General features: G+C 37.4%; 2 protein-coding genes across 2 annotated transcripts; both read right to left on the minus strand.

Annotated features, from left to right (window-relative positions):
- Positions 1-8,943: 8,943 nt before the first annotated feature.
- Positions 8,944-13,248, minus strand: LOC144251119 (transport and Golgi organization protein 1 homolog). The gene is made up of 6 exons (XM_077794216.1): positions 13,169-13,248; positions 12,850-12,987; positions 11,794-11,870; positions 11,597-11,668; positions 10,086-10,236; positions 8,944-9,197 (listed from the first exon to the last, which is right to left on the minus strand). The coding sequence occupies exons 1-6, from the start codon at positions 13,245-13,247 to the stop codon at positions 8,944-8,946; spliced, it is 771 nt and encodes a 256-aa protein (XP_077650342.1). The 5' UTR covers position 13,248.
- An 85-nt stretch (positions 13,249-13,333) lies between these two features.
- LOC144251120 (transport and Golgi organization protein 1 homolog) lies at positions 13,334-38,070 on the minus strand. Its single transcript, XM_077794217.1, has 22 exons — positions 37,915-38,070; positions 34,953-35,039; positions 32,672-33,070; positions 31,637-31,751; positions 31,148-31,351; positions 28,839-28,984; positions 26,804-26,935; positions 24,525-24,546; positions 23,513-23,601; positions 23,195-23,272; positions 22,998-23,108; positions 21,706-21,777; positions 21,423-21,527; positions 20,656-20,778; positions 20,452-20,557; positions 19,379-19,434; positions 19,200-19,290; positions 18,890-19,028; positions 14,603-14,704; positions 13,684-13,744; positions 13,533-13,568; positions 13,334-13,456 (listed from the first exon to the last, which is right to left on the minus strand). Exons 1-22 carry the CDS (start codon positions 38,041-38,043, stop codon positions 13,334-13,336), a joined length of 2,526 nt encoding a protein of 841 aa, XP_077650343.1. The 5' UTR covers positions 38,044-38,070.
- Positions 38,071-72,089: the final 34,019 nt, after the last annotated feature.

Below are 72,089 nucleotides of genomic sequence, written 5' to 3' on the forward strand. Positions count from 1 at the left end.
GCCCATGTCCAAAGCCAGTCCTTCCCTGTAGGCGTCGGCACCGTGGGAAGGGCCCAGCAAGGCCCAGCCGAGGGGCTGCACAATTCAGACATGAGCATCTCTTATCACCAAAGGCAAGAAGGCTGGAGGGCTCCTTAAGAGTGGACCCCTGTGGGGAGTCACAGAGCAGGGCACTCACTGCAAGGTGGCCTTGAGAGCCAGGCACACAGGTGGAGGAGGCCAACCTTCAGTACTGAGGCCAAAGAGTGGGTCCTGGGGAGGGAGGCTCACCACACACAGCTGACCCCCTGCCTGTCTGCTGGAGGATGCTGAGGGCACCTGCAAGGCAGAGGGCCTTCTGTGTCTGTGTGAGAGCCCCTTGGGCCACCCTCCCTTCCAACTTCAGGCTGGTGTGTGCGCAGAGCACCGAGGCAGGTGGGGACAAGGTGCAGGCCTAAAGGTTTTGGAGAGAATGGGTCTGAACAAGATGAGCAACTGAAGTACTCAAGGGGAAGAACAGAGAAGGTGAGGCCCGACCCATCTCCCAGCTTCCACCAAGTCCTCCTTCCCACCCCGGGGACAAGCTGGAGGCCACAGAGCTCCCCTGCAGGGATCCCAAGCCGGCTCCAGAGAAGCTCTGTGGCTTCCAGATGCCCAGAGACCACAGGTCCCATTGCCCTGCTGCCAGCTTCCCCAGTTGCCCGACAGGAAGTGAGCACGGAGTCCCACACTGCGAGAGCATGGGGACAGGTGTCCAGAGCGCCTGGCTGCCCTGTGCAGGGCCCACTGTTGGGCATGGTGGAGCATGATGTCCAGGACAGGGATCTGACCCCCATGTGGGGTGCAGGTGAGGCCAGCACAGGGCAGAGGATCATGTCCCCCTCTCTCCTTCTCAGATGATGGCGCCATCAGGGTGTGGAAGAACTTTGCTGACTTGGAGAAGACCCCAGAGATGGTGACTGCATGGCAGGGGCTATCAGACATGCTGCCCACCACACGAGGTGGGTCTGGGCTCTTTGGGGAGGAAGTCCAGAGCTGCAGGGGTCACTGTTCCAAGGCCTCTGGACCAGCTCCCTACCAGCCACCCATTCACATCAGAGTCCCCAGTTCATTAGTAGGTGGCCTCTCCTGATAGCCATGAGGCTTACAGGCCCAGGGTTCTGAGTGCCTTTGAGTCTTGGGTATGGCCCTGGGCTCTGGTCACACCTGTCCTGGTGTGAAGCTGAATGTGGCTTGGAAACACACTGTGGTTAACTGGCCCTGAGCAGCAAATGTCACATGTTCTTGAGGACCAGTGTGGTGGGCTGCCCAGGCTGGTGAGATCGGCAGCCACCAAAGCAGCTCTGGGCGTGGCTTTGCACCATCCAGCAGTTTGGGAGGACCACCAGGTCAGCCTTTCCAGGCCTGAGTTTCCAGAGCCCTCTGTGCATCTTGGAATGGCCACCTGTGAGCACAGCCCTCTGACCCTGGTGACACCAGGTGAGGTTACTGTGGCCCACCACTGGCTGCTCCTCCTCCTGCCTGTGATTTCCACAGCCCCATCTGAGTCCTCTTCCCAGCCCCTGTCTGTGTGGGGCCTCTCCTGGTTCTCTCAGTTCTGTCCCTGCCCTTCTCTCCTGCAGAGAACATCAAAATGAGCCCCTTCTCTCTGGACCTTGCTATTGAGACAAATTATAAGCAAGTAGAACCTCACTCCTCCCATAGCCAGTGTGTTTCTGGGTCGTCAGCTGCAGAATCTAGGTTCACAGGGAGACCTGCCTTCCAGAGCTCTCTGTCCTTGCCCATCTTTAATGTGGAGTCACAGCTGCCTGTCCTCGGGCCACAGGGCCTACAGGGTGTTGGAGGGATGTGCCAGGGAACCTTCTGGACTCACATCTTAGTGTTTTGTAAGAATTCTTACATTAAAAGTTCAAGATAAAGGGAAGATGAGTGAGAAAACTCAAGATGGTTGAGAAAACTCAACCTTGACCTCTGTAAAAGTTTTATATGGAGACTCAGTGTCCGATCTCCCCAGAGAAAACTAAACTAGACCATAGGGCTGGGGCAGGTGTCAGGGAAAGAGCAACACAACTACCGTCTCTGAAACCCTAAAGAAAGACCAGAGGCCCTCCTCTGTGTGGGGCCGGGGGTGTCCTCGCTACATTGTCCCAGTGGTTGGTTACACCCTCCCACGTACGTGAGAAGCTGTGCCACAGGACAGCAGTGGTCTCTGAGAAGACACAGGCAGAACCAGACCATCCTCCACACCCTGTCAGTCAGGGAGGGCCCCGGTCCGTTCCCAGGGTGGAGCGTGAGGCTGCCAGGGCGAGACTGTCCCACCACCTTGTCCCCGAGAGCAGTGTGATGGTCCAGCCTCGGCCTGTGAACGTTGACCTGAGCCTTTGGTCAGTGGTTACTATTCATTAACTGGAACAACCAAGGAGGTATACAGAGCAGCAGCCCCAAGGCTGGGGCAGGTGGCCATGCAGAGGCACAAGCCAGAGGCAGAGCTCCCCAAGTCGCAGAGGTCAGTTCTGGGCTGGCCACAAAGCTGGGCGCCTAGCCACTGGCTGGCAGGCACCAAATCTACAGCTGTGCTCCAGGGCAGCGCAGGGCGAGGCTTGGCTCTCCACTACCAGGCCTGGGATGCGGGTGGCTGGTCTGACTTCCACGCTCTCTGCTCTGTCCTGCCTTGTCTCCCTGTTTTAAGGAAAGAATTAGCTCTTTGGTCAGGCTGTGTATCAGGACACACATCCAAGGCCTGTGTCCAGGATTCGTCAAGCAGGGATCGGACCTCTGCCTTCTGGGGAGTGCAGTGGTCTCCCAGTCCAGTACTCAGGGTGAGCAGGGCACAAGCACACTTTGAACTGGCGCATGGTGCCCCCATGGCTCCTGCTCAGCGAGCTACACACACCTGCGCACAGCAGCCTCCCCTCCAGAATCCCTTCCTCTGCTCCACCAAGACCTCCACGCTGCAGGCTTGGCTGCCCAGGACCTAGGGCTTGCTTCCCTCTGTAGGGCAGATGGACAGACATCAGCACTGTCCTAGAGGACTTCCACATCTCTACTCAGCTGGGTCTCTCAAGTTGCAAACTGGCTGTCCAGGTGTACCTAGACGTGGGGCTCTGGCCTTGCACAAGGTGCCATCAAGCCCACCTGCCCCCACCCCATGCTATGTGGTTGGTACCTTGTCACATGACTTCCACGTGGGGACAGGTATGCCCTCCCTCCAGGGACATCCAGGTCCCAGCAATGTTGTGGCTCTCCTACCTGTGTTCTCCTTTTCCACAGAGGCTATTTGAAGAAAAGAGGACAGTGGCCAGAGGGTGGGGCCCAGGCTGCACGAGGCTATGGTGCCTTGGTTGGAAGCAGGCGGTAGGAGCAGCTGGAAGGCCCAGGGCACAGGAGGATGAGGTGGTGGCACCACAGGACAGCCGGGACCCAGGCTGAGCTGTGTCCTGGGAGAAGTCTCTGGTCCAAAGAGGGTGACTCATGTGCTCTGGGTTCCTTGCTTCTCTCAGCATTCACCAGGTGCCAGTCCCCACAGACCCTCATCCTGGACCTTAGCCTGCCTGGTGCCCAGGCAGCCGACCACACCGGCCAGATTGCATGGACACTTCCTCTTCAGTTTCCCTTCCTTTTGTTATAAGGCAACCACAGCTGGAGAAAGTATGTGGTGCAGAGCACGTGGCCCCACAGCTCCCCTCCGGGGCTGCTTACTGCGCGAGAGGACACACTTAGATGTGGCCTGAGATGTGGTTTCCACCAGGGAATAGCTAATATGACTGTCGGTGGAGTGCCTCACAGACGTCTGAATGGCAGCTGCCTCTCTGGACCGGGTCGGAAGACCCTCAGAGGGAAGAGCAAGTGGGGGAGGTCAGACTCCCGTGCAGCGCTGTGCTGCTCCGTGTGGAGGAGGCAGGTTTTGCAGCCCAGGAGCACGCGCACATGTGGCCGCAGTGCAACTCCTGGGGCAGGCGCGCAGCTGGGCAGTCGGGTGCCACACACACGAGGCCCTGGGCCCCCCCAGCCCCACCCCCCAAAAAACAAACTGCTGGGGACTTTCAGATCTGGGTGGCGGGTTATAAGGGTTTATTTCCACCGTGTTCCTTCGTGTATGCTCAAAACCTTTATAATTACACAGTTAAAGCCGTGTGGGGCTGGGGACGTCGGTCAGCAGTGGGGCACTCACCTGGCATGTGGAAGGCCCTGGATTCCATGCCCGGCACCACACACACAAAATATTTTTGTATTAAGTAGAAACTATGATGCGAGTGTATAACTCCCTGTCCAGTTCCAGACAGAAAAGGACACCCTCATTTCTTTCCTTCCTATTTTTAACCGGGGCTCCTCTGCGTTGCCCAGGCCAGTCTTGAACTTGGTGCTCCCACCTCAGCCTCCCAAGTGGCTGGGCCCCAGTACTCTTCCCTCTCGCAGATGCCTCAGTGTGGAGGGTTCCAGGGCAGGCTGCCACCACCGCAGCAGCCTGAGCTCGTTGCCCTGGGAGCCCCAGCCTGGGTTCAGGAGGAGGTGGGGACCTGCCCAATGGTGGGAGGGGTGGCAGGGCTCCTTGGAGCCGCTGACTGAGTGGCTGCCTGGAGTAGCCCCAGGGACTGACCCTGTGTCCCGCTTGCCTCCCCAGGAGCTGGGATGGTGGTGGACTGGGAGCAAGAAACTGGCCTCCTCATGAGCTCAGGGGATGTGCGGATTGTCCGGATCTGGGACACCGACCGTGAAACGAAGGTGCAGGTAACCATGGTGGGCCCCACAAGCACCTCTGGTCCCTGTGCAGCCCCTTCCCCCAGGCTCTTCGCTCCCCCTGCACAGAACAGACCCCTTGCTCAAATAACCCAGACCCAGATCTCCAGAGCAAGCTCGGTCTGTGCCCGTCTCAGCCTTCCAGGGAAGCAGATGGGCAAGATGGCGCCTGCTGCTGGCGAGAACAGACTCCCAGCCTCGGAGCTGATCACCACCTTGGCTGCACATTAATCATGCACCTGACCCTGCGCTGCAGCATAATTAAGTCTAAGCTAATCCTGATCATTTTTAAATATTGTCTTATCTGGCAGATTAGGGAGTATCAGAAATCAGCGGGGTGAAATATTTTAAATTAGAAGATTAACTATTCGTGTGCTTTTCAAAGCTTTTTTTTTGAGAGTGAACCCGGGGCTTCTCAAGTGCTGAGCATGCGCTCTGCCACCAAGCCACAGCCCCACCGCTTAAAGCATCTTTTCTTTTTAGTTTTAATAAAGAAAGGGATCTGCACTGGTTTTGCCTAAGACACCTGTGAGAGGGCCATACAGGCCGCCTGCTAAAATCCAGCTGTGCCCACCGCTTTAGGAGCAGAGGCAAGACCACAGCTACCTCAGGGATGCACCTGAGGGCTCTAGCCCAGGACACCCTTCTCTAGAGTCCCTGGAGAGGCACAGGGCAGAGACCTCCCCACCCTCTCCTGTCCTCCCTACCGATGGAGAGACATTGGCCCCTTGGTGGCAAGAAGGCTGCTTGCTCCACATTGCTACAGAACTGAGCCAGGAAGGAGGAGTGACAGGAGCTGGACATGAGGCTGGACCTCACCACTGTTAGGCACTGTGGTGACGCCCGGGAGAGCTGCAGCCTGAGGTCACCTCCTCTCACAATTACTGTGCTCGGAGATCCCATGATGGCACCAAACAACTTTCGTTGTGCTCCTGCTGGGGAGCTTGACAGGTGCCCACTCCTCAAGGGCAAAGCATGGAGACCCTAATGCTCAGATCCGTCTCCCTGTGGAGTGTAAGGGCCTCCAGAGCCAGAGTGTCCCTGGCCACCCACCTCCTCCCCCACTCTCAGCTGCCTTCGCCCAGAGCTGTGGTCCTGGTGCCTTCCTATGTATTTTGTTGCCTCAAGGTGCAGGGAGAAGTGGGGGGGCTCTTGCAAAGGCCTGCCCCTCACACAGAGTCCACATGTGCAGATTTCCCGCAGCGTCCCCACTGGGGTTGGAAAGCACGCGTCCCTCCCTGCCCCCACAGGCCCATCTGCTGCCTGCAGCTCCCCCTGCTGGCGTTCACCAGTCCTCCTGCTATGTGCAGCCACCAGGGGAAGCAGGGTCCACGCTTCCGCTCTTCCCTCGACTGATCAGGAGTCCTCAGGGTTAGCTAATAGGAGTTCTCCTTGCCAAAGTGTACTTTGTCTCTCTTCAGGAAAGAGGGAGATGGTGTTGGGAAGTTTAATTGGCCAATAGCCAGGTGGCCCTGGGTGCCTCCAGGATGCTGCCGGAGCTCGGCCTGCCCTGGCCAGTGCGCAGGTGCAGGGCAGGTGTTCAGGCAGATCTGGCTGCACCGAGTCCCATGTGCCCCTGCCCTTCCCTCCCATCTGAGCTCCTCAGCCTGCGATGGCCTCTGGCAGGTGGAGGCAAAGGCCGCAGTCCCCAGGGAGGGAGGTGAGGCCCATGTGGGCTTGGGGTAGCGGTGCCCCATCTCAGCCCTCTCTGTCTGGGCCAGGACATCCCCACGGGCGCCGACAGCTGCGTGACAAGTCTGTCCTGCGACTCCCACCGCTCGCTCATTGTGGCTGGCCTTGGTGACTGTTCCATCCGTGTCTACGACAGGAGGATGGCGCTCAGCGAATGGTAACTCACCCCCACCCCCGTTTTTGCGGCCCCTGCCCCTCCACACAGCAGCAGTCACCTCACTGCCCACCGAGGAATCCCAGCTGCTCAGTGGGACATGATGCTTTCCCCAGGAGCCCACAGCAGGTTTCCAGCCAGGCATGTTCCACGCAGGCCAGTCCCCGTGGCCGTGGAAGTGGGTGGACGGCCTTGGGCATGCTGGAGGTTGTTCCTGGAGAGAACGGCACTGGGGGGGGTCCTGGAAAGGCCCCACCATCTCAGCCTCCATCTCACATGGGTTGTGGGCCGGGCGTCCCCGTGGTCCTGTTGGTGTCTCTTGTACACCCACTGCTTTCTGGGAAGTAGGCTTGGTGCCAACAGGACAGTCCAGGAGTCACAGCAGTGGCCACCAGAGATGAAATATCCTCATGGCCAGGACAGTGGGACAGGATTGAGATGGGTGTTGACTCAGGCACCCAGGAGACACCAGCTCCTTGGGGACAGGGGGAAGCCAGGGCACCACAGGCTCTCATGTTCCCTGGTGGGAGGTCCCTGCCAGAACGGGCAACCTGTCCCCAGAGGCACCACTGTTGGCAGCTGGTAGACTGCTCCCAGGGGTGCAGGTCAACAGCAGGAGTCCACTGGAGCCAGCTGAATCTTGCACTTCAGAGTGGATCTCATGGGACATCCATTGTCTCCAGACCTTTAGTTAAGCCATCTTTGTCCCCTCAAAAACACCCATCTGGGCAGGCAGGCATTGAACTTGGGAGTTGGCTCCACAGAGGGCCAGAGGATCCTGTCTTCACCTCCCCCAATTCCCCGGGCATTGGCTGTGTCAGGCAGCTTCTGTGCCGACCTCGCCCTCAGAATACACCTAAGCTGGGTTCGTGGTGGTCCCTCCTCGCCCCAAGCCCAGCACCCTCTGCCCCTCAGCTGGGAGTGGGGACACAGGCTCTGGCCCTCCAGGTGTTGGCCCTACCAGTTCTGCCCTACCCAGTCCCCCAGCACCCTCCCTCCTCTCTCCCTTCCCTGCAGCCCCTCCCGCCAGGCCCCTCGGCCCTCCCCAGGTATTTGAGAATGTTGCTATTTACATCTTGCATGGGGTCAGTCTCCCCCCAAGATGGGCAGTGGCTCCCAGGTGTAAGGATGGCTCAGAGAGCTCTCTAGACTGTGGCAGGAGGCAGCAGGAGAGCAGAGGCGTGCTACCACTTCCCTAGTAGCAGTGGGCAGCCCACAGGCCCTAGCCGCTGGTCCCCAAGCTCCTGCAGGCAGGGACACAGGGGTCTTGGAAAGCTGGGCTGAGTGGAGAACCCCAAGCAGGCCTGACCCTGCTGCTTCTGAGGCCTAGGGGTGGATTCTGAGAGTGAGTTGACATGCTTCCCTGTCGCGACCCCTTGCCCGCAAGGAAGACGCAACTCGGGAATCTTCTCTCAGCAGTTTATTCAGGTCCTTGATACTTTTTCTTCTTTCAGCTGTTTATTCAGGCCTTTGTATTGACATGTCTTTTAGCTTCTACTGCTACTCCTACTACTACTTCTACTGCTACTCCTACTGCCACTACTACTACTGCTACTACTACTGCCACTACTACTACTCCCGTGTGCCCCAGCCTTAATAAAGCAGATAAAGCCCCAATGCACAACTGCCACGTGGACTTTTCTCATAGGGTGCCAAGTCACAGCGTGCCAACTCATTCTGATAAGGAGTTGTTTGTCATAGACTACAGGGGAAACCAGCGCCATCTTGTAATGGCGGCCACAGTTCACAGAAACGGCTCACCACACTTCCCCAATGGCACAAAGTCTCATGACGATCCAATGAATCAACAGACACTTGGGAAATATTAATAAACATTTTTATGAACTATTACAACAAAGAACTTCAGCAAGAAGGAAAATGAAGTTTATGATCTTTGAGTAAACATTTTTAGCGTAACAGTCTCTGCGACCAGATATTGAAAGAGAAAAAAATCAAGCTTATAAAACACCATTTCTCTGTTATCAACTGGAATACACTAAAAATAGGATAATGGAAATACATGTTCTTAAAGCATTTCCACAGGAAATGTCCATAATTATGACATTCTAAATCATTTAGCAATTGTATATGCTACATTAACTAAAACAAAGGTATTCCTTATTGCACATTTTAAAATTGGAAGGATACTCTAGCTTAAGTGGGGGATATTTAGGGGGAAAATATTTTGGCTCAAAATGTATACTGCACCAAGGCAGCTTCATTCTAAAAACATAAACCATTTAAAATGAACTTTTATATTTTGAAGCCAATAATCCTTTAACTTGATGAATAGTTTATAGTCCATTTTCTGACTAAGTGTCAGAGGTTAACTTTATGGGCCCTGTTTTAAGGCCTGTGAACAGCCCTCACTAATCTGAGAATTAGGTGTATAAGCCTGAAGGCATTAAGTCTTTTGCAGCAGGTGGTGGCCCATAGTCTTGGGGACCATGAGTTGGAAGTGGTAATGGGGCACCAGGAATGAAGTACTCTCTTGGGCCAAATGAGCCTAAAGGTCTAAATGGTGCTGGTGCGGGTCCTGGAAAAAAATCACGAGGGTCAAAAGGCAAATCCCATTTTCCAGGTGGAACACATGGTGCATATTCTCTGAAGCCTATTGGTGGACGCATACCAGGACCTGGAAAATAAAAAGGAAGTCTGGTGAACATCCTGACTTGCCAGATGAGGCAAACTGAGATGGAACAAGTTTAGTTATAGCCTTTGACCAACCAGCCATGAAGCAACATATTAAGGATTTAAACATGGCTCTACCTAGCTCCAGGCTTGTCTTTTTTCTTTCCCTACTATATAATTGCAGAATTATTTCTATCTCACAAGAGCTCCATTTATATTTGGAAGTACTATATTACCATGACAAGATAAGAAATTTTGATAAAAGGAAATTCCACTATTTATTACTGTATCCATTAAAAATTCATGAAGTATTTCAGCATGGACTTTACACATGCCATCAGAATCAAGGTGCATGCCCTCCTGGAAAAGGCCTTCCACAGCCACCTAATTAAATCAGCAATATTTATTAGGTCACTGTTAAATCCTCCTCTTTAACACTTCCCTCTGACTTTTCTCAAGATAAGGAGGGTTTGACTTTTCTATATTCTATAACCTACTGCTTATGCTTCCATTATGGGCGATTACAAACTTTATGTTATAGGATTTTCATATCTGTGACAAAATTTTAAGTTATGGCATGTGTCTCATCCACCTTTCCATCTATTGCAGTGCATATCAACAGAGTTTCAACAAACATCTGCAGAAGTAATATTTCTGGCTTTTCTGTATATAGCCCCTTATCCTTGTCTATGAGAGATAGCTATTGCCTATCTCAGTATAAGATTATGTACTGTCCCATATGTTCCAGAAAACTGGAGGAAAAGTTAAAATGTACTCAGCTTTATCCTTTCATTGTAAAGACCTGAGATAGCAACCAACTGTTTTAGCAAGCAATAGAAATGAAAGATGAATGTGATTTATAAGTCAATCACTACTGTTCAGATCATCATACCAAATGGTGGAGGAATTGGCCGAGGCCCAAAAGGCCCACCGAGCTGAAGTGGTGGTCCATACCGAATGGGAGGTGGTGGAGGCCGTCCCATCGGGGGTCCCATGAAGGGTACCCCTGAGAAAGGAGGGGGCCCTTTCATAGCCATATGAACCTGCAATTTAAGATTTGAAAGCAGTTAAAAGTTTTAAAATTCCTATGTATTAAGACAAAGTATCAACACCGATAAAAGCTAAAACCCAAAACAGGCACCTGTCCAGAGAACACCATCAGTGCAACAAAACTACCCACCCCTCCTGTGTATTCCCACCGACAGCTTACAGAAGTTGGAAGGATGCCACAAGAGGGAGCAGTTTGTTACTGATTATATCTGCACAGGAAAGGGAAAGGCAAGAGGACTGGCAGAGGTTATTAACAGAGGTGATTTCTGACAAGTATGTCATGCTGTATTCACTACAATCTATTTCAAAGGGAGTCCCCCCTCCCCATCACTTCCCTTTCATCACAATAGCTCATTACTTCCATATTAAGAATGAACAGAATAAAATGAAAAATCCATTCTCTACCCAGAGTATCTTCAGTCAGTCTTTCATATATTATTCAACCTCTGAGATCTTTAAGTAGACTGTCTTATTTTAAATAAGAGGGAACAAAAGCAAATGGAATATCATAATTTGTTGAAGGCCACACTGCATATTAAAGGAACTCAATCCCAGGTTTGCCTCCAAGCCATGCTTTTCCCACCTCTACTCCTCTCTAACAATGGGTCTTTGCTCTCTTTTAAATCTATACATCTCTAGAGAAATCTAAGGTGCCCTTAGATTTCTCTAGAGATGTATATTCCTGGAATATATATACACTGGAACTTGAGAAGTATTTTCCATCACAGTGCTATATACTGTACACCACTTGAGATATTGATTTATCATTTCCTATGAGTAGTGGGTTTGAAACTAAACAATTAAAAATTTATTTTATTATAGAGCTGCAGAAGACCTACCGGATATAATAGCAACACAGTTACAAGAGAATACACTTATGTGAACAAATGAGACCATTTCTTGGGACTGGCTCAAGAGGTCATTTCAGATGATCATTGTTTCACTGAAACAGTATTTCACTTTCAGAAAATCTGATACCAATCTAATTCAAATCACTCAAAATAGGGTTTGCACAAATGAAGGAATTCTTAAATAACATTCTTCCAAACAAAAATAAAAATGATGAATTATATAATTTATAATGAATTTACTTTGCCTTTACTTTTACTTTATATGGTGTTTTGTGTTGAACATTCAACACAAAACACCATATAAAGTTAGAGTGATAACTTTTCACATTCTATAGTTCATTATAGTTGTACACACTTAAGCAACATTCCCAAGTTAATGAGAAAAGTAAGCTCAATATTGCATGCAGTTTAAAGCAAACAAGATCAGTGTCATGCTCTGAATATCCTTCCCAGAAATGCACAGAATAAAACCCAATTCAGTTCTCAACCTCTAAGTACTTACTCCAACTGGATGCTCAGTCAAAGAAGTAATTGTGGAGACTGAGGGGGTCTCAGGTTCTTGGGGAACAGTTTGCTTTTTAAGAAACAAAAGGGATAGTACAAATAGAACACAAAGAAGGATAAAGCAAAGAGCAAGTACTGTAGGAAAGCTACATGTTCCTGCATGACCACATGATTCACAGTAACTACAGAACTTACCTCACCCTCATTCGTCACCTTAGCTGGAGAAGAACTTCTGGAACTGCTATTCATGTGAGCTGGACCACATCCTGGGTCTGTTAGAGATCAAAGAATGGATTCAGACTTAATTCTAACATGAAAAGAATAAAAATCATCCATCCACAATTACAGATTCTTTGAAGTTACTTGGTCCCTTTACCAGAGGCAACGGGTTTCCCAGATGCCTCAGAAGACCAGTACGAGGTAAAGGTCCATCCATTGACGCCTTGGGAAAGAAAGACCAGAGCCCTTGTATGTATTTTTCAGAAGAAATAAATCACTGGTGGACAGGTCAGGTCAGGATTCAACAATAACTAGAAAGCAACATGAAAAATGGGTTTCCCAGGGGTTGGGGTCATAGCTCAGTTGTAGAGTGTTTGCCTAGCATGTGTGAGGCACTGGGTTTGATTCTCAGCACACATTTAAAAAATAAATAAAGATATCATGTCCATCTACAATTAAAAATATTTTTTTTTAAAAAATGGGTTGCCCAATATGTAAATCACAATTTATGAAGAGACTTAAGTAAAATAAAGAACTGCCTTGGGTTGATAGAACAGCAGATTAATAAGTACTGGTCCTAAACTTTAAGCTATAGACTTGAAGTATGTGTAGGCTGGCTTTTCTTTAGTCTGTATAACCTGACTTCCAATCTTACCAAGACTACAGTCCTATTTAGAATTGGAAATAAGACTCAGTATTTCATGTTGGAAATATGTATGCTACATAAAGTTTAAGGCTACTTTTATAATATTTGGGAAAGGAACACCATAGAGATTTAATTTAAAGATAAAGGTTTACACTTCACAGTGTAAAATTTAAAAGAAAAAAACAATACAGGGACCTCCAGGAAAAAAAAAAATGTTTTCTATTCTAGAACAGATTTTACAGAAAACATTCACTAAGATAAAGTAAGAAATTATCTTCTATATATTGTACAGGCCCAAATTCTATGTTTTCATTAGAATATTCAAAAGGGAAAAAAAAAACAAAACCTTGAAGTAGTTTACTATAAAGCAACATGTGAATGCTCACCAAATCCGTTTCTAGGCATAGCTTTTTGATTAAGAGTAGCAGAAGGAGGTCTCTCAGCTGGCTCTGCTGTCAGTGGAGGGGAACATTCTCCACCACTCACGGGGGATGGACCAAAAGAGCCATTATGGCTCAGTGGACCTAAAGACAACAATGCCATGTTACTACTTTAAGGCAGCCTTCTCGCTGACACCAACCCTCACCTCCCGCTTTAGCAAATCATTCAGATTATTTCATAACCATTACACACAGAAGTAAAAAGTAATTTACATACATTCTGCACCAAGAAATAAAATAGCTCCTTTTACAAAGTGCCCCCTACCTCTCCGAGGAGGATTTTGTAAATTTGGTCTTCCCGGCATAGGTTTTACAATCACGGGTTCATCTTGCCACACTGCCATCTTTTGGGTCATTTCCCATAGACTTGAATATTGAGAAAGAATGGGCTGAATTATGAAACTGCAATCTATTCCTTCATAGATAATATCTAGCATAACCTTAAAACACTATAAAACATATAGTAAGATATCAAAATCACATACTTCTGTCTCAAATTAGCAGCTTCCCTTTTCTCTTCAGCTACAGCTCTTTCTGCAGAACGAGCTTTGAGCTATTAAAGAGAAAATATTCAAATTCAGTTGCGGTAGGCTATGCACAAAATAAAGAAAAGGGGGAAAAAATCTTACCCAATTATCATGAGCTTTCTTCTCATGCATAGCAATCTGAAAAAGACAACATATTAAAAAATATGTTTTTAGGGACTCATTATAATAGCCTATAATTGTCTGTATTAGATATCAAAGAATTCTGCAACTACAGGACTGTATTAATTACTACCTGGTTTTTAAATGAGCGCTCCGCTTTCTGTAATTCTTCTTCCATCTCTTCAATTCTCCGCCTAAGAATTACAACAATTGAATAACATTTGAAACATTCTGACCATTTTCCCTTTATTCCATCAGCTATACTTTTAAAGACTTTATCATACATAAGAAAAACATTTCTATAGTTATATGAATCCAGTGTGATCAAAACTAATACTACAGGCAAGGTGCAATGCCACATGCCAGTAATCCCAATGATTGGGAAGCTGAGGCAGGAGGATCATAAGTTCGAGGTCAGTCTCAGCAATTAAGTGGGAACCTATGCAACTGAGACCCTGTCTCAAAGTTAAAAAAAAGGTCTAAGGATGTAGCTTAGTAGTAAAGCATCAAAAATAAATAAATAAATAAATAAATAGATAAAATAAGAACCTAATATTAATAACTTCTTTATCATTTAATTGCTAGAGATTCTGAATGATAACTTACAATTTCCTTAACTGTTCATCAGTGTGTTCAAGTAATTCTGTTAGAAATATCTTCCTCCTTAAAACTTTTTTTCTTTTTTTCAAATTATATCCATAGAAGATTTCCAAGGTCTATCAAATGCCACACTTTTGTGGGTCTTGATAAATCACACAGCAAACTGATTTCTTAAAGAATTACTACAACATACAAACCCCCCAGAACTGTTTGCATTGACCAAGTTCCCTATGGTCTTGCCCATTAGGTATAAGTAAATTTTTGTTAACATTTTTCATTTGTTAAGTTGAAATTTATTTTTTTCTCCTGTGTGAATTGAATTTATTCATATCCTCTCGTTATTTATACTTACATGCTATTTTCTTCTATCTACATAATGTAAAAAAAGATTAAAAAGAAAGCTAACACTAGTTCATTAGACATTGACACCCTCCTTTAGAAACTGAACTCACTTGTAATTTTTAACTTCCTGTACAGAGGAAACCACCTTTTCATCTGCAGCTGACAGCCGCTGCTCTTTTTCTAGTCTCTCATATTCTTCTTGGCTTAGTTTCCTAAAATAAAGCCAGTTATCAAATCAAAAGTTTCTCTTTGTGAATATCACTTCCCACAATTCTATAAAATGCTTAGGCACATAAAATAGAAATTCAAACCTGCAATTTCGTAAATCAAACTCTGGCAAATCACTTACATTTTCTAACTTCTCCTCTTAATTCTCTACTTACCAGTAAATAAAATAAATGTGAAAACAACATGTGCCCCAAGGGCAAGTCTCCTGTGTGTAAGATAATAAAAACTCACTTTACTTCAATTTGGAAGATCAGGACTGATCAACCTAACATAAAATCTTCTAGAATATGTCTTTTAGCTATGCAATTAACCACAGAACATTTTTAACACTTTAGATATCTATTTCAAAAGAATTGTAATTAAGCAAAAAGACCAATCTGAGTTTTGATAATGTCTGTCAACCAGAAAAAGAAGCCAAACTGACCCACAATCAGAGTATTATCTACTGACAAGTTTTAACTCTGATCATGAAACTCAAGATGTTCATCTACTGAGACAAAGGTAGACACATTTAATGATTTAAAAAATACTATTTTCTGCTATCCTTGTACTACCCTCTTTAGCCATAGTTCCAATTCAAAAGATAATTAACTTGAAACTTAATTTTCCATAAATCAGAAGAACTATAGTAAAAAAGGATTATTGATACCAAATAGAAAAAGGGGATTATATATTCTTATATAGCTTCTCATTTAATTCTTCAGCAAGTATTTTATGAGTGGCTATAATATACTAGTTACCTTGTAAGATGCTAAAGAATAAAAGAGTTCACTGTTTCAGGTATAAATGATGCCTAAAGGAATATAATAATTTTCCCCACTGGCTTAAGAAGGAATATGGAGAAAACTAAATCTTGAAGGACAGAGAGAATTTTGTTTCCAATTATCAAAGAGTTAGTCTGAGGAGCACTAAGAACAATCAAAACATCTTTATAAGAATATAAAATTGTGTTTGAAGGGATCCAAGCTAAAAAGGCAGTGGAGATATATGGATGTGGCCAAGATCCATTAGAAAAAGGAATCTCAGAATTACAAGTAAGGCTGGCACTTTAAGGTACTTCTCTCCTAGGTTTACCCACATATTGAAGATAACACAAAGATATAATGAGTCTGAACTAAGCCTTCATCCAATTCTTGGGCTTAGAGGAAAAAACAAGTGTTTGGGGCTACAAATAAAGGGACCCTTAATAAAAGCCCTAGCCTTTGAGTTTAGATTAGAAAATACTGCACACTTAAGTGATGAACAGGCAAAAAATCCAAAAGGAATAATACTGAAACATTGAAAAGACAAGTCATTTTTGAATTATCTTAATTGCTGACTAAGTTTAAAGTGACAATCTTACTCAAGTAACCTCAACACTTTTCTATAAGAAGATAACTTCATCTTAGTCCTCAAATTTCATCTATAATTATCACAACAATGTTAGCCAATCAAAACTGACCAGGCACTCCATAAGACAAAATTCTGTGAGAAAAAATACCACAGAAAAGGAAACCACCTAATGGGGTTATCTGCACATGTTTTAAAATCACTGTGCTTTATACAGTCAAAAAAGTAAAGTCAAGATTATGAATTTCAGGGCTGGGAATATAGCTTAGTAGGTAGAGTGCTGCCTTGCATGCACAAGGCTCTGAGTTCAAACCCCACCACCACAAAAGAGGAAAAAAAAAGATTATGAATTTTGTCAAAGGATTAGAAACTATAAAACCAAGAAAAGGTTGGGTGTGGTGACCTACCTACAGTAGAAGATACTCAAGAGGCAGAGGCAGAATGATGAGATTAAAGATAGCTTGGAAAGCAGTAAGACACTAGTCCCTTATGAGAAAGAGCAAGGAGTCTGTGGAGGTAGCTCAATAGTAGAGCACATGGCTCAATGTCCTGGGTTTGAGCTGTAGTACTGAAATAGGACTGGGGTTGTGGCTCAGTGGTGAAGCATGTGCCCCACATGTGTGGGGCACTGGGATCAGTCCTCAACACCACATAAAATACATAAAATATTGTGTTGGGCTGGGGATGTGGCTCAAGCGGTAGCGCGCTCGCCTGGCATGCGTGCGGACCCGGGTTCAATCCTCAGTACCACATACAAACAAAGATGTTGTGTCCGCCAAAAACTAAAAAATAAATATTAAAATTCTCTCTTTCTCTCTTAAAAAAATCCTATAAAAATAAAATAAAATATTATGTCCCTCTACAACTAAAATAATATTTTAAACCCTGAACTTTTTAAAATCCTAAACTCAATGAATGATTTTAGCAGCAGATTTGGGAAGTAAAATAAATCCTAGCGCTTTTAAGATAGGTCAGAAGAAAATATCCAGAAGAAGTAAATCCAGAATGTAGGAGGCAGGGGAAATCAAATTCTAATATGCATTATTATAATCAGAAGAGAGAATGAGGTAAAATCAACATTTAGAAAAAGACTCGAAAATTCAAGAAATGTTTAATGGTCCCAAGCAACATAACTGCAAGAGGAAAAGTGGGTGGGGTGGGGAAAACTACACCTAGGCACTTCCCAATACAACTGTTAAAAAAACATTGAAATGACTACAGGAACTAGGGGAGGGATAAGACCAAACAACAATGATAATGGATTCCTTAAAGAAAAAATTTAAAACAGATGGTAATTAATTGGATATTTTTAAATTGCTAAAACTAAGTAACAGTCAAAATTCAGTAGCCAAAAGAAAGATCCTTTAAAAATGGAAACTGGTTTTAACTCTAATCATGAAGTTCATGTCAACCTAATACAGATTATAAAGGTAGCAATATTTAGTGGATAAAATACTATTCTCTATTTATCCTTGTACTACTTTGATACACTAATCAAATCTATCATTAAAGGACAATGTTCAAATAGAATGAAAATAATTTCAAATAAGAAACCAACAGTGTAGAATGCAGAACTACAGAAACTTTAAATATGTGTATAAATTGAATGAATGTCTTGTGGAGTTCACAGTATATGAAGTACTAACATACAATGCCACAACAGTTATCAGATTCAGGAGCTACTTAAAGCCCATAAAAAAAATAATAAACCTATTAATCTATGTCAGGTTTTTATTAAATCCAGAATATATACCATGGCCTTTAAATTATGAGAAGATGAATAAAATTATAATTATAATTATATAATTATAATTCCATTATAATTTAGGATTACATCAAGCTTATACAGGGGATGAGGAAAATAATTAAAAATATTTAAACTATTAAAAAGATACAAGGAAGAAAAAAAAGAACAGGTCATCAAATAGAAAGCAAATTCTTCATAAACCACAGGCACATATTGACATGGACAGACTTATATTTTAGAAAGTCCACTCAAGTGGCTATAGAGAAAATTAATAAGAATATATTATATAAAAGAATATATATATATATATAATACATTATATATATATTATATATATTATATAAAAGAATATATATGTAAATGCTAAAGAGTAAAATCAGGTGCAAATAAATAAAATCTGACACAAAAAACCTATTTTTAGAGAATTCAAGTATTTTTGTGGATTAAAAACTTCAAATGAACTTTCAAAAAATAACTAGCTCCACACTGAGAAGATTAATATATAAATATATACTACAAACAAGTACTTCTGTAATCATAACTCCTAAGGTCCTTGCCACAGTTCAATTTTTAGTGTGAACATCTGAGATATTCAAGTCCAAAACTTGTACCATCAATAAGTAAATATTATTCCTTTTTGAAGTTTTTATTCTACTAAAACATGTCATTCCAAATCACTCAGTATTTTTAAAGGTCCAGAGTTAGAGATACAAGTTCAAAACATTAGAATTACATAACTGATCACAATGAAAGGTAATTAAAATAAATAGTGGGATCATAGAAAGGGTCTAGATCTTTGAGAGGTATTTCCACATCAGTGACTGTTAATACCAGTTTACCACTTCCTGCCTTCATATGAATTTGACAATTGATTACGATGTCCTCACAGCCTTAGTTTATGGTTCCAACTACCTCAGGACTCTTAAGACTGACGATGGAAAGAAAAATGCAACTTATAGGAAACAAAACACAAAGGAAAAAAGACAAATCTCTACTTATTACAACTAGAAGAAATTGTAAATAATCTTAAGAAAAGATAAAATTATCTGTTAGTTCACACAGTGATAACAATAACAAACAATGAAAATCTTACTTTTGTAATGCCACCTCATTTTGCTGGTAGAGTTCATTTAAAATCTCCACTTTCTGCCTAAGAGTTTTGCATTCCTCTTCCAGTCCAACTTTAGAAGACCGTAGTGAATTGCAGTCACTTTCTAATTTCTTTATTTGGTCTGTAAAGGATAAAACAGCTTATCTCTATATGTGTACAAGGACTTAAGAACTTGTTTGAGGGAGTAGTGCCAAGAAAAGTAAGAAGCATGAAAGCAAGAAGCCATTCTTTATCTTTCTAATAAAATTTTAAGTCTTTCCAACATGGTAATTTCTTCTCAAGAAGAACCCACCTTCTAGATTACATTTTGTGGACTTCGAGGCTCTTAGCTCAAGTTGTAAAAGTTTTAGATCCTCTTCAACTACTGATATTGTAGTTTGTGTCTAAAGATTGCAGAAAAGAGAGGTATTCTTAAAAGTGAGGCACAGGAAGAATTCACAGGCACTATGGGACTCTTACAAAGAACTATACCCGAGAGACATCCATCATCTGCTTAATTTGATCTTTGATCTTCTCGTTCCGATCACCTAAAAAACAAAAGACTTTAGCTTTTTCTTTCCTTACTTTTAACTCTATATTCTCCTAACTTCCCCAAACTAAAGAATGATCGTGTTCAAACACCGGAAGAAAAAAAAATCAATTAAATAATTAAACTGATTAGACTAATGACTTTTAAGAGAATTGCAAGCTTAGATTTAAAAAAAAAGAGAGGTGAATTTCAGGTTGGGGTTGTGGCTCAGTGGTAGAGTGCTCACCTAGCATGTGTGAGGCACTGAGTTTGATCTTCAGCATAAAAATAAATAGAAGTACTATGTCTGTCTTAAAAACAAAAAAAAGGTGAATTTCTAGTTTGCACAACTAAAATGTTATCTCTGATATTCTTGTAAGATAAAAGCTTTTCTTCTCTCTCAGATCTATCTTCACCTGGGCAAGTAAGTAAGTGTCTTGTTTAGAAAGATTCAATCCTACATTTTCTCCCTGAATCTACTACCAGGTGTGGTTTGAAATACTTGCTATGTAAGCAATATCCAACTTGGGAGAAAACATTTGGAAATATTTTCCTCATCAGTAAACACTGTTACACTCCCTCTCTAGCTTTCTGATAGTCTCTAGCCTCTGTTCTCACAGCCTTAGTTTATGGTTCCAACTGCCTCCGGACTCTTAAGACTGACTGTGGACCTTAAAACCACAGAGCCATAGAGATGATGAGTATCAAAATCAAGTATCATCTGCATAAGTTAAATAAATTTCTCTTACTGTACAATGTTCAATACTTAGAGGTATAGGATGTGACTATTGTAGCTGCAGTGTACTTACTAGTTTTCAATGGGATAGAAAAAGTCAGTGTTCTTCACATGCCTATTGGTACATTATACCCCAGCAACCCACCTCTGCCAATGCAACAGACATATCTATAGATCCAGTGATGTGTCTACAACCCTGAAGCTTAAGAAGAAATTCAGCCAGCTGAAAAGTGGCATCTGTATACTTAATTAAAGACAGGAAAGCAAAAAAGGATTCAACTTCCCAGAGACTGATCTCACCTGCTACCTCTCCATTGGTTAATTCATCTGACTCATCTGTACTTTGATCCTCAGATTCAGATTCACATTGTAACCGATTCAACTGTGTGATGTAATTAGTCAAAGCCTAGAAAAGAAGCAAAAGGTTGGAAGACTCTCGATTTTAATTCAGAAGATTTCAGGAGAATTCATGAGATGAAACATGTATTTGGAGTATAAACTTACTTTATTAGTATCATCTTTGTAACTAAGAGCTACTTGTAAATCTTTCTGGGACTTCTCAAATGATTTGATTTGTTCACTGAGCTCAGCATGTGATGTACTCCAGTCTTTGACTTCCTGCTGCAACTGAAAAGTCAAAACACATGAATTCATATGGGTTAGGTAGGGGTTTCTGCACTGGATACATTAGGACTACAAGACTTAGACAAAGAAATAGAGAGCCATACTCCTCGGTGGACTCCGTCAATCGAGGGGTTTGAGACCTTGGTTAAGGAAGAGGGCAGAGTGGCCCCAACTCTCACAGCTGCAGTAAGAACATCAGAGCTATCAGGAAGTTGACCCTGTTTTATTGCATTCCCCAGAAAATTGCTGTCAATTCAAATAATTTACCTCCAGCAGGAATGGCTGGGCACATATGACTGTCTCCTAAATTTAGATTCCTTATCATGTAATCTTCCCTTGGCTGGTGAATCAGTAACTACTCAAAACAGGATCATAAAATACTTAATTTTCTGGTTTAAAAAGTTTCTTTGAGGCTATGCAAGTTAATAACTGATTGATATTTGATAAGAAAAGCAATAATCCAAAAATCCAAAACAGATGGAGAACATATATATGCACTCAATTTGGGGAGCATTGTTTAAACTTTGCATATCTAGAAAAGGTCCTACATGAATATTCCTTACCTCAGAAACAGATCCAAGAAAGATACAAGATAATGATATTCACTTCTCTAGTTTACATTATGTATGACATCAAATTTTCTTTACCTGCTCTTTCTCCTTCTTAAGCATGGTATTTTCTTTCTGAAGCTTCCTGCATTCCAACTTCACCTTCGCTTCATGAAGCTTAGTTTCAGTAAGGATAATTTGAAGCTAATGCAAAACACTACAGTTAGTGAATTAATTCCAAAGAAAAAACAAAGTTATACTTTCCCAAACCAGACATCATATAGTTCTCATTTTTTGCACATTTTAGCACACCTCAAATTTTTGGTCCGCAACAAATTAAGATGTAGTATTAATATCCGATAGCAAGAGTTGGCAGCTTTACCTCTGAAAGTTCAGAATTATTCACTGAAATGACATCTTTAAGCTTCTCTATAGATTTCTTATTTTCCATTATCTGCCAGGGGAAAACAGAACACAAAATATGCATTAGGATTTCAGTAGAAATACTGATATATATATATATGTGTGTGTGTGTGTACACACATATATATACTAAAAAAGATAAACACAACAAAATTTTTGTCAAGCCATCCCATTACATTTCAGGTAAATGCAGGGGGATTCAGATTTGGACTAAGCAAAAAATCAAGAACTGAAAGAGATGAGGGAAAATGAAGTCATAAATATTTCATGGCATCCACAACCTTACTGTTTGTGAGATAACCAGAAAAAAAGGTCAAAGTATAGAAAATCATAATGCAATAAGTAAATAAAATGTTTTAAAGCATAGAAAATTAACTATAATTAATTACTGTTTCAAGTAAACCAGTTCAAACTAGTAATTTTTTTTCTAGTGATAGAGAAAAAAATTTCCCAAGATCATTTTTAAAATTTTCTTATCTGAAGTAAAAAATGATAAAATTTAAGGAAGAATAGACTAATCTCACATACAGAAGAATTCCAAAAAATTTATAAAGATACTCGCTCCTTAAGGAAGTGGACATAACTCTGCAATCTTTGTTTGCAATGCCTGGGATTGAATCCTGGGCCTCATGCATGCTAGGCAAGTGCTCTACCATGAGCTGCATCCTGGGCTTGTAACTCTTCATACTTTAACTGTGGGCTGTGCATGGTAACTTCCAAAGAATACAACATGACAAGGATTGGAAAGAATTTTTACAGTGGAGAAATCTGATAAATACTACCTCAGCTGGGTGATCAAGCTTACTTGGGGGTAGGATATTTCAGAACACACTCTCTACTATCTTTTGCAACTTTTATGTAATTACAGAAACTTATAGAAATTGAAAATGAAATATGTAAGTAAACTTTTTTTAAGTACAGAAAATTGATTAATTCATTACTCTTTCAAGTAAAAAGTAAACAAATACTGTTCAACTGGACAATAGTTTTTTACTTGTTCTGCATGTTTCCAAGGGCAGAGCAAAGCAATATGAAAATTATCCAAGGTTGAGAATAAAAATATTTCCTAGGTCCATAAAAATAATTTGTTGTATCAGTACTTAAAAGTTCCACAAAATGGGCAGAAGTGGGTTCGACTTCCTTGACTCCTAATCTTACTTTAGTTAACAGCTGGACTAAGTTCAACTTAACCAATTTAACAAAATATTTCAAAAGCCAAATTGCAGTAACACTTAGCAGCGAAACTCTTACCAAGTCCTGATTCTTAGCATTCTGTTCTCTCTCAGATGCTAACGTAACAAGAAGACTTTTAGCTTTCTCATCCAGAAGTTCTTTATCTTTTTCAAGAAGCTTCACTTTATCCTGGAAAAAAAGGTGTCAATATTACTCACTCATTACATTTACTTTTGAGTTTAGAATGTAATTCCCCCCAAAGAAGGGATTTTTACCTTATATTTAGTTGCTTCATCAGAAAGAATCATATTTTTTTTCATGGTCTCTTGGACCTGTTTCTTTGATTCCTTCATCTATGTAAATAAAGCATTCAGAATTAAGATACACAAATTATAGTGCTACTATACAAGTTACTTCCAGACAAGTGACCCTTTCCAGAAGAAAGCAGTACTTAATACATATGACTGTTTAGAATTTGGATGATTTGTAGGAAATAATGAAACAAAAATTTTAAAATACGATTTTAAAATTAAAACAGGTAGAAATGATTCATGCTAGAACCAAGGGAGAAAGAAACAAAAAAAATATTATACCTTCTGTTCATAATTTGACAATTTCTGCATTAGTTCTTCATTTTCTTTCATGAAATTGTTCATCTTTTTGGAAATTTGCTGTTCAATGACTAAAAGGGGGAAATACACAAGATTATTACAATCACTAAATGAAATTCAATTACTCAATCTACTAAAAGCAAAGACATGTTATATGGTACTATGAGGAAATACTTCTTAGCATAACTATTATGCTTTTAAAAAGCAATCTATGCTTATTAGCAATAAGAGTATAAAAATTATTAAAATTTAAGAAAAATATAAGAACAATGATATTTTGCTGGGTGCAGTGGTACACACCTGTAATCCCAGTGGCTCAGGAGGCTGAGCTAGAAGGATCCCAAGTTCAAAGCCAGCCTCAGCAAGAGCGAGACACTAAGCAACTAAGTGAGACTTGGTCTCTAAATATAGGGGGTTGGGGATGTGGCTCAGTAGAGTGCCCCAGAGTTCAATCACAGGTACCCCTCCCATCCAAAATGATATTTCAATTTAAGCTTATTTCACAGATGGGGAATACAGTAAAGTGTTGTAGCTTGATATTCCTCCCTTCTCAAAACACTTTCTTTTCAGAAAATGGAATCATTCCATTCTTTGCAAAGAAAAACAGAAATGAAAACATACTGATTCACATTACCATTCTTTAAATTATCTACTCAATTACTTAATGCATGATTAAATAATTAGCATAGAAATACTCTTCAAATGTAATACATCTGCATTACATCAATATTCAAAGTTAATCTGCCCCAAATTAAAACTTATCATCATCTCCCTATCCACAATTTGTTCCTCCTCTTTATCTCCTATCTCAGAGTTGGAACCATCATCATCTACTCTATTATCCATGCTAGCAACCTAGGAATAGTAAAATTTTCAGGAGGTAAAAAAGATAATAGACATTAAAAGTCACTGTATCTATTTCTAACATACATAAAACACACAACAAACACCAATACAAAGGGTTATTACAAGTTTAAGAAACCTAAAAATTTACCTTGATATTCTCTATCTTTTACCTAGAAGAGAGAAAAAAGATTAAATTTGATGTCAAACATATGCTCAATAGAAACAGCATTCCTAAAACAACAGTCAGAATCATAACCAAGTGAGAATTTAATAACATTCTGGTTCAGGATAATAATTTATAGGATTAAAAATAAGTAAAGTTAACAAGTTAACAAGCCTTTTAAATTTAATTGGTAGTGAGATTTCATAAATAGCCTCTGACATAAAAACACTAAGATATGTACCTTATTTCACAGTAAAGATGTGTGTGTGTATATGTGTGTGTGTGTGTGTGCGTGTGTGTGTGTGTGTCTTCAAAATCATTTACTTGACAATTCTAAATAACCAGGATAAAGTCTAGAAACAATGACTATTCAAAAGGAATCTGAGGAAACAATATTAAAGGCATAATCTTTGTACTAAGATATGCCACTTTCACTCACCAGAAAACATCTTAGAACTCCAATTTAAATTTGGCTATTGGCTGAATTTAGAAACTAAGAGGCTACATCATCTTATTTCTGCAAACCACTAAATATATAGCAAGAAATCTGAAAGGGAAGACTGCTAGAAGAAAATGCACAAGCAATAAGAGAAATGACAATTAACATATTCTGGAAAGGACAAAAACAATCATTTCCAAAAGACAGCAATAAACTGCCTGATAATAAAACCTAAGCAGAATTTTTTTAAAAACATCACTAAATTTCTTTGTAACTTAGCATATTACTTGTCCTTTCAAACTTATGTTATTAATGGTGATGGGATACTCAGATGTGTCCATGGATCATCCATGGGATCTTCGTAATAGGAAATTGCATTCAGAAAACTCTAACACAGAAATAAATGAACATTTCTTTAATGTCATAGCCTTGCTAACCTTTTATTCAAAATGACAACAGAGGAAAATGGGAAGTAGCATAAAAGCAGTCATCTAAGGTAGGGACTAAAGTTCCAAAGTCAAATGCTGAAACTGAGGAGCAACAAGTTAGGAACCAGATCCCACATAACCTAGTGAAAAGAGAAACAGGTACCGCAGTTCTTGAAATGAAAGAAACAAGAGAGAGAAATATAAAATGGTTTCATGTTTTTCCCTTCTCTTTATCCTTCTATTTCCTTTTTCCTTTTAGCTGAGACAAAGTTCAATGAGATTAGAAAATTCCTCACAGGAATCCAGGCAAACGATTCTTCTATTTAAGAAGGGAATACTTTTTAAGAGATTTTACTCTCAATTGTACAAGGAGAGGAAACTTATCTTAACAACGATATGTCTGAAATAATTAAGAAATCAGAAAAAGAACACTCAGATTTGAAAAGATTTGTATCCAATGCTTTTGGCCTCTTTAAATGTTAGGATTTTCATATGCAAAGTCCATTTACCTAAAATAATTTTCTTCCAATTATGTTAAATAACTATGAAACAGAATAACCTACAGTACAAACATAAGTATGTATAAGCCTATACACACACACACACACACTAATACATATATGTACACACATACACAGACATAGACTAATTCTGCTCAGGAAAAAAAAACTTAATGAACAAAACATTTAATGGATTTTTGGACAACACATAATCTATACTTCCAAATAAAAAGGTATTTTCTGAACATATGATCAAATCATAAAATCTGGGAAAATTTATATAAAAGACTGGAAAAATTATCTCATCTCCTTTTTCTCATTTTACTGTATTTCTTTGCAGCATTTCCCCCTGTTTATATGTGTTTATATTAACATACAGTTCATCAACATTTAAATCTTAGTTTCTGCTTTTTTCCCCACTTCACATTTAATTGTGAGCATTTTCTGTACCTCAAAGCTTTGAAATAAATAAATCTGCCTACTATTCCATTAATCAAACATACAATAACCCCTAAATAAATTATGTTGTGCTAAGTCTTCAATCTAATACACTGTTCCATTGAAAAACATTACCAAAATCTTCAAAGCATAGTTATTTCTTTAAGATAGACTACTAGACATATATGCTACATAAAAGGATATTTATCTAACCTATCCCATCTTTTATCCCACTTTTAAGACTTCTGATACATATGAAACTACTGGTTAGGATGGCTGTAAGAATTACCAGTTCTACCAACTGCACCCACACTAAATTATTTTATAAGGTTAGTTTGACTTAAACCACTAATTTGTGTTTTAGCAACTGAAAAAGACAAAAAAAAGGGGGGGGGCAGTGACTATATAAAATAATCCTTGTGCTTATGTGCTAAGGTATAAGTAGGTCAATTTACTCACAACAACAACAGTTCTCCAAAAGAAAATGAGAAAGGATACAATCCCAAAGAAAACAGTGAAAACTACAGGCTTCCATGGTAGTCCATAAAAATCAGGCCCAGGTTGAGTATCATCAGGCAATGTAGTAAACAGCTGAAACAGACAAATTAGAAAAAATGGGAAACCTTAAATTTATAACAAAACAGTCACAAAGAATCATGGCAATTCTAAACCAACCTCCTCATCAGAAAACCACCTCCTCAATATTTTCCAATAGCTTCTTCAAGAGAGAGGATACTGGCAGTCTCATATTTTTTGTTTTCTTGCAGTGTTTTCAAGTATAATGAATCTAAATACTTTTAAAAAAATATTTATTTATGTATCTTTAGTTTTAGGGTGGACACATTGTTTTGTTTTTATATGGTGCTGAGGATCGAACCCAGTGCCTCATGTATGCTAGGCAAGCGCTCTACCACTGAACCACAACCCCAGCCCGAATCTAAATACTTTAAATTGAGCATACATTTCCAGTTTGTAACAGGCCCTATATCATCACATTGTCTAACACCTGGCTAGAATCCCTCTGGATCATTCTTTTCTCTGATAACCTGGTTTTTAGAATTTAAAAAAATCATTTAAGACAAAAACTTAACTATATGAAAGAACTAATTAATTTTATGGCAACAAATAAAAACAATGATGATATATGTATAAGATTTTAAATCTTACTTCCATTCCACTCTTATATAAACACCTTCTGACTGCCTACATGAGAATTAGGGGGTGTGTGGGGGTAAAACCCTTCAAAGTGCCAGACACCTCACCAGATATTTTACCTTGTCAAATCATTTAATTCTTATGATTGGAGTAAGCATTATCTACATTTTTCAGATGAGGAGAACTTTTTTCAAAAGTTTAGTTATTTGCCCAAACTTCTAAATGATAACCTTGGGATTTGAAATCAGATCTACCTGGCTTCAAAATCTATACATTTTACAAGGAAAACAACAACATCATATTTATTACACAAGCCTTGAAATAACACAACCTACAGGAAACAACTTCAGTTGAGGAGGATTACTGTCACAATGGCCCTCCAACCTCTAAAAGCTTTCTCATTCCTATAATTCCTATAATTAAATTCTCCAACTCCAAAAGCTTTCTCATTCCTATAATTAAATTCTAAAAGTCCAATATCAACAAATACCAATGGGGGGGGAGGTAAGTCCTAAAATGCTTAGATAAGCTTCTAGACAGATTAAATGTCTTGTTTGGATCATGATTTTCTTTAGAAAGATCAGCCTTAAGTGACTCTTTCTAAGAAACAGATCTAACCTAATTCCTTTCATTCTTAAAACTTTCTAAGGATCCCCACTATTAATGGTCTAATGCTACTTTGGCTCATGACTTCCTTTAAGATTTGCTGGCCTCTCCAACAGGCCCATCCCCCTCCAACTTCACACTTTACAACACCAACTATTCACATTCTCCTGCCCTCCGAGAATATCCTTTTCTTCATGTTTCCATTTCTCTGAACACATTTCTTCTGACTGCCAGCTTCCCCCACCGTCCTCCACCCCAGCCTGTCTAATCAACAACAAACCACATGTCAGACTCCTGTTTGCCCTTTGCCTGTGCTTCAAACACATCTCAACTACTTTCTGACCTTATTGTTCACCCTTCCAACCATAATAAATGCATTTATGGACAATAATGTTCTACCATCAAATAAATACCTCTCTTTCTGCCATTATCTTACTGTGTTTCAAGTGAATGCTGTTATCTCCCTGCCAGAATGAAAGGTTCTGAGGGGAAGAACCAAGTTTTTACAGGTGTGCAAATGTCCAGCCTTGGTAGACAGCAAATCTTCCTCATGTGCTAAACCAAGTAGCCATTAAAGCCACACCCCTATGGCTTTTGTTCCAGGAGCTATCTACTCAAAGGGTCAGGAGTCATTTTCATAAAGACATTTTAAGTTCTTCACTTCATGACCAGAAGCCACTTAAAAACTAATAAATAATCAACATTCTAATTGAAGAAACTATGTCAAACTTACCATCTTAGACAAATAAAGCAAGAATGAATGTAACAAGAAAAGTATGCTGTCCAAAAGGGTGGCATCTTCTGGCTCTTCCACATTTATCTCTAGTTGGTTTTCTGTATCAGCAGCATCAACAGGAGTACCTTCTGTTATAAGTAGCTCTAAAATTGAAAGGGAAAATGGCTATTTTATTTTATGCTATAGAATAAGAATTGTCTCTCTTCAGTTTCAATATTCATTGAGTATTTCACTAAATATATGAGTCACAGTGCCTGGAATATGTGGCTCTCCTAAAGACAATTAACACAGAGAAGAAAACTTCAAAATCCTAATTAGAGCTGTCAGACCCTTCAATTATAAAATGAACAATCTCCAGTCTACTCTCCACTACTTCCATGACCATACAACTGCTACCAGAACAATATTTACTCAAGGAAAATTTTTAAACCAGAGATATATAGACAGGGTCACATTCAAAAAACATGGATTTAGTGCTGGTGAAACTTGTGTTTAAAATTTTAGGAAAGCTGAAAGAGAGGGAATCTTGGTTTGCAGATTTGCAGGTGGAATGAGCCAAGGCTTAACACAGTATCTGGCACCTGGCAGAGATACTCAACAATTATTTATTGAATGGACAGATGACAGCTATTTAAAAAGAACACAGTAATACCAAGAGAGACTAAAGGGAATTGGGTACAGACCTGCATTGAGGCTCTGTGAATGAGGTAGAATTCCAGTTAGACCTGAGAGCTTGTAGGGGTGGAATTTCAGTATGAGTTACATGAGCCTGGGGTATGTTTGATAAAACAGCAGGAGTCCAACATGCAGTTATTAAGAAGTTTGACCAGTTGCCTCTAAGGTCTTTCTCAACCCTGAGATTCTATTCACTACTATATTTTTAAGCTTTTGCCTAATTTTTATTTAGTTTTTGATGGACCTTTATTTTATTTATTTGTATGCAGTGCTGAGAATCAAACCCAGTGCCTCATATGTTAGACAAGCGCTCTACCACTGAGCTACAACCCCAGACCCTCCATTCACTATTGGTCTATGAATTTGACTGCTGGTGAAGTCTGCCCCATTGGCTCAGCATCTCAGCACCTGAGACACATTAAATGACATTTGGGAAGATTTTACCTATTAAAGGTCATTGACATCATTTTGTGGTGGAACCTAAAAGGCCAGGGAAATAATTCATTCTTAATTTTGTAAGCCAAGTTATCCCTAATCTTGAAAGTTTTGGAGCATGAAAATAACAAATCTTAATGGTGTGTGATTCATTTTCAGAACCTTATGGAGTTAAAGACAGTTCAGAAGTCAGTAGTGTTCATATATGGATGCAATGTCTTCTGGAAAATGGGAGAACTGATATGTTATTCCTTCTCACATTAACTGAATCCCCCCCCTACTATGAGTTCTCCTACACTCTGTGTGTGCAAATGGTGGGGGGGTTCAGATCAGTGCTGCCAAGCCCTGCACTGGTGCAGGATAATGCTTATAGCTATGCTTACAGACCAGAACCTTTAAAAACACAAAATACAGTAATTACGGCTTCATAGCACCATACTGGATGGATAAAATAAAACAATTAGTCATCATCTAATTTACTGATAAAATGAGAGTAAGCAACACAAAAGTAGAATTCTGTTGATGCCATTATTGGGGATTTTTTTTGAAAAATTGTTTCTCATCTCCCACTGGATACTGTGCACTATGATGAAGTATTCATAAGTGTAAATCTAAAATGGATTGCAGTTCTGTACTGTTTCCTGTAAGTATATAGTATAAAGATCTGGACCATTGACTGCATTTGAAAAAGTTTAATTACCATGTCCAGGAAGCAAGTCAAAACAGGACTTGAGCTATATTATATTCCATTTAGAAGAAAAGAGAAAAAACACAGAATTTATGAGACTATGAACAGTGATTATTCAAGCTAACATGTACCAGGCCAGACTTTCCTGGAAGGCCTGCTAAACACAGATTGTGGGTCCCACCCCCAGAGTTTCTGGTGCTGTTGGTCTGGTTGAAAACTACAGTTTTAGAGCATAAGGCCTTTGAAGAATAATATTTTAGTTGTAAATGGTTTACACAAGCTAGTCATAGCTAAACATTTGCTTTTAGGTGAGTTACAGTCTCTGGCCTATTTTTGATTTCTGTTCATCTTTATTCTTGCTTTTCTCTCACTTAAGAGATTTTTTTTTTGAACTCACATGTACCTATATCACGCTCTGCTCTATTTCGTACCTTTGGCAACAAATGTCCTTGAAAGCCTTCATTATGATAATGCCTCTGCTTTGTAGATAAAAATTGGCAAGCTTTACCTGGGTCTACTTTCTCAGTATTTGGGATCTTAGACACTTCTGAAACACCCATGTCCTCAGTCACAGGTTGACTCAAGTGGCTGGGCTCTTCAGGATGGTTCATATTAAAATGATGACTCAGGAGGGGAGGCTCTTCATGAAGATTTCTATTAAGACGATTTGTGTTCTCTTTAGGAAAATCATCTTCATGGGGTGTCTGCATCTCTACAAGGGAGAAGAATGCATTGAGCCAGATGGATGACACTATCTACCCCCACTTAAGCCCAATGATCAGCACTCCCCCTCAGCACACAGCTCCAGATACCTCAACACTGCCCTCCATGTCCTGGCATGCGCCCACGAGAACAACTGGGCAAGGATACGGGAGGGTTAATTGTTTTCATCCCATTTAAAGGATGACTGAACTATACAGTCAAATTTATAAAGAAGCCTTTAATCCAAAGTATTTCATAAACAAATACATTTATGATAGAGGCTTCAATAACTTACCTTCCCTTGGCAAACCAACATACACCCACATGAATAAATGTGGAGAAGAGAATTCTGGTCCAGAACAAAAGTGTGAAATGTCTATTCTGCTCAGAAATAACAGGAACTCTTTCATCTACAAGTGTGCTGGTCTCAACGAACCAGTATAGAGAAGGGAATTCCATAAGTCTAGCTTGCTTAATGTGCCATTCAAATATGTTCAAAGTGACCTAGGAGCCAAATGGTGAACCTATCTCCTTCCTGAGCTCAGGACATAGACCAATAGGATCCAGAGCAAAGATTATCTCTTTACAGCTTCATATTCTACCCTGAACATTCACTTGCACTTTGCATTCTTATCCAAAATATATCTGCTTTGATTAAAGGTACAACTGTTTTCTTCCCCCAATTATCAGGTAAAATTAGCACTCTTGGGAAGTAAATTTTCCAATGGCTTTATGTCCTTCTGGAATTCTTATCATATACTCTCAGTTGAAATATTTCATTTTGAAAAACAATGGATAGAGATGATCAAATATGAAACCAGGAAACAAAGCTTTTATCAGGATATTGGCTCATTGTCAGTTTGACAAATATTTAATTGAAAGGCTTCTATGTGTCAAGCACTACATTACAAGGCTTGTCATCCTGGTTCCATCCTTGATTAATATGAATGTAAGGACCTTAGAACCCAGTGGAGTAAAACCAGAATAAGTGACCTCTCCCCCAAGAGACTGGAAATAGCATGGTATCCACGAAAGATAAATGCTGGGGAGGGGAATTCAGGCAAGCTATCCATTAAAAGTTATTCTAGGGCTAGGGTTGAGTGGTAGAGCACTTGCCTAGTACAGGTAAGGCACTGGGTTCGATCCTCAGCACCACATAAAAAGAGATTAAATACTAAAAAAAAAAGGTTATGCTAGTCACTCCACACGCACATGATCTAGTACAGGTATTTTATGATTAAGAAATTATGTTTAATAAAGCCCTTTTATAATTTTAACATAAAATGTGTACTGTTAACAGGTCTACTTTTGTGCATTAGTTTCTCATTTAATCTTTCTGAGAAATGTTGCTGGTTTTGTTTTTTTCACTTTCTGGCACTTTCAATTTATCTGGTAGTATTTCTTCAAAAAGCTCAAATGAGGTTTGTTCACCCTGAGCATTATCTGTTTGACTATCTGCATGAGGATGGTTCTTCGGAGCCAAAAATTGTTCCTCCAGATCCAAAGTGTTTTCTGAGAATGCACTTTCAATTTGTTGTGAGTTCGCTTCTACTGGTTTAGGTTCAGGATCAACATCCTGGGAGACTTCAGGAAATTGTTCCACTTTTTCTATAGCTTTCTCAGAATCTTCATTTGCAGAATCATACAATTCCAAAAATCCCAGAAGTTCTTTTACGTTATAATTATCAAAATCATCTATTCCAACATCAAAACACACAAAATCTGTCTCCTGTAAGGAAAAGAAAACCATTAGTGTGTCAATAACAAAGTGTCACAAAAGCAAACTCATCCACGCTCCCAAATTCAGGATTGGTTCTAAAGAATCTTTGGGGTCAACCAGATTACCTTTCTCCAACCCCCATTGGCTAACTCCATCTATGGCTGAGTAAATCTGTCTTTTTCTAGACTACAGTGTTAGAAAGTCTAGTCTTTCTTTCTTTCTTTCTTTTTTTTAACATGGGTCATATTCTTTAAAAAGCATAATGAGTAAAAATGGTGACAACTTGGTCTCCAACTGCCTGACTCTTGGGTCTCTCTCAATTTGCTCTGAACGTAAGTAGGGAAAGGCAAGGGATCAGTTATAGGATCCTCCAGCTCTTAATATCTACACCTATGTTTCAGAAATTTAACTCTTAATCATTTGCTCAGGAGAAGCTGGAAGATCCTGCAGCATTGAGAAAGATGAATCAGTTTTAAAGTATCTTACTGAGATACAAGTACATTTGATGGAATGAAGAATGATATTAAGGAGGCTCCTCACATTATTATTACCACAAGAACAAACTGAAAACAAGATTCAACAAGGTATACACCTTTCTCTTCATCAGGGTTTCACAGTCACTAAGATCTCTCTCAGGACTATCTATATATTTATCTAGTCTTCCTTCTTGCCACTAGTAAGCAAATTGATATAAAAGGAGCCATAGTATGAATGGATTTTTTTTTTTTAAATTTCCATCTCCTAATTAAATCTTCATAATATTCTGCAGGGGTTCCGGGGGTGGGGGAGGCAGTTCAATGTAGTAGGGATGAGTGATTTCCTCTCCTCATCACATGCATTTCTAAGCCATGAGGGATGCATGTAATGGGAAATATAATGAGAAGGCAGAGTTCAAAACAAATGAGTTCTCTGTAATCAGTGAACTGCTGTCACAGCTTAAATCCCAAGAACTCTCTTTACCAACAATGAAGTCCAACAAGCAACAGAAGTGATTTTATGACCCCTGAGATTATGAAGAAATTTTAGGAACAGCAACAACAAACAGGATGACTTTATCCATTCAGCCCATCTAATCTAAGAACTGTCCTAGCCTAGCAGCTTGCATATTCTACAAAGAGCTGTCCAAAGATGTTTCAGTGTTGGTGGGCATCAATTACTATACAATTTAAAACTCTAGAAAATAATCAGCTGAAGTGAGAATTCTAGAACAGGAAATCCATTCAGTCACAAAATCAATTTAAGTCAGAGCACCATACAGGAATGTTGTATAAAGGAAGCAGTTGGGGCCTTAAAAGATCTGAGACTGAACATCACCTGAAACGCTCAGGTCCCCTTTTCCACATCTATAACATGACTATGAACCCATATATGACTAAGAATAAGAAAGTACATATGTATGTACTTTGTAAGTACATACATATGTACTTTGTAAGTACATATTTCTAGCCTAGTATAAAAGTTAGAGTTTATTAATTTAACCTAAATATACTTAAAATGTCTAATAACTGTCCAATGAGTTTTGCCTGTAAAATGAAATTATTTACCCCTTAAATTTAATAGCCAAGGGCAAATATATTAAATCATTTATTTTTCACATATAAAACAGAAGAGAAAAGCCCTATAAATCCCAAGATTTATGAGTAAACAGCCTTCTACAAGAATATCTGTTTCAATATATTAGACAACTCTCAGATTATAATATAATCACCCTTGAATGCCTTTCAAACTTTTTTTTTTACAGGTAGTCTGATTTCAAATGAAAATCTGATACACAAATGTTAGATTGCCCCCCAAACACATTATAAAACTTTCAGAAGCAGTTAACTGAATATAACTGATGGATTTATAAGCCAGTTTACAATTGAGAACAAAAAAGAAATCCATAACTTACATCTGTTGGAATTTGTAGCTCTTCTTTAGTATATTCACGAACTACCTTGATGAAATCTTTTGGAAAGAATCCAAAAATACGGCCAACCTATAGTGCAAAAGAGACAAATATCAAATAAATTCTGTACAAGGAATATAAATAAGAGATTTATCAGAAGTGGCAGGAAATATACACATAAGAGATAGGTATATGGCATAACCAAGAAAGAAAGTTGCTATAAAAATTACACTGAGATTATTATTCCAAATAAAAATGAAGTACGGAACAGTTAAAACATTTCCAACCACTGAAGTTTTCTTATTTACATTTAGCTTAATTCTCAACACAGAGCATATAAAGTTAAGACTTCTGAAGTAAATAAAAGATCTGCATAGGAGATTATTGTATATTATAAATGTAAATCAAAGCTGGTTATAAATGAAATTCCAAATACCCTCTAGCAAGAATTTACCTGTACATTTTGTAGCATTGCTCATAAACCAATATTTATGTCTTTCTTAACCAATACACAACAGTCATAAAAATTAATAAGTAAAAACAATACAAAATCTCTAAAATGTATTACCACTATAGCAAATGTATTGATAGTATATGCTTTCCTAGCTTTTTCCAAATCTACTTTTACAAGTACTTGGGGAGAAAATAAAATTACAATATAATGCATATGAAACCACATATCAAGCTTCAGTTTCACCCAAAATAAATCCTCTGCAGAAAAGAACCCCATTTATTTTCAGCACCAACAGCTAAATTATATGAAGTTACATAAAGTGTACAAAAGGTATATAAAGTTCCCCTTGAGAAAGACACTCTTATTACTAACTACTGACTAAAAGGAACAGAAAATTCTTGCCAATAATTAAAGGAAACTGATAGGCAAATCAAATGCCCAAAAAAGAAAATTAAAAAAGACATCTTATCACTACCTCTAAAATATCCCCATTCATGAATGTTCTTGTTACATCTAGAAACCATCTGAGAGCCAGAATTAGTGGTAGAATACTGCCATGAAGATTAGATAAGACGGAGCAATTAAAAGCTTCATCACTGCAGATAAAGTCTGAGACTCTAGAAAACCAACAACATTGCAGAATGAAAACTAAAAACTCGAAAGGAGAATCATTTTGAAAACTAAAGAGTTTTTAATTTCTTAAGTATAACACTCATGACATGAGAGGAGAGTCTGAGGGGAAATACACTTTTCCCTTGTGATGAAAATTCTATTAAGGTTAAATTTGGAAAAGGGAAAGAAACCAGAGATGTATGGAGAAAGGAAACACATTTATCTCTTCTTAATCTGTGTCAGTTGAGACCATAGATTATATAAAGCTCCATAATTACACACTGGGTGGTATCCCATTTCTTGTGATATGAAAAAAAAATGATGCAGAATCATGGAGGCTCATGATTGGAAATAATTTTTGTATCTAATTTTGCTTCCATACATCATCCCTGCCAAGGTGCTGTTGATTTGATTTGTGGGTGGGGAGCAAAGAACTGCCACAAGAGAACAAATTCTGCATAAGCTACTATCAGAACAAATGCACTTAAGTGCCACTGCCCTGAAAGGAAATATTCAAAAGGAAGATGGATTAGACAGGGGTCCTTTCCTAACTGAGTTTTTCACTTTATAGGGAGCTAAGATAAAACACAACCTGACTGAAGGCAAAGAAGACAAATGAATGCCACAGGAGCAATGCAAACAAAGTGCCACCCAAACACTCATCAGTCGGCAAAGATCCTTTCTGGTCAGGTGCTGAAAGCAGGGCTCCTCAGGAAGACAGGATGAGTGCTGCCACCCAGAATGACAAGAGTCCTAGGGATGAATATAGTTAACAGGCTACAATGTGACAGGAGAAAATGTAAATCAAGCCCATTTATCCAAAAGCTCAAAGAAGGGGAGAAAGGCGACTACTATATGAAAAATGCCACTTAGGTACATGGAAAAACAGTTCCAAGTTTAAAGGTTACCAATCCTATTTGGTATACTTGAAAGAAACAACAGATGGTTCTTTATATGGAGTACTGCAACTGGGACTCTGTCTAAATATAAAGTTTGTACCTAGAGGCACCATGTTTCAAGATCATTCCCTAAGAATCAGAAATGGCAGCAAAATGAAACTAGTTTTCCCATAGGGATTACTCTTATTATCTGCTGTGTGGTGTTTTATTTAGGGTGAGAACTTTCAAGGATGCAACCCGGAATGTCTCTAAACTGGAACATTCCTACAGTCATCAAAGACCCTTGCTACTATTTTAAGTAAACAATCCATATATCACATTTTTTAAACGAAAAGGACAATACTCATAAGCCTCTCAATGAGGTCACTCCTAGTGAATCTCCCCATTTAAAATATCAAAGCATGATATAAACAATGTCATGTCTTTCATCAGAAGATCCATACAACTGGCTGGAAGTAGAACCCCTGGGGGAACCTTCAGGCATAGAATATAGGAAAAGCAGGAAATGGATGACCCAGAAGTTGCAAAAAAGAAAAAAAAAGGGGAAAAAAAAGCACATAATGAACATAATATTCTGCTTTTTTAGAGTAAAAACAGCACAAATGATTAGGTAAAATACACAAAAAATCAACTTTAAATATGCATGCCTGAGTTACTATCTCAGACTTAATTTACAGGATTAACTCTAATGTCCATGAATCCTTCCCTTTCGAAGCAGCAAAGCTAAGAATTGTCAGGTTTTCACCATGACAACCTTTATGATGTGTAGAGCCTTCTGGAACTTGATGTGAGGGGTAGCAACCACAACCAGTTCAGTTCTGTTTCAGAAAGTCTCCTGACATTCTATGCTGTGCCAGGCCTAAGGCGTGTTAGGAGCACAGGGCCTGGCAAAGAGGTCAGGTTAACTCTACAAAGACCCCAAGAAATCAGTCATTTAAATCTACACTGCTAAAAAACCCATCAAAAGTAAGAATATAACACCTGTCAAACTTTTACTCACACTTCCGGCCCAAAGTTCTGGTGATACCTCTGCAAGTTTATAGTAGACATATACAGGGTCACCTTTTTTAAAATTCACAAAACGACAATCTGGTCCTATGAAATCTTCAAGAGCTTCACCTCGATACATTAACACTGTATATAAACATTGAAAAAAGAAAAACATTAGGATTTGATTTTTCACAGTCCATATTGACTAATCAGGAAATATGAATCCCAATATGAACAAAAATCAAGTTTTTCCAGTACTCTCTGGAATCATTTTTAATTCACCTGCTCAAAGTATCTAAAATCCTTAGAGATTTTATTGCTATAAAATACAATATTCCCTGCAATTAGACAAGGGAAAAGGAAGCTTCTCTATTTTTCTCTGTGCTGAGAAATAAAAAGCAAAGTGGCTACCACCAACCATGGCTGGTTTCAGTGAAACTCCTGGTTCTTGCAGGCCTCAATTTTTTTCTGTTTCATAATCATAAAAAGCTTCATTTTGCAAATATGTAAATCCAAATGTAGACACGGACAGGCTTAAGTATGGCTTCATGCAGAGGTAATAGGGAAGAGGTTAGAATATCCAGGAACCCCCAAGGGGTTAATTAACTTGAACTAACTGCTAAAAGACATTACCTTTAAGTGGCTGCAAGTGCTACCATGCAGCCGTAAACACTGTCAGTTTCATTTGCAGCAGAGTTGCTGTCTCTGTGTTCAGGATCTGGGTAAATTACCAGGAAATGTATTTTCTCTGAGCAAATATTGTTGACTATATCCAACATTAAGATTGTTTCAAAACATCCTCATTCGTATTTTGTTTAATAAACAAAATCAAAAGTGGGTATCCTATCTGACAAGGAACAAGTTTAACCACGAGAAAAGGTCAGGCAATACCTTCATGCTTAAAATGCAGGACTAGAATCACAATTGATCTAGAAACTGGTAGAAGCAACATTTTTCTTTTGGTTGACCAAATACACAGTTTCTGATTTAAGACGAAATGGACAATAGATGTATGTAAAAAGCACAAAGAAATGGAAATAACACTTTTTCTAAAAGCCAATTAGCAATAAAATACACAAGAATGTGTGTTTTATAAAAATGTATGTCTGAGGAACAAACACAGATTTGGAGAGGGTCACTTGTTTTTTTGAAGCTAAAATAGGACTATTTTCAGAACTATCAGCATCCTAATTCATATATAATTAAGAGGCCTAGTTGAAGGTGAGAGACACTTTAAGGTGGGGAATTCTCATCACAAGTGGAAATGGCAATGTTGAACTATTACTAACAAGTCATATATTGGGAGAGGTTAGCTTTATCCACCCTGATGTGATCCTTGAAGCTTCTGAACATCAAGTGTGTTTTGTTCATCATGGAAAGAAGCTGATGACTTCAGTGAGAATGGAGCCTGGTTGGAGATGAAAGAAGAAATCTTGATACCTTGCAGGTGTTTCACTGTTATCTTGTTTCTAATCCATGACACAGCCATACATGATTCCAACATGAAGAAAACTTACCACTCCGAACTGTGATAAAGTGAAAATAACACATGACTCCATGTGGAAGGAAAACCAGAGAGTCTGTCACTAACCAAGTCCCATAAAGATGCCTGTGGTATGCATGCATTTGATTTATACACGTTTTATTTAATGCATTCATATTGATCTATTCAGTACACCAGAAAGCAACAGAATGGCAAATTACCATATATCTTCCACCTGAGTCCATTTCATATATGTGTACCCATAGATAGAAACATTTATCGCAATATTTTATAAGACAATTTGGAAGGCAAAAAAAAAAAAGTTTGTTTTCTGACCAGTCATTTGAAGATTAATAGATCTTAAATGTTTATTACTCATCATTATTCTAGAGGAATTAAGGTGATAGTTTTGTCTATTCTGCCATGGCTTTCATAGATTCATTATGCAGCTGAGAAAAAAACAGAGTGTATTTGCATATTTTGTTAAGAGACACAATAGAAATGGAAAGCAATTCTGTGGCATAAATTATTTTTCTCCTCAATATAAACATTAATCATTGACTCAAAAATTATAATAAGCCTATTGGTCACTTTTGTTTTTCCATATTAAGACTCTTACAAATATTTTTGTACAGTAAACAAATTAACTGAGTATTATTCCATTTGACCATGCATCTAGAGACTTCCAACTTCTTCAACAAACTAATTTATGTTTTGACTTGAAGTTTATCAGTTTAATGACTTCATTCCCTTTATTAAAAATGACATATTTATTTATATTTAAAGTTCATGATGTGAGCTTAATCGATATTTTTGAGATGTAGAGGAGAATCTTATTTCAATTTCTAGAACATTTTCTTCTTCCAACATGCTCAGACTTTTTAGGTCAGAATTTTTTTCCTAGCTTTGAAGATGTAGCATGAAAGTCCTCAATGTGCATTATGAACAGAATTTGGAGACTTTATTTGTAAGGAGCCTGCTTTTGTGACTGAGTTGTTTGAGATGGTAAAGATGTAGACTGAACGTGAGTAGTATGGGGGGGCTTGATTTAGCATAATAATGCCTTTGAACCAAGAATTAAGGGAACATAGTATTGAAAATGTGGACTAAGAGGTGAGTCTTTTTAAACCTTAATTAATTAATTAATTTTAATTAGGTATATATGACAGCAGAATGCATTTTGATTCACTGCACGCAATTGCAGCACAATTTTTCATTTATCTGGTTGTACATGATGTATTGTCGAACTGTATGTGCAGTCATACATGTACCTAGGGTAATGATGTCAATCTCATTCCACCATCTTTCCTGCCCCCATTCCCCCTCACCTCCCAACCCTCCCCTTTGGAGGTGAGTCTTTTCATATGAAAGTTCTCAATCTTGTTTTTGCTGTCACACATGGATATGTATTAACCCACACCACAACCCTCTGCAGGCTTGCCTACAAATGCAACCTCTTTCACTAGGCATTTACGAGATTATGTAAAGCTATAAAAGGAGATTATGTAAATTTATAAAAGGTTATAAATTACAGCTAATAGTTCAGCTATGTCCGTGTCTTGTGATTTATTTATTCTGTTTTAAATTTTTGGTAGGAAGCTGGAAGAGACTGTGTGAAATTCAATGGGATTTTTGCTTTTTGGTTTGTTTTGGTGTGACCAGGGATTTAATCTAGGGACTCACACATGTTAGTCAATTGTCCTAGTACACAGTGACATCCCTATCTTTCAACAAAACAGTTCTTATAGATTTAAAATTTTCCCATATTATCATTGACAAAAGAAAATGAAACAGATGCCATATATATTTTCTTAAAAACACTGAACAGTATAAAACTTATTCTTCATTTTTTCCACTTGAAATCACATAGCTCTTATTCATAACTCTGGCTTTTATACATTTGTATAGCAAGAAAGAGGAAATTTCATGTTACTGTTAGAATGTCAGTACTTTGAAAATGTAGATTTTTTAAACAATAATATGAATAAATTTATACCAAATATTCATTGATCAATGATTGACCTGATTGTATAATTCCAGGTATTGAATCATTAAAGAAAACTGCTCAAAGCATCATTCTCATTCTTGCAAAATGTAGAGGTGGGTGTTCTTACTGCTTATTTCTTTTTCATCTATCATTTTCTTTTCCATTTACATACTATTTATATCAACAGCTATATAAAATGAAAGTAAGAGCAGAATGAAAACTCATAACAGTTTAATAATTGATATTTGGAGCAATATATACAATAGGGTATGGCATGAATAACATTTGTTTCTATCTTTGCAATTATATCCTGTTATCATACACTAAAGTACATATAAATTGTAAGAATAATATTATTTGCCAAAAACTTTTCTCTTTTAATTTTACTATGTCAAAAGACGTGTGTGTGTATGTGTGATTAGCCAGTTATACATAGAATCCTTAGGAACTATTTCTTTAGTAAGAACTTTAAAATTTACTCTTTCCAATTTCTAATGGATAACTTTTATTGTTTTGCTGGAGATCAAGGGCATCTGAGTAGTGCTACGAGATCAAAGCCATTATCTTACAGCACAAATTCTGAAAAAACCTCCTCCTTCAAACCAACTAAACCAAACATTTACATCTCCCAAATCCTTAAAATTCCTTGAGAAAATATATAATCTATCAGACCATAAGAAGAAGAGGAAATGAAGGTGAATAAAGAGGAGGAAATAATGCTGATTTTTTTTCCTCTACATGATTTAGACTGGGGGATAGTGCAATTTTATTGAAGACCTAAAGATGGGAGATGTTCTTAGAAAAACTATCTCAATTTCAGAAGAAAGAGGGATGAAAATTAGCAAAGAGAATGAAAGAGAAAGTTAATACCTGGGTATCTGGTGAAAAAGTTTCTGCCAATAAGATATATAAGAATGAAAATGGATAGGGGAAACTAAATTACATGCAGAAGGATTAAAGTAAAAATGTTCTCTATTCTCATGAGATAAAATCAAGGATAAGATTCAGTTGGCTGGAGAGACATAAAAGAAATAAAATCCTAACTTGTGATACAAATGGAAACTAGTACAAATTCAAACATAGAAAAATCTCATAAAAACTAAGTAAAAGAATAAGGAATTAATTACTAGAACATACATAGAGAAATTAAAAGTGGTATTAATTTTATGATAGGTAAAATTATATTAAGTCTTAATTTTTGATAGAAGTAATACAATACTAAAAGTAATGCCACTTGATATACATTATTACAATGTTTTTAAACTATGTTTTCAAATCTTCTTCATGTATTTCTAAAATTCCTATCATGTAGTTCAACCAACCACATTAAAGCTTTTATGAAAAATCATATTTTCCCATTTTCTTATATTTGAAGACTTAGATGTTAAAGTATCATTAAAACAACAATGAAAATAGTAATTATTATCACAATCTTTGTTATCCAAAGAAATTATATATAAATGTACTTATGCAAGCAGACTATTTGATATTTTCTATACTTGTATGAATATTTACACCTTCCCTTTCAACACAAATCTGTCCCTTCCTCCCCAAAACCTACATCATCATCTTCATCAGTATATTGTAATGTATTCTTTAATTTTCATGTAAAAGTAACCATGGATATAAATATAATTTCACATACAAATATATATTTTTAATTTCTAAAATTACAATAACATTTTTTGGAAACATCATATTTTTATACATGTCATTATTTCTTACTCAAAAATGCTAAAAGGTTAGGTCATCTGATATAGTTCTAATTAATATGCAAGCTGCCCTTTATATAACTTTAGGTTCCACATCCATGGATTCAACCAATAGCAGATAGAAAATATTAGAAAAAGATGTTGGGTCTGAACTGAACATGTACACATATTTTTCATGTTGTTATTCTCCAAATCAGGGCAATTAACAACTTTTAGCATAGAATTTTCATAATAGATATAATATATAATCTAGAAATGACAAAATATATGGAGGAATGGTTCTAAGTTATCTCTCCATACTAGGCCATTTTAGATAAGAGACCCGATATCTGCTGCTATTGGTATCCTTGGGAGGTTTGGTTTGCATAGTGAGAATATCAGGAATCATCATTAGGCAACTTTCAAAAAAATTTTTTTTCAATTATTATGCAGGCAGAAGATATGAAATTGTAGCATGATTTCAGAAAGTATTTGATATTTTCTATACTTGTCTGAATATTTATGCCTTCCCTTTCAATTATCTGATATATTTGCTGATCAACTTGGATATTTTTGTCTAATGATTTGTTTGAGATGGTATAAAGTTGTAGCTTTAAAATTTAATTTATATGACTTTACAATCTTATTTAAAATATTCCAGGACACTTCAATATTGTTAGGCAGTGCTGAGTTAATGATATATTGCCTTAAGAAGAATTTCCTGTTTTCTTTTTGGTGTGCTTTGCTGTTTTTGCAGTATGCCTCTAATTTTATGAGAAAGCTGCATGGGAAAAAAAATGTGGCAGTGTGAGGCTGTGCACCAAAATATCTTTCCAATAAGCTATCTGTCTCATTAATAATTAAATTATTTTTCAAGAAGCAAACATTTAAGAGGAGCGGCAAGCAAAGATTTGTTTGAATAAATAAATAAATATCAATGCTTTTAGTCATAGAGCCAGCAACACCCTTCTGTTACTGCTCAGAGTTCACTGCATTTCCAACTTATTTCCTGGCTAATCAAAATCAGAAAATTAACCCAATTGTGAGGTTGCAAATAAATGAGGCATAAGTTGAACGATGAGACTTGGGTCAGTGACTTGGAAGGAAAAATGGAAGAAAAATGTCAGAAAGAAGCCATTGGGAAAAGATAAGAGAGTCAAAGGATGTCTCTGGAAGCCCTAACATGCAAATGATAGAAATTCCAGGAGGAGGACCAAGAACAGATGGAGGCCATTTAATAATTAAATAAATAATGGAAGAAATTTCCATTACTGGAGTCTTAAGATTTGTAAGAGGAAAGGCTAATGGGAGACATCATACTCCTGGGCCTATTTTTGTAAAAGTCTTGAAATCCAAGGCCATCTAGAAAAATACATAAAATACAATTAAAAAATCTAGAAAGGAAAAACTGCCACCAATCTTGTGTACTACTTTGGGATATTCCAAAAGACTGAACAATTCCATAGTCTACTATGAGTGAAGAACTGAAATCACTTAAGACATCACAGACCTGATGCTGTACTTTTGTGGGAGTGGTGATCCTGCACCTGGGGAACTCGATTGAAAAGCACACAAGTGGGTGGCCGTGGAATGAGCAGTGTCAGCATACATTATGAATTGTTAGGGCCCAAAGGGTGTGTTCTTTGTTTTGTAATGCTAATGAATTGGAACTCAAAACAAACTAAAATGCTGAAAAACAAACAAATAAATAGAGAACCCAGCTTCTGGATCTAGTTTACAAGTAGGAAGTAAAACAAAACAAAACACAAAACAGCTGATGGTAAAAAAAAGTTAAGAAAATCTTCCATACCTCGGGACAAGAAGAACAAAACCAGTCAACGGGGACCAGCAAGGCACTCTGCAGTAACAAAAACCTATAGTTAGGAATACAATTGCTTCATCTGAGGGCTAAAAGATTATGTAAAATACACAGCAAGGATACAAGCAATTCATCATCATACCTGAAGAACAAGTGGCAAATAATTTTCCAAAAGGGATGAAGAATGTCAAACTAGAGATTTACAGCAAAACTTACAAACAACAGGAGGAAAAATTCAAGTAGTATATCTGAAAAAAAATTGCAGAAACAGCAAAACATATCAAAAGAAACTCATAAATACAATAGTTAGAACCATTAACAGAACAGCCATCTGTTTGAGTTTATATCTCAATTGAAACAATGGATATTAAGGAATAATGAAACAGTACCTTTAAAGAACAAAAAGAAAATGACTATTGTTTAAGAATTTGATAGAAAAAAAATATTCCTCACTAATGTAGGTGAATGTGATCATGAAAAGGAGGTGACCAAGCAGGACATCAGTACATGCAGGAAACCAGCCAGAGCAAGCTCACCAGGAAAGAGTGCAGAGAATGGCCTACTGGGTGCTATCACACAGAGGGGACACAGGTCTCCTTGAGAGGAGACCTCAGATCCCAGCAGCACCATCTCAGTTCTCGGCTGGTGTTATGCATGGCATGATGAGGAAGGCAGTGGCCGTCCTGGGCAAGCTTCAACAGGAACACGGTAGGATACAACCTAGACTCTTTCTAGTAGCTAGGTTTTCACATCTGGGGCTAAGCACAGTCCCTCCCTGGGTCCTCAGAGACTTAGTTTTCCGTGGTTGCAACTCTATGACATCATAAAAATGCATGATTCACATCAACTTTCATGGTTGTTGAAGCACCACTGGCTTCACAAGGAGGTTAGACCAACACTTGAATTTGCCTACAGTTGATGCCCTCACAGTGGACCTGACACATTGAAACTGGCTACAGTTTCAATGGAATTTGCTAAAATTAGATCCTTTTGTGGAATAAATTTCCCCATTATCCATAAGGCCAGTGGTGAAGAAATTGGCACTGAAATCTCAGTGAAATGAATATATTTTAAGCCAAATAATACTTGAGAGAATTTATCACCAGAAAATCTGCAATGCAAGAAAAATTAAAAGTGTTATGTGAAACAAAGGCAAATGAATTTAGATAGAAGTTAAAGGATGCAAAAAACGAGTTTTTTTAATATTAATTTAGAAGCAGATTCAATTTAAATTTTAAAAATGTTTTAGAAAATACTATAAAATAAAATTAAAAACTATAGTACCTATAGACTTAGTAAAATAATAATAATAGTTAACAATAATAATGTCTTGTGAGATTTTAAATATGTAATATTAAAATATTCAACTACAATAGCAAGTGAATCAGTGGCAAGATGCTCTTGTAATACAGCTTCCAAGCCCAAATCTATAAAAGTAAGTCATAAAATTGCTCAAGACTTTTAAATTAATCAAGGTTGCAGGTTGTAATTGTCATCTTTATCGTTGAAGAAAAGTAGAACAAGGTATAAGTAATGAGAAAACAATGTAGATGTGAAAAGTAAATAAATAATGAAAATCATCACAAGAAAGATTAAGAGATGTAAAACAGCTGGGTGTTAAGACCAGTATGTGATGAGCACTAAGTTGTACCAGCAATTCAATTAAAAGATAAACATGTCAGATTGGCTTAGGGGAAAATCCCAACTGTATACTTACTGTAAAATCTCAACTCTATACTTACACACAAAAATGTGAAAATGAAGAATTCAAAATATTGAAAGCAAAAGGAGAGAAAACATCAATCAAAGGGGAGTTGGGCTGGGCATAGTGTGGTGCATGCCTATAATCCCAGCAGCTCCAGAGGCTGAGGCAGGAGGATCATGAGTTCAAAGTTGGCCTCAGCAATTTTGTGAGACCCTAACCAATGAGACCCTTCCTCAAAATAAAAATAAAAAGGGCTGTGAATGTGGCTCAGTGGTTAAATCCTGGATTTACCATCTGTTGCCAAAAACAAACAAACAAAAAAAAAAAAAAACAAAACAACAAAACAACAAAAAACAACAACAAAAAAAAAACAGAAGTTGGGATAGTTTCACTATCAACAACTTTTGACTATTATTTTTAAAAAATAAATAAATAAATTAGAAAGAATGTTTTAATAATAAAATGTTCAATTCATCTAAGAGATACAATTCTCTGTGGGTGCACCTGATGGTAGGACCTCACATAATATAAGGACCTAAATACAAAAGAACATTCTTGCTTATAATGAGTCTCTCACTAAATGGGTAAAACAAAAACAGCAATAATCATTACATTGCAAAATGTTTGACCAACACAATTAACAAAGTAAATAAACTGAACCTTAAACAGATAAATAAACTGAGCATTGAGCCTTAACAAGTTGAGAATACACAATTACTTCTCTATGTTCAGACAGAATATTTATAAAAATTGATCTTACATTAGAACCTAAAGGAAGTCAGCACATTTTCTGGTGGTGAAATCGGAGTATTTATCTGCCTGTCATGGAATTAGTTTAATTAGTTTAAGAATCAATTTAAAGCAAAAAAATAAAATAAAATAAAATAAAATAAAATAAAATAAAATAAAATGTGTGGCAATTAAGCAACCAATGCAATAATACAAAGGCACATTTGAAATTTTAAAAATGCATTTCAGTTGATTCACAATAAAAATGCAGTAAATGGAAACGTGCTACAGCTACAATTATGCTTGGAGGAATACTTTTATATTATGTTATTATATTACATTTATTATTATATTATATCTATTATAATGTCCTAAAATTTTCTAGGAGCTAGAAGTAAAATGGTAGTTGGTAGAGAAATCAGAAGGGTAAAATATGGGCAGAAATTATTGATATAAACAAAGATACAATAAAAAGAAGGAAGCCTAAAGTTAGCACTTTGAGTAGAGCAATATAACTAATGAATTCCTGAAAATACTAAATAAAGAACAGAAGGAAGAGGCAAAGAGGCATACATTACAAAATATCAGATGAAAATGTGACTAACACATACACCCTACAGAGAGAACTTGAACAATAAATTTTGCCAGATATTTATGGAGTAAATGACCTTGAACATACAGGAAATCTGCCACGTGTACAAAAAGAATTGACACTGCAGATTGCTTTGCAATACCAGCAAAATCTTGATAACAAATTTTGACACTAACATTAGGAGGATAAAAATCACAGGTCAATGTCATCATGAAAATAGACACCATAATCTTTACCAAAGATTAGCAATGTGAACTGTGTAACTTTACATCACAATAAAGGTGAGCTCACTGCATGCATCCAGGGCTGTTCAATGTGGAAAAAGCATTCAAGTCCTTTCATTGATTCAGCAAAATTATACTATGAACATATTAACAGGTAAAAATTAACAAAATGGAAATATTTTACAATAATAATTAGCAGACTGGCACTAGAAAAATAATTCTCAATTTGTTAATATCTATTCATAGAAATGTAGAGTAAATATTTTGCTTGATTACAAAAATATCAAAAGCACAAAGGTATGATGATTCTAGATGGCATTGTTTTGGCAGTACCTGAAGCATCATTGTCAGGAAGAAGTTTTGAAAAGTGGAGATAAAAAAAATTAAATTCCTATTACTGGAAGGCAACATAAAAATACATCTAAAATATGAAAAATCAGTATTGTTTAAATTACTACACATGATGAATTGTACTAGTGCATAATGAAAAAAGGGTTAGGCTAGTTTTGTTTTTAAAAATTCAAGTCAGTTTTTGAATTCTTGTCAAAAGAATATGAAAAAAGGCAGATATTGGGGAATAATAATCTGCAACATGTATAAGAATTCTACACAGACAAAACAGACATTAAAATAAATTAAGAGACAAATGAATTTGATTTTTTTTTTGCACCAGCACTTGAACTCAGGGGTCCTGGATCACTGAGCCACATCCCCAGCACTACTTTATATTTTATTTAGAGACAGGGTCTCACTCAGTTGCTTAGCGCCCTGCGTTTGCTGAGGCTGGTTTAGAACTCTCAATCCTCCTGCCTCAGCCTCCCAAGCCTCTGGGATTACAACAAGCTCGGGCAACCATGCCCAGCCTGAGAATTTGAATACCTCAGTCACGGAATAGTAGTCTTTCAGCCAAGCATGAAATAAACATGGAAATAAACATGAAAATCTACAGAAACAAAATAATTAAAATAAAGAACATGGTAGGTTAAATTTTCCTGCAAGGTTATTGCGAATTATTGTTAAATAGTAATAATTAATAATGTTGTTTTTCTGCAAATTCCAACCTATATATTAATAGCAAATATGGGGGAAAAAAAACAAGTAATGTTGTGAGAAGATTCTCCCAGAAATACTTGGCCATTTCTGTGCATCTGAACATCAGCATTAGGGCCTGTGCCTGATGCCTGTTTTTGGGACTCTTGTTGAGGATCACCTTTGGGCTATTAGAACTGTTGGGCTTCACAGCAGAAACCTCAGGTAGTGTCCAGGCCTGAGGTTTCCACAAGATGGCTGCCGGCCCTGGCTCAGCTTTCTTTTCACGGTTTGGCTTTAAGCTGTTTGTACTGCTTTAAGGAGCCTCCTGTTAACTCTGCGCTTTCAATTTTATCTGATTTTCTGGCAGTTTGAAGTGAGTGGGCTGAAGAGGAGGTCTGCTCCCCCATCTCTCTCTCTCTGTTGCCAGTCCCCCTTCTTATCCCCAGCTTGGGGCTCAGGGGAGGCACTCGGGTCTGTTGTCTACTTCTGTAACCTGTCTGTCAGTCTCTCCAGGTCTCAGAGTGTGTAAATCAAGTCTAAGAGCATTTATTGTGTCACCCACCTCTCAAGTCTGCTTTTCCTTGGCCACCTCCTTTCTGTGGAGAGGGAATGGGCCTGGCTCCTTCCACCATCTTTAGGAATCCTGGAATTCTGATTGTGGGGAGGGACTAAGAGAAATGAGAGGGAGGGAAAGATACTATTCCAGACTTATCATACCATTGAAGTGGTGGATATAAGTGAAAATAAACTACAATTGTGAGAAAAATAGTAAATCGGTGGAGGAAATAGTTGGTCATTTGTTATGAAATATTTGTAGAACAGGGCTTGGGTTGTAATTCAATGATAGAGCACTTGCCTAGCCATGTGTGAGGCCCTGAGATCGATTCTGAGCAGCACATATAAAAATAAATAAAATAAAAGTCCATTGAAAACTTAATATATATATATATATATATATATATATATATATATATATATATATATATATATATAGAATAATTGTGGAGAAATACACGTGAATAAGATAATAGGATGGAATAAAAACATTAGTGGAAAGAAAGAGCATAAAACTTCAGAACTCATGAAGATTACTTGCTATTATATATTTTTATTAAGCCAAGGTGTATAATAAATGCAGAAATAATGGAAAAAGTAGACCTAAATTTCACTACACTGACCAAGATGGTGTTGGCATTCACTTTGGCTTGACTAACATTCAGACAGAATTTTTTTCTGACATTGACCCTGATCTCCTTTTTCTTAGAGCATTCTTTTTAGAAAACTTGAAATTGTAATTCTTTCTCTGTGACTTTCGGCTATAAATCTTCTACAACCCAGATGTCTTTCTCATAGTGCTGGGAGCCATCCCTTTCAAATGTAGTCATCAGAACGATAAGGACTCATCTCCCAGACTTGGGAGGGAGAAGCCCAACTCCCCCAAGCACCCACTGGCAAACACCCAGGGTCTAATCACTGACAAACCACACTGACATCTCCCCACACTTTGCCATTGCTCACTAGGCAGTGAGAAATTCTCCTGCCTTTGAAGGAGTTCCATCTCTTAGGAGTCTTAACCCCTCCTCCCCATCTTGTACAGGGTCCTCCTCATATTTAATGTGTCTAGTGCAATTTTCCTCTTAACAGAGCTCAAACACAGGAAAATTAAGATTTGGTTAAAATGAAATCCTGCTATATGCCATCTATAAAAGCCATAAATCAGTATGACAGAGAAAGATTTAAAGAGAGAAAGAGGTAAAAAGCTATAAAAAAGTTTTTCACAGAAACACAAGGCAATACAACAGAAGATTTTTTTTTTTTAAAGTCAGTTATGGATAGACCATGAAAATACAAACTGAGAGGCAAAGAAGTTACAAATGTTGGATAATAAGCCTATATTTAGAAAATTATAAGGTGTTATTAAAGGAAATTATTTAAAATATATGAACCCATGGGCAAAGCTGTGATTTTCTGAGACGGGTGGAATTAACAAAAATTCCAGTCCTTGAAATTCTGCCACAGCATGTGGACTGTGACTTTACCTGTTTTCTTTTTTTTTTTTTAAATTTAATTCAGGTGCCAGTATGATACATGGCAAACAAATCAGTAAGTATGGAACACAACCTCTGTACCCATGGTATACTGACTTTACAAGGGGAAAGGAAAAAACAAAAACAAAAACAAAAAACTCCTGTACCATCAGTGGGACTCTCAAATACTTAAAATTTACAAAATTGGTCCACTCTTGGAGATTGGAGGGAGGTTTCTTTGGAGAGTGCTCTGGCAGATCACTGCTTAGCCTGCCAATGGGAAGGCCCTGTTGAGTCACTAGTTTGAATTTGAAACCTGCTTCCTGCAGACCAAATACACAGATCAAGGGAATGTCTGTTTGCTGAAAACAGCAAAGCATATTAAATGGAGAGGAAACAAGAGGTGACCCAGCATTCACACTCTGAATTCACTGCAAACCTTGTAATGCTTTATGAACTACAAGTAGAGTGAAGAGAAGGTCCTCTATCCTTGAGCAACTTAAAGTGGGTGTGAGAATGCAAACAGTTCAACAAGCATTTGCAACTGTGCTACATGACATGAGTACTGTGGTTTAATATCACGTAAAGTAAAAAGGCCCCAGAAGAAATGATACAGAAGCTCATTCTAGAAGAATGTGTAGATATTAGTCAAATTAATAGAATCAAGAAGAGTTCAAGCAGAGGAAAGAGATATGGGAGAGGGGAAGCAAAGACAGAGCAGTGAGATCCAAGGCTGAGAGCAGCCAAACTCGTGTGTGTGTGTGTGTGTGTGTGTGTGTGTGTGTGTGTTTGTGTCTCCTCTGAAATTTTTTTTTAAATAACCTTTTATATTAATATTTAGGCAATTTGGGCTGGGGCTGTAGCTCAGTGGTAGAGCTCTTGCCTCATACGTATGAGGCACTAGTTTCAATCCTCAGCACCACATAAAAATAAATAAATGAGTAAAGATTTTGTGTCCATCTACAATTAAAAAAATAAAAATATATATATTTAGGCAATTTGACTAAAGTACTTCAGTGTGTATAAAATATGTATAATAATCCTTTTCAGAGGATTTAAACAGAGATGGGTCCACGCCACTGGTTTTTCCTTGTTTTGTTTGGATTTTGTTTGTTTTCCTCAGCACAATATTTTTATGGCTATTTTACAACAGTTTGCCTACATGGAAGAGAGGTGAACTAATTAAATATGAAGACTATGCATGTTTGTCATGAAAGGAAAGAAAAAGAAAGAAAGAGAGAGAGAAAGAAAGAAAGAAAGAAAGAAAGAAAGAAAGAAAGAGGGATGGGGAGACAGAGCAGAAGAATGTGGCAAAAAGGTTTAGTGCTGACAGAGCTTCCCCCCAGAGGCCCTTGGGCAGTTCTTCCAATGTACAGCCCAGCATCTGTCACCAGGAGCAACACAGAGCGCATCAACAAAGACTCCCTCCCCAAGCAAGCCTCGGCAATTATGGGCCTTCCTCTGGGGAGACCAACATCTCCCCTCACACTGGAGAGTTCACCAGTGGTGAATTACCGAGAGCACCGAGCCTCTGCTGCACAACAACACACACAAAGCAGTGAACTGAGGGCCAGAGGTCAGGGTGGGTTGGGTGCAGGAAAGGGGAGAAGGACAAAGAGAGAGACAGACAGAGACAGAGAGACAGAGAAAGGGGGAGAAAGGGGTGGGGACACTTAACTTTGCTACATAGGGGTGAGAGGGCTCCTACTCTGTTTTCTCTGCTCTGACTTGGATTTATAAACTATCTTAGAATCCTTCTAATAAATTTTAGATTTTTTTTTACTCCTATGCAAGAAGGTAAAATGTGAAAATGACCTACGAATTTCCACCTAAAATTTTAAAGAATTTCTATGCAGTTAATCATTTATATTTAAATAAGTTACGTTATACATTTATGTATTCACCATATTAAGTGATTGCATTAGCTTTAGATACGCTTAGCTTAATAGAAGCAACCCTTTAAATAGTTCTAATCCCATAAAAACATAGGAAAATATCCAAATATAATGCAGGAACTATTTACACTTAACCCTATTTGCCCAAGGTGGAGTGAGTTACTTTGGCAAAATTACCTTGACTAGCAACTAACTTGATAGTAAAACCTAATGAGTATGTGTGTGTTAAACCCAAGTGTATCGTATTTCTGTTCTTCATCAGCAATACGTCCATCTTATAAGGAAGATTTAACATATTGATTATAATACTCTGGAATACTTCATTTAATATTCATGTTTACATAAACTGTCAGTAAATTTACTCATTAGAATTTCAGCATTTGCTCAGACTACACTTTATTAACCACCATTATTCTAAATAGTAATGGTTGAGTTGATAAGACGGAAGTCAGTGGGAGGGCATACTCACTTGTTCAGGAACAGTGGCTGTTAGTCATGAGCATAATTTAAAAGGCTCAAGGGCAAAGAATATGCTGAATTTCAGTATCTAGTTGAATCGAGTAGATTAATTTTCAATGTATTGAATTATTCAAGAAAAGAATAGATTATGCTTCAGAAAATTATGAGTGACATGTGAGATCAAAATGTAATTACATAAATATTTCATCATAGTAAATAAAAGGTAAAGTTCGATGATAATAAGCAAAATATATTTTTTAAATTTGATTAGTCAGAACTGATGACTAATGAGTTGGAACTGAGAGCAATTACCCTCTGTCCTGTTTGTGATGAATGTGCCAATGACCAAAGTTTATCCTCACACTACACTGCAAGAAAATACCACAGAAAATTCCATTGTGCTTCCAATGTGTTAAAATGACAGGCACTTACCTTAGTAAAAAATTGTTGGTCTTTGAATGTAAGACTCTATCCTCAATACACTTTCACAATATAAGAAGATATATAAAATGCAATGTTATTTACTGGAATTAGAGACAAATAGACTCTTCTTTGGTCATGTGGTCAGGAAGAATTTAACACTTAATTTTATTTGAAAATTTCAACCATGAATTCAAATCTTGTATTTCTTTCCATATGCTGACAGTAACAAGTGCCTGGCCAAACTCCACTGAGAAACCACAAGATTGCCAGGCATGAGGGGGCAGGCCCGTCATCCCATCTACTACTACTGTCTAAATCGAAAAAGATTTGGGAGGCTCAGGCAGGAGGTTCACTAGTTCAAAACCAGCTCAGTAACTTAGCAAGGCCCTAAGCAAATTAGCAAAACCCTGTCTCCAAATAAATCATTAAAAATAGGACTGGGGATGTGGCTCAGTGTTTAAACACCTCCAGGTTCAATCCATGGTACAAAAACAAGAAGGGGTGGGGGAGAAAGAAAATAAGAGAAGAAAAAAAAAGAAACTGCAAGGAAGTTCTAAAACACCCCCGTTGTCAGGCAATTTATTATCAAACAATTGATCTTTTATTTAATTAAAATATATACCATTCCAAATTCAAACTTTTAATTTTGTTATATTCTATGAACCTATATAGGAAGATGCATTCTTTATGCCCACTAGTTATCTCTCGGAATTCTGCTGTCTCATATTATCCATCCTCAATTAAAGTTAACTAAATTTAAGTTAAATTTTCTTTATATTTATTAAATTTTATTATATAATATTAATTATAATTATTATATATTTTATTATATATTAAATTTTCTTTTATATCATTATTATTAATATTTTGCAGTATTGGGTATTGAATTTGAAATTTTATACATATTAGAATTTTAAATTTTTTTTATCTTTATAATTTTTGGATGATTGAACTTCTTTTGGTAGTACTGCTTATTTTTTATTTCCTTCATTTACTTTGTTTTCCATGTTGGTTGGAGGAAAATGCAGAGAACTTTGCAGTGTTTCTGTAACCTATCCTGAATTAGAGGCCACTTTTGATTCCAAAGTTTCAGAAAACCTATCCAAATTTAATTCTTCCCTTAAAATTTTACTTCTCCCATACCAGCTTGGCAAAATTATATAATGACCCCAAGCATGATGTATATAAATAAGATCAAGGATAGGAATGGTACCGTGCTGTTGATTCAGATGTGTCCTTCCATAGCATCCTTTCACATTAAGGCTTCTGTTGTCTGTCTCTATTCCTTGTGCTATTGGTTCATAGTTTTCAGCCATTCCTGCATCCCACTGAATTTAGAAATGATTATCTAGGTAGACCATTCTCTCTAATACACCGTAAAAATACCTGGAATTCCTTAAACTTGAAAACATTTCCCTTAATCGAATTGAGCTGATGATTTATACTCAAATCAACATCCCCACTCATAAAACACACCAAACTTACTTATCTAAAATAACTTGCATTCATCTAAAACTCTATATACAATTTCTGTCCATTAGGTTTTTGTCTATTCTCTACATATTCATTTATATTTTAATCTTTAATTTTGTCTAAAATTTTGAGATTTCTATTTCTCTTCTATTCTCTAAGCAGCTTCTATATTGTCTTTTTTTTTCCTAGAAAGCACACTTTCGTGATACTTAATTTCCACTCACAGAATTTTTTCTCTTTTTTACTCTTATTCTAAAATACCAATCCAACAAAACCACAGCACTCACTATAATTTTAAGGAATGCTAGAGTCTAAGCTTTGTTTTTATATTCAGAGAATTAAGAACTACTAGAGAATAGCACATGTCGTGTCCAACAGTGCAATGCAATTTTGGAGACTCCATTCTTATCCAGATAGTGTACTGTTGACTCTCATTTAATTTTTCACTTTTTTATTTTTGTAATTCCACTGAGTTGAGACATCAGGGCATCCAAACTGCTTGATATTAAAGAAAAAAAAATTCTAAGGAGAGATGGATCATCAATAATGATTCACATGAGGATAAACATGGGAAGAAGAGAGGCTACCACATAAATCACCAAGAATAACTCACCCTTTATTTTATGTATTTATTTATTTTTAGCAGATTGAAAAAAAAATCTGAGTGAATGTGACCCTGAGAGTATAGACGCTCAAGGAGATACAGACAAAGCTAGAGTTTACATCTATTCATATGCTCTTCTCCGTCTTCCCCACAGACTTTCTTTTTTTTATTGGTTGTTCAAAACATTACAAAGCTCTTGACATATCATATTTCATACATTAGATTCAAGTGATGTTATGAACTCCCATTATTACCCCAAATACAGATTGCAGAATCACATCAGTTAAACATCCACATTTTTACATAATGCCATATTAGTGACTGTTGTATTATGCTACCTTTCCTATCCTCAACTATCCCCCCTCCCCTCCCCTCCCATCTTCTCTCTCTACCCCATCTACTGTCATTCATTTCTCTCCTTGTTTATTTTCCCTTTCCCCTCACAACCTCTTATATGTAATTTTGTATAACAATGAGGGTCTCCTTCCATTTCCATGCAATATCCCTTTTCTTTCCCTTTCCCTACCACCTCATGTCTCTGTTTAATGTTAATCTTTTCCTCCTGCTCTTCCTCCCTGCTCTGTTCTTAGTTGCTCTCATTATATCAAAGAAGACATTTGGCATTTATTTTTTAGGGATTGGCTAGCTTCACTTAGCATAATCTGCTCTAGTGCCATCCATTTCCCTGCAAATTCCATGATTTTGTCATTTTTTAGTGCTGCGTAATACTCCATGGTGTATAAATGCCACATTTTTTAATCCATTCATCTATTGAAGGGTATCTAGGTTGGTTTCACAGTCTAGCTATTGTGAATTGTGCTGCTATGAACATCAATGTGGCAGTATCCCTGTAGTATGCTCTTTTAAGGTCTTCAGGGAATAGTCCGAGAAAGGCAATAGCTGGGTCAAATGGTGGTTCCATTCTCAGCTTTCCCAGGAATCTCCATACTGCTTTCCAAATTGGCCGCAACAATTTGCAGTCCCACCAGTGATGTACAAGAGTACCCTTTTCCCCACATCCTCGCCAGCACTTGTTGTTGTTTGACTTCATAATGGCTGCCAATCTTACTGGAGTGAGATGGTATCTTAGGGTGGTTTTGATTTGCATTTCTCTGACTGCTAGAGATGGTGAGCATTTTTTCATGTACTTGTTGATTGATTGTATGTCCTTCTCTGAGAAGTGTCTGTTCAGGTCCTTGGCCCATTTGTTGATTGGGTTATTTGTTGTCTTTTTGTCTAATTTTTTGAGTTCCTTGTATACTCTGGATATTAGGGCTCTATCTGAAGTGTGAGGAGTAAAGATTTGTTCCCAGGATGTAGGCTCCCTATTTACCTCTCTTATTGTTTCTCTTGCTGAGAAAAAACTTTTTAGTTTAAGTAAGTCCCATTTGTTGATTCTTGTTATTAACTCTTGTGCTATGGGCGTCCTATTAAGGAATTTGGAGCCCGACCCCACAGTATGTAGATTGGAGCCAACTTTTTCTTCTATCAGACGCCGTGTCTCTGATTTGATATCAAGCTCCTTGATCCATTTTGAGTTAACTTTTGTGCATGGCGAGAGGAGGGGATTTAGTTTCATTTTGTTGCATATGGATTTCCAGTTTTCCCAACACCATTCGTTGAAGATGCTATCCTTCCTCCATTGCATGCTTTTAGCCCCTTTATCAAATATAAGAAAGTTGTAGCTTTGTGAGAGCTCACAACAACAGACTGGAGAGGGAGAGGAGAAAGTTACCTCAGGGACGAACCCCAGTGGTGAAGAAAAGAGTGGGCAACTAGCACTGAAAACACAAGACGTCCCACTTGCATTCTTCCTGGCTATGGATTGAAAGTTAATTTTCAGGAAAAAAAAGAAATAAACCACATTACCCCACAAAGAAGAGAATAAGGAGGGAAATCTCTATCCAGGGGTCAGTAGAAATGTGCCATATTAAGAAAATGCCAGTAGAGATGATTCTCCACTGGTGAAGGGTCAGGATTACTTAAAAAGTCCTTCCTCCAAGCTGAGGACCTCCCTCAGCCTAAGACCAAGTCATGACAATGACAGCCATAAATACTAGACAACACTGCGAAACAACAACCGTGATTGCCAAGTACTGCTGAGAGGGTACGGGCAGGGGTGAGGGCAGCCTCTCTGGGCTGTGGGCACAAAGGAAGGGCTCATAGCAGATTCTGGAGGAGACAACTAGAAAAATCATGTGGTGAGCAAACCTCACACTAGGGACAACGTCTGTCATGCTAGAAGCCTTTGAGGACAATAATCCATTGGAAGAATTATCATACCAACAATATTTGTAGGCAATTCAACTCATGACTCAAATTACCCCCTTCACAGACCTAGCAGAGAGAAAAGACATCCATTTCCTGACAGAAATAGACGTACTTTCTGAATTTCAGTCCAAACTTCTGAGACAGACACAAAAGCAAGGAGGAAAACAGAAAAAGGAAAATCTACTGTCCATAGACAAAATAATCAATGGGCCCTGACTCAGTGGTGACCCAGATTCTAGAACCATCAGCCAAGAAATTTGAAATAGCTACAGTGAAAATGCTAATGGTACTCTGGAAAAGGTAGACGGCTTGTAGGATGAAAATGGGGGATTTCACCAGAAAGATGGAAAGAGATTAGTGGAAATGCTTGATTAAAAAAATAATAGTACCAATGAAGCTTACTTTTGATAGGCACATCAGTGAACTCTTTCACCTAATGCTTTTAGTTCAGAATCACTTTTACTCGTGTTCAAGTTTAAAACTATAAGTACAGTGTTTTTCATGAAATACGCATTTAATAAATGTCACTGAATGACTATATTTATCATTTTAATAATATTTATTGCAAGATTTTGAGTAATCCTTATAAAACAAAGTTACTTAAGAAGAATAATGCATACCATAAAGTCACCTTTTGGAAAGTACACTTTAACTGGGTTTGGTCAATTTAGAGAATTTTAGAACATTTACATCATGTCACAAATGCTTCACACCTATTTGCCATCAATACCCGAATCTATTTATCTGCTGTCTCTGTCTACCTATCACCTATTAACATCTGCTTGCAGAAAATCTTGACTCATGCTTTAGTTTTCTTTCTTTTGTTGTGCATATAAAATGTAAGAATTATTCATCATGTTGATCTATTGCCCTTCATTGTTACCTGATTACAGGGTTTCTGGCCTTGCTGCGTGTGTACATGTGTACATTCCTTGAGTGTATCACAAATAGAACAGGATTGAAAGAGTTGATCAGGATACCATGTGCGTACACCTCACTGTGTTGTGGAATCACTTAAAAGAGATTCAGGCCAAGTTATTCAAGTAGCTGATATTGGGAGAGCAAGGGGTAGAGGAAAAGGTGAGTCTTGGGAAAGGGAAGCTGAATCCATTTGTAACCTGCTTTATGTAAATCACAGGTCTTCCAGACACATGAACATGAGCATAACAAGCACAAACCAGTGGATAGCGGGGCTCAGCACTTACAGAGCTGTCATGTTCTGGGGTTATTCCAGTGGAGGACATACACTCCCAAAAGGTGGATATTCCAACTCATTTTAGATGTGACAGCAAGAGACAGGGGAAGGATGAACAAAGCCCATCGGTGACCACGTGGACTCCGTAAGCCAGAAGCAGATGTTCTCTGTCAGACTGTACAAACTCCTGAGAAAACTGTTGGCAAAGACATTCTGAGGCACACACCTTCTGACTACCACCATGAGCTCATCCTAGCACAGAACTCCTTGGCTGTCAGAAAGTCAAATCCCAAGGGGCCTTACGGCTACTAATTGCCTAAACTGGCAATAAAACTCAACATAATGCATCCCCCAGTCTGAGCTCAAAGGACTAAGATCATCACATCATTGACAAACAGCAAAGTAACCTCAACAAAGTCAACCACAATATTTCTGAGAAAGTGTGGGCTGAAATGTACAGGCAGCAACTCAAAATAAACCAAAGAAAACATGAAGCCTAAAAGTACAAAAGGGATAAAAATAGCATTAAAAATAAAGAAGCATATTGCTCAAAATTTATTTATTTCTAAAAAATAAGTTGTGCATAGTATAGGAGCAGCAAATAAAATTTGTTTTTTTTTATGTCATAACTGTTACAAAATTGAGAACAACAGAAAAAAGCTGAAAGTAAAATGAGGTTATCTACTAACAAATAATTCAGGAAAATTTAAAGCATGTCTACAAATAAAAACTTTTAGTAGAATTAAAAAGTTGCTAACACCAAGTAACCAGGGACAATACACTTCATCTGCCATAGCATCATTTCCATCCCACAGTCACTAGCAGAAGCTTAACACAAATAGAAACAATACTAAGGAGCAGTGAACTTCAAAGGTTAGGCAGCTATCAAAAGTATCAGATAGTTGGGGGAAAGTATCTAAAAATGAGGTGGCCATAACAAACTGAGAGAAATAACAGGAAAGGAGACCTTTCTTAATTACCTTCAATGCTTCTCACAAGAATCATCTCATTCCTATAGGAATCAAATATAAAGTGTCCTTAAAAAGCATAAGGGAAACACAAATTAAAGCATAAACTAGAAGCAAATTCTGTTGATTATCACCTATCAAAATACGTTGATAATACTGTGGGCACTGATATACTGTGGGACTGTAAACGGCTAGTGACTCAAGAGACTGTGACTATTGCTCAAAATTAAAACGAATGATTCTGGACCCAACTTGCTCACTTCTCCAAGTGGAGCCTATGGGAATGTTTGCATTGTGGTCAAAAATGTGAATTTAATATGCTAATTGACAGCATCCAAAAACGAAACAAACTTGATGTCTAACAGTACTCAAGCAAACTACGCAACATCTATCAACACACACATACATATGACACTTTAACTATAAATGCTGTATTGATGTGGAAGTTTCATGAAATGTATACTTAAGCATGAAAGTCATCAATGTAATTGTTTACAAATAAATTACAAAAGTGTTTGTTTACATACATATTAATAGAAATCCAGATAAAATCCGATGTGTATAGAAAGTTCAAGCTCACTGATGTGGGAAGTGCACTGTTGAGCCAGCTGTGAGTATAGGCTATCAGACTTGGGGTTGGATATAGGGATGCACATATCTTTGCAGAGACTCAACTTTCATAACTTATTTTTGTAAATTATAGAGTGACATATTATGTACCATCTTCTGGTAAAGTATTTTTTTTATTATTAAGAGTTCAAAGTGCTTCAAGAATATAATCAGAACTCTTAGTCCAAAAGTTTATATTTTAAGTTCCTGATACATTACACTGATACATTACAGTAGATATAGCAAAACCTGAAATATTAAGTAATAATAATTGACATTTATTACATGCTTACTATCTATTTTAATTCTCACAATATTCTAATACATAGCTACTTCTGTTTACCAACAGGGAAACATAAGACCATAGATATTAATAAAGATAATTGTGGCATATAGTAAAATATATGAAATAAATTATCTAATAATTTCAAGGTAATGCATTAGTATTTATAAAGAGATATTGTCAGAGTTAATAATATATTTAGGATTAATTTTTTTTCCTGCCACTCATATGGAATCTCCACAGGCAGCAAATATATTCATTTAACCAAAGAAAAAAAAAGAGAAGAGTCAAGGAGCTGAGAGAGAAGAAAATCCTTATTTCCCCGATATTAACAATAATACTGTGCTTACTTTGACTTGCTTCTTGCCTTCTCACTCAAACTTACCCCTTTTAAGTGTTATGTGTTAATTATAAAATTTAAAACTTTGGGGCAATATATCCTCTAACTGCTTGACAATGATTAAATTTTTATGGCATCAAGTTCATTAAGCAAATCCTATTGGACTGTGGGTTTATTGTCAATTTTAACTTGTTCAAGTGTTTCAGTTACAATTCCATTTTGAACTGTAATAAGGTGGCTGATAAATGACAATGGTTAACAGCTGCTATTAAAACTACCCAGGGCAGAGCTCCATAAATGTGGAACAATTAGAGTAACAAATGATAGTGGCAACATGCTATTATCTTTACGTTACTCAATTGATTTGGTACAGCATTTTAATTATTCTTTCTAAAAAAAAATCTTCCACTTTGTTTCCACTGGTTTAGATCTCTGCTTCTCATTCAATTTTACCCTTATTCAATTTTACTTCTCATTCAATTTTACCCTTATTTTATGTGTAAAGAAGAATAGTGAAAGTTAAGATTCTGCAAAGTGAACATCAGGCAATGTGGACAAGTAGTGGTGAGTTACTGACAAGACTCTGTGAACCAAGACATAGAGACCAAGATTCAGGGCAAAATTCCATTTTGTCAGCTAAAACAGTATAACCAACAATGAATTTGCTTATTTTATCCCTTCCAACGTTCAAATGTGTGAATTAGGAAAAAGGTCACATAAGAGCTAATCACTTTTTTCCCATTGTAAAAACTACCAATTTTAATGGATACTCTTTGCACTTCATGGAAAATACAGATGCTACAGTGTTTTCAAGACCTCAAAACTGCATTATGTCACATTTTTCTTCACCCAGAAAATTAGATTACACATTCAGGACAGTAGGTTACTCTGAATATCTGTATTTAATTTAAGAATTTTGTCTTTAGTCAATGGCATTACACTCATTGTTTTCATCAAGTTCTCGTTAATGATTTACTTATTGATGTTTGTAGCATTTTAAACACCATCCACCATTCTCCACATGGATATATTCTCTGAGCATCAATTCAGCTGGATCACCAAGTGGTTTGACCAAGTCCAGAATTGTCTTCAGAGAAATTGCCCACACGTTAATATCTGTTTGTCAAAAAATTTAAAAGCAGTCACTTTTCGAAAGCCTCATTTTGGAAGTGACCCCCAAAAAAAAGAGAAAAGAAAAGAAAAGAAAGGAAACAGGCTTAGAGTAGGGAACGGGAGGGAACACTGGGCTTCACATAACAACAATTTGGTGGAGAAAAGCCCCACCATCTCTCTTGATGATTTTTCCAGAGCACTTACTTTTGTTGTTGTTGTTGTTGTTTGTATTTATTTATTGTTTTTAGTTACACTTGACAGTAGAATGTATTTTGGCACATCATGCATACCTACAGTATAACTTCCCATTCTTGTGGTTGTACTTAAGGCAGAGTTACACTGGTCATCTATGAACATAGAAAAGTGATGTCCGATTCCTTCTACGGATTGATTCTACTGTCTCTCCCATTTTCATCCCTTGTTCCTTCCCCAATTCGCCCCTGTCCAATCTGGTGAACCTCCATTCCTCCCCCTTTCACCACCTATTGTGAGTCAACATGTGCATATCAGAACAAACATTTGGCTTTTGTTTTTTGGGGATTGTCTTATTTCACTTAGCATGATAGTCTCCGGTTCCATTCATTTACCTGCAAATGACATACTTTCAAGTATTCTTTACGACTGAGTAATATCTATGTTCCACATTTTCTGTTTTGGTCTGGGGGGTGAATCCAGGGGTGCTTAACCACTGAGCCACATACCCAGCCTTTTTTGTATTTTATTTAGAGACAGGGTCTCACTGAGTTACTTAGGGCCTGGTTAAATTGCTGAGGCTGGCTTTGAACTTGCAATCGTCCTGACTCAGCCTCTTCAGGCGCTGGAATTACAGGTGTGAGCCAATGAGCCTGGCCTGTACCATATTTTATTGATCCACTCATTTGTTGAAGAGCATCTAGGTTGATTCCTTAGCTTAGATATTGTTAATTGAGCTGCTATGAACATTGATGTGGCTGCATCACTTCACTATGCAGATTTAAAGTCCTTTGGGCATATGATAAAATGTAGGATAACTGGGTCCAATGGTGGTTCCATGCCTATTTTTCTGAGGAATCTTCATACTGCATTAAAGAATGGTTGCACCAATTTGCAATCTTACCAGTAATATATGAGCGTGCATTTCCTCCCACATCCTCACTAATATTTACTGTTACTTGTATTCTTAATAATTGCCATTCTGACTGGAGTGAGATGAAATCTCAGTTGTCATTTTAATTGGCATGTCTCTAACTGCTAGTGATATTGAACATTTTTCCATACACTTGTTGACCAATCATATTTCTTCTTCTGTGAACTGTCTGTCCAATTTTTTTTGCCTGCTTATTGATTGGGTTATTTGATTTTTTTAATGTTAAGTTTTATGAGTTCTTTGTATATTCTGGAGATTAATGCTGTATCTGAGGTTAGTGTGGCAAAGATTTTTTTTTTCCAATTTTCTAGTCTCTCTGTTCATGTTATTGTTTTGTTTGCCGTGAAGAAGTTTTACAGTTTGATACCATCCAGTTTATTGATTCTTGATTTTACTTATTGCATTTTAGGAATCTTATTGAGGAATTCAGTTCCTAAACTGGCATGAGTTAGGCCTACTTTTTCTTCTAGTAGACACAAGGTCTACTACTTTTCTTCTAGTAGGCACAATGGTCCAATGCCCAGGTCACTTTGAGTTGAGTTTTCTGCAGCCTGAGAGATAGAGGTATAATTTCAATTTTGTTCCACATGGATTTCCAGTTTTCCCAGCACTTTTTGTTGAAGAGGCCATCTTTTCTCCAGTGCATGTTTTGGGTGCCTTTGTCTAGTATGAGATAACTGTATTTATGTGGGTTTGTCTCTGTGTCTTCTATTCTGTACCATTGATCTTCATATCTGATTTGGTACCAATGCCATGCCATTTTTGTTACTATGGCTTTGCAGTGTAACTTAAGTTCTGCTATTGTGATGCCTCCTGCTTCACTTTTCTTGCTGAGGATTTCTTTGGCTATTCTGAGCCTCTTATTTTTCCAAATGAATTTCATGACTGCTTTTTTTATCTCTTTGAGGAATATCACCAGAACCTTAATAGGAATTGCCTTAAATCTACAGATTTAAGAAGAACACTTAAGTTATAAAACAAGATTTTAAAACTTTAAAACCCTATTGGGTTTGTAATTAACTTTCCTTAAAAAATGTATGTGTGGGTGTATATGTGTGTGTGTTTTGTGTGTATGTGTGTGTAATCACAAATAGTGAGAGAGCAATATTGAATTATTTTAAGAAGACTTGATATAAATATCTCTCTCTCCTAAGAATAACTGAAGCAAATCAAAAATCAAGTTTAAGGTTCTTAACAAACATTTTTAATACCTTTTAATATCATGGAGAATATTCTGACAGTCGCTGATTTTACAATGATGTTCTTTTGTGAGAAGAGGTTATAAACTATTTTTACTTGTGATCCATATCGTGGCTTTTAACTCCTGACTCAGTTACTTTTTCACTTCAGAGCTTTATATAACTAAGATTGTTCATACATTTGCCATCTTGAGATAAAATACAAACATATAAGTACGCTTTATTTATGTATGTTTTGCTTGATTCATTCAATTTTAAAACCGTGCTGAAACATTTCACTATTTGTAGCTGCTAATAGGGAATAAGGCTTCAGATAGTTCATTAGTATTATTTTAACTGAATTATCAAAGACTGGTGCCAATTAGTAGGAAGTTGGTAAAAGAAATAAGGCTGATATATTTCCACCCCATGAAGAGAGGAGAGGGTAAGTGGATAACAGGCAGCTGTGACTTAGGGACACAGAGTGCACAGACTCAGGGCTCCTTCCTTCTCCCCCACAGCAGCACAGGCAGAACCATGTTTGTTTGGATACTATGAGAGAAAAGCCCAGAAGAGGTGCTTAAATTGTGACAATTATGATTATATGTTCACATACTGAGATAACTTAATATTCAATTTACTTTGCTGAGATCAACAGCAGTGTATCTCTTAATCCTGAAAAAATTTATATTTCTCTTAATATTTTGAAACGATAAACTTGCTCTTTATGGTTAAATACATGTCCATGGGTTGAGAGCTGTATACAATTCCTAATAGCTCTGAAAGTTTTTAAATGCAATGTATTTATAAAGCTCATATTTATATGGATTTCAATTTTCTTTATTAATGCCATTAAAATGATGAACTGGTGAATCCACAGGAAAACTACAAAGCCTCATTTTAGCCATCAGTTTCAATCACCTGCATTATCTCAATTTTGCATGGAACCATAAAAATATATTTAATAATAAAACTGAGCAGTAAAGCATCCCCCCTTCCCTTCCTAATCTATTAGTAAATAGTAGAAGGAACCACATGACAGAGATCAACCAACAGGACAAAAGACTACATGAACGATGAAGACAGTAAATGTTGATTAATAAAAATGTTCTGCAGATTGTGTTGAACATAGAAACAATTTAAACTGTGAGTAGAAGAAGTGGAATCTTTCAAGAGAGACAAGATAAATCAGCAACATTCTTTAAGTATAAATGCCTCCAAATATTGTTCACTTATTTCAAGTATCTTTAATCCTCAATCTATATACTTCTGACAGAGTATGCAAAAAATAAGTACCTATGTATTATAGCTGTCATCACTTCTGGTTTTTATTATTAGTATTTTTAAATCAGGGATTGAACCCAGGGACACTTAACCACTGGAGCCACATCCCCAGCACTTATTTTGTATTTTGAGACAAGGTCTTGCTCAGTTGCTTAGGGCCTCACTAAATTACTGAGACTGGTTTTGACCTTGTGGTCCTCCTGCCTCAACCTTTGGAGCCACTGGGATTACAGGCCTGTGCCACCAAGCCAGGCTGCCATCACTTTTTAATGAAAGTGCGTGACTCAAAATTTTGAATCATTGACTTAATCATGATGTTGTACAAAATCCTTTAAAAGTTGTTAAGTTTGGACATTATTCTAAAGCGTACTTAGGAGTCATGAAACAAAGTGTTGCATTGTATCATGTTCAGACATTTTCTTTGACAAAAATGTCATTTTTACTTGCCTAGCTTCAGCTTTCTTTTTGTTCCATGAAACACTGCAGCACAATGGAAAGAACATGAACTTTACAAAAAGCCTGGGTTTTAAATTCCTGTTCCGCTTGGTGAATTACAGCCTGCTCTTTTAAAAATCTCTAAACCTTGGTTCCATCATTTGAAAAAAATGAATATTACATACATTAATGGTTTGCCTTGAGGAACATATTAGACATTATTATAATTGGAATGGACTTGGCACATGTAAGCATTTCACAAAACATAAGTTTCCCTCATTCCTTCCAACAATGGAATCTACCTTTAAACAGAAAAGCGCTCTATCACTAAGTGAATTAAATGAACAAACAGAGAAAATTAAGAAAATATTTGGTGAAATATTCTAAGCAATGTCAATGTTCTTGAAATAAATTTATGGAGAAATACCCCCAATTCCCATTATCAAATTTAAAGGGAGATCCTCATGCTCTTGTATGTGTTTAGGTAGTTCAGGGACTGTGTGGTTTCAAGAAACATCCTGCTAATATGATAGAAAGTCATATTATAGGCATCTGTGCCTTGGTTCACAGGATACAAGTAACAGTCTAATTTTCCCTCTGTTTGGTAGAAGGATTAAAGACCCACTTAAACCCCCTGACAAATACCTTAAAGCCCTATGAGAGGGAGCAGAGCTCCCAGTGTATTGGAATGCTTGTTTAGGATGTTATATATTCACTCCAAGGTGTTATTTTAATATCTTACATTACTAGTTCAATCTTGGGTATATGTATCCTCTAATATGCTAATGTTCTCTCTCAGTATAGAGATAAATATGATGCCAACTTATCAAACTTAGAAAGTCACTATGTTTAAATTTGACAGTATTATTCTGTTGAACTTGAAAGAAAAAGAAAAAGGAAAAAAGAAACTATTTTCCTTCCAGAGGTATCGAGGAAGTTAAGCTTGGAACATGCTGGGGGAACAAAGAGAGAGAAGAAATGAAGAAGAGTCAGTGCCATGAAAAATGAGAAGGATCCCTCCACACTCTGCACTGTAATTTCTTCTGGGATTTCTCTTTCCTTGGAAATGCCCGTTTAGTCAAGGGTTCACTCATTTTTCTTAGCAGACATTAAGTAATTTTCTGCATTTCATGAACACAAATCTCAAAGTGTAAGCATTTCTTCACATCCACAGCAACATGTGCTTGCTGACTCAGTTCCCGCTTAACCATCAGATCTCTGCACAAAAGTGAGACAAGCAAGGTAATAAATTAGATTGTTCACAGCACAGTTTTGCTGCAATTGATTGCACTTGATTACTGCCAGACCATCAAATTAAGGAGTATCAAAAAAATCTGTTACTTTCAGAAATCATTATTTGGTAACAAATTTTGTATTTTTTCTTTCATGCTGCAAAATTTGATTTTCAAAATCCCAAGATAGCTTAGAGATAAGATTGTATTCAAATAGGGAAAAAATAAATTCTATGGTGTTTGACTGCATATATTCTTTTTCTGATGTGTGATGTCATGTACATCAGATTCAGCTTGTCTGTTACAACTGTACTCAACTCTATCTCATTGTTAAAGATGGAAATAGTACTTGACTGAATTGTTTGATCACCAATAATTAGAAACAAGCAAAAATGCAAATAACCATAATATAGAAATAGCAAAAATCATAAGTCAGATAAGATGGCAGTGGTAGAAATAGCATTGTTTTGAATCTTGCACAAAAGTTCTTTCCACAAGAGTAGATGGAGCAACAGGACCATCACAATAACACAATACTTAACCAAAAAAAAAAAAAAGGTGTACTCAAAAGTCATTACGAGGTATCCCCACACTCAGAACTGTGAGGTGTCTATGTTTAGAGCCCAGAGTGGGAATGCCAAACTGCTAACAGCTGCAAGATCACATAATTTTGGCAACTCTTCTGGAGTGATTGGACAGCAGAAAAGGGACTCACAGCCTAGAGAACTAAGAAAACAAATACTCAAGCAAGTAGCCCAAATGGAAGTGATCCTAACTCAGCCTGAAAGCACAGCTGGGCATTCCAGGAGCAGCAGGTCCAGGCTGAGGGGATCTCAGCAACATGTTCGCTGGGGGAGTAAAGAAAAGCATGGAAAGTTTGGTTCTCATGCAAATCTTCTGAGTCTCAGAAATTTCACTTTACTCAGAATTCAAAGTGCCTTCTTAGGCAAAGCCTGAAATGGAAGAATTATAAGATCTGCAAGGAAAAGCAACTAAACTGAAAGAGACAGTGGCATTCATTAAGAGCAAAGGAAAATGAATATCCATATAAAAATCAAGAGAAAAATGGGGGTGTACCTCAGATAGTACAAGTGTATTACTTTAATTCTAGAAAATAGTTGGTTGCTTTTATTTGGGTCCATATTTCAGCATAACATTCTCGTGTTACTAACCAGATGACACTCTTTCTTGAGCAAGCTTTGCCTGGATATCCCACAGAGCATAAAAGTTGACAGCTTTATTTTTTTAAATTAAACTTTTTAATTTGAGAATCATAAATCCATGCGTACTTGTAAGAACTAATACAAAAAGAGGTCTGGTAGCCTTGATCATTTTTCCCACTGATGACATGTTACAAAACTATAGGACAATGTCACAGGGCACTGACACTGGTGTTGTCAAGATGAAGACCAGTTCCATTTCCACAAGGAACCCCTTCTAAGTGACATCTACTTCCGTGTTCCTCCAGCTTGCACCTCCAAGTAACCACTAGTCTGTTTTCCACTCGATAGCATTGTCATTTCAAGACTATTGTATAAATGAAATTGTGTAGATTGTAACCTTTAAGTGTATTTTTTTTAATTCAGCATGGCTAACTAAAAATACTTTAGTTAGCTTGTGCATCAACAGTTGATCATTTCATGCTGCTAATTAGTGCACTGTGTCATGGACATTCTGCATTTCCTTGGCCGTTTGCCCATTGAAGGACGTCTCAGATGCTTCTGGTTTTAGCTGTTATAAACATTCCTGTGCAAGATGCTGTCCACAACAGAAGTCTTGATGTTTCTGGAATGAATTCTCAAGAGAGCAGTTGCTCAATTGTAATAGAGTTGTATGTTTCGATTTTTATGAAACTGCCAAACTTTTTGAGTAGCTACATCATTTTATATTCCACCAGCCAGGTATGAGTGATCTAGTTTCTCTTTTCTCTCGTCCACATATGATTTTGTCAACCTATTTTAAAAAATTTAGACATTCTAACTTCTATATATCAATATCTTATCATGGTTTTATTTTGCATTTTCCTAATGGCTAATGACTAGCAGGAGAAAATCTATTTTCAATTGTTTTTATACCATCTTTCTTTGGTGAAATATCCTTTGATGTCCTTTGACTCAGAAACATGTTGATCTCTTTTATAAATATTATGTAATTTTCAGTATGCATATTCTGTGTGTTTTTGCTAAATGACTGCAAATATTTTTTTTGTAATTATTTTAAATTTTGTTTGAGTTTATTATTAGTCTCCATGTGCTCATTGACAGTATGTTGAAATACAATAGATTTTTGAAGGTGATGTTTTGTAAAACTTTTCAAATCAACTTAAATTCAAGAAGCTGTCCTTTTGTTTGTTTTGCTGTTGTTATTGTTATTTTCTTCATTCCTTTCCAATTAGCATGTCTTTAATTTCCTTTCTTTGTCTAATTGTGACAGCTAGAAATTTCTAGCAATAAATTTGGTAATAATGGAAACAGCAGAAAACCTACATGATGTTTCTAATTGCATGATGTTTCTAATTGCAAGAAGAAAACCTTCAGTAGTCACCATCAAGTACAATGTTATTCACTTGATGAAGTTGAGGAAATTTCCCTCTTTTTCTACTTTTCTGAGAGATTTTTCTTTATTAAAAATGGTTACTAAATTTTTTCCAGTGATTTGTACACATCAATGAATATCATCATGGGCTATTTCTTCTGAAGCCTGCTAAAATGGTAGAACACATTGATTGATTCTGAATATTGAACCAGCTTTGCATCACTGCATTAAAATTGGTAGAACCTTTTTTTTTTAACTTCCTAATTATATTTTCTATTCTACTGAAAAATTTTGTATGCCTTGGTTAGGGATATTGGTCTACAGATTGTGTTTTTGTTTGTTTGTGTTTTAAGCCATCTTTGTTTTTCATGGAAGGCCAATACCAACTTTATAAAAAGGGAAAGGTAGTCTTTTTTCTGTAATAAAACATCTAAGGTTAATGTTAAATCACTTTGTGAAGAATCAAAAAGAGAATATCAAAGTATAGTGTCTAGAGTATATATTTAACCTCCCCTCTTTGTAGTATAAACATCTTATTTAAATTATAACAAATGTTTTCAGTAAAATCTTATACAATGTTGTTTTGTTAAAAGATGATAATAAGGAGATTAATGTTACTGTTGGAAATTAAAGGATAGTTAAATGAAATTCCAGAAAAACAGATAAATTTATTTATCTGAAAGCAAGCAAATTTTTTTTAGGAAAATGAGAGGAAAGTGTGAATTGGAAAAATCCATTGATAAGATGTTTGGATTCAATCAATATTTTCAGAGAAAGCTGATACGAGTGTAGAAACAATCTTAGACAAAACATTTATTTCATAAATAAAAATTAAATGAGTGAATAAATACCCAATGCAATGCTGAAAATGAAATTGAAGGTGACATATTTTAAAAAATTAAGGAAAAATATATAGGTATAAAAATAGGCAAGAGAAGTCTCCAAGGAAAAAATAATGGAGCTCTGAAGTAAAGGAAAATCTAGAAACCAAGTTTGAGGTTAAAAAATTTTTTTGAACCTGTATGTTGAAAAGTCATACTATATTCCTAAAAACTTAGTGAATATTGGGCAACAAGATGTAAATCAAATAATAGGACTACTTGATTTGAAAGGGGCTTGGTTGGGAATTCATTAGGCATCAAGTCAAATTAAAGAGTTGATTTAGAAGAGGAAGACAACTATATCACCATCAATGTTTGAGAGCAACGCTTTATGCCAACAAACAGGAGATGCATATTTTAAATATTTAAGGAACGTGTTAGCCAAAGATTACATATCCAAACAAACTTGCAAAGGCCAGATAAAATGTATTATAAATATTCACACACACAGGAAAGAAGTTTCCCCTAACCTATTCCTGGGGGGATTCACCAGAAAATGAGTCTCAGACTTTCAAAAACTTCTAGAGTCACCTGCACAAGGGGCATTGGAAATCAGTGACATGTATTTACTTCTAAAATTGCAGGATATTAT

Source organism: Urocitellus parryii, chromosome Y (assembly GCF_045843805.1).
Source record: "Urocitellus parryii isolate mUroPar1 chromosome Y, mUroPar1.hap1, whole genome shotgun sequence".
NCBI classification, from domain to species: domain Eukaryota; kingdom Metazoa; phylum Chordata; class Mammalia; order Rodentia; family Sciuridae; genus Urocitellus; species Urocitellus parryii.

Excerpts from the sequence above, each read along its gene's own strand:
- LOC144251119 (XM_077794216.1), bottom strand. The coding sequence starts at position 13,247 with ATGGCAGTGTGGCAAGATGAACCCGTGATTGTAAAACCTATGCCGGGA. Across the intron at positions 11,669-11,793 it reads AGGTGACGAATGAGGGTGAG|CAAACTGTTCCCCAAGAACC; the intron begins GTAAGTTCTGTA and ends TTTCTTAAAAAG. Across the intron at positions 10,237-11,596 it reads TGACTGAGCATCCAGTTGGA|GTTCATATGGCTATGAAAGG; the intron begins GTAAGTACTTAG and ends CTTAAATTGCAG.
- LOC144251120 (XM_077794217.1), bottom strand. The coding sequence starts at position 38,043 with ATGTATCGAGGTGAAGCTCTTGAAGATTTCATAGGACCAGATTGTCGT. Across the intron at positions 31,352-31,636 it reads TGTTGGTTTGCCAAGGGAAG|AGATGCAGACACCCCATGAA; the intron begins GTAAGTTATTGA and ends TCTCCCTTGTAG. Across the intron at positions 13,569-13,683 it reads AGCGCTCATTTAAAAACCAG|ATTGCTATGCATGAGAAGAA; the intron begins GTAGTAATTAAT and ends TGTCTTTTTCAG.